The sequence below is a fragment of the Phoca vitulina genome, unplaced genomic scaffold (assembly GCF_004348235.1).
Source record: "Phoca vitulina isolate PV1807 unplaced genomic scaffold, GSC_HSeal_1.0 scaffold25, whole genome shotgun sequence".
NCBI classification, from domain to species: Eukaryota; Metazoa; Chordata; class Mammalia; order Carnivora; family Phocidae; genus Phoca; species Phoca vitulina.
The window spans coordinates 32166056-32238144 of record NW_022589728.1 but is presented as its reverse complement, the minus strand read 5'-3'; the positions used below and the strand labels follow the sequence as shown (position 1 = coordinate 32238144).

Here is a 72089-nt window from a genome sequence, read left to right as displayed (position 1 = left end):
GAGACATAAATCAATAAGGTCAAAATAAGGGAGATTAAAAAAAATAATAAAATTATGGAAGCAAAACTTCAGCTAAAAAAGTGGTCCCTGAATTACAAGAAGAAAGCAGTATCTCAAGGTGGCAAGGTGAAAGCTAAAAAGTGACCCGATTCGTTCCACAGAATCTTTAAAAGCTTCAGATATTAGTAGCACTACCTATTTTTAAAATTGAGATTATTGTCTGGAAGTCTGAATAAGGAACAACTAGTCACCAAAATAGCCTCTTTAGCTTCTTTCCATTCTATATGAATGGATCAACAAAATGTGGCATATTCAGAAAATAGAATATAATTTGGCAATAAAAAGGAATGAAGTACTGTTATACACGCTACAGCATGAGCCTTGGAAACATTATGCTAAGTGAAAGAAGCCAGTCACAAAAGACCACATATTGTATGATTTCACTGATATGAAATGTGCAAAGTCGACAAATCTATAGAGACAGAAAGTAGATTAACATTTGCCAAGTGCTGAGGATGGGGAAGGGGAGCAATGGAAAGTAATTGCTAAAGGGCATAGGGTTTCCTTTGTGGGAGACAAAAATATTTTAAATTTAGATTATGATAGATGCACAATTCTGTGAACATGGTAAAAAAATATTGACCTGTAAGCTTTAGGTGGGTGAATAAGAAAGATATTTGACTAAAGCTGTTAATAACAACACGAACAAAAAGCCTGAGCATTTGTTCTGTGGAGAAGGTAAAGCAAAGGATCTTTGAACTAAGAAAAAAAAAATAGTTACAGTTGAAGGTAGGAAACCTTGTTGAAAATAGAGGATCAAGTGAATACTCATATGCTGAAGTCCAATACTCTCCAACCCTTTCTAATCACTTAGATCTACAATGACACCCAATTGTGTGGTCTCCTGAGATCTTCTCTGGGGATCTGATCAGGCCCAAAGGAACTACTTAGAGATCAGAAGGAACATCAGGGATTCTCCAAACATTGATCAACCAGACTGCCTTACAGTGAAGGCTAAATTGATCAAATTTCATTCACTGCACACATTTAAAACTCCCCATTAGCTTTTAATTAACACACTTAAAAATGAGTAGACAACTGAGTATCCCAAAGAGCTGAGAAAAGTCCTAACAAATGCACAGGATAAAGCAAACAAAAAATAAACAAAATAAACAAGACAGAGATCATACAGGGTTTAAAAAAACCCATAAAACTATCACTAATATCTTTGGAAAAATAAGAAAATATGTTGCATCCATGAAACTCATACAAGAATTCAATTAAAAATCATTTTGGAAGTTAAAAACATGAGAGTAGAAATGAAAATTCACAAAAAGTAGTAAACAGAAAGTAGAGGAAATCTTCCCTAAATCTTCCAGGAATTAAAAGAAAAAGTCTCTGGGGTGCCTGGGTGGCTCAGTCGGTTAAGCGTCTGCCTACGACTCAGGTCATGATCCCAGGGTACTGGGATAGAGCCCTCCATCGGGCTCCCTGCTCAGCGTGGAGTCTTCTTCTCCCTCTCTCTCTGCCCCTCCCCCTGCTCATGCTCTCTCTCTCTCTCAAATGAATAAATCAAATCTTTAAAAAAAATCTCAAATAGAGAATATGGAAAATTTAAGACATTTATAGTATCCATCAAAAGGTTTATTATATGAATCAAAGAAGCAGAGAAAATCATCACTGAAATCATTCAAGAAAATATTCCAGAACCGAAGAATAGTGAGGATATATGCTTGTAGACACTGGGTTACTTAAGTAAAAGAGATGAAAAAGAAGAGTTAGAGATCCAAACTCTTCTTTCACGTAGGTGATGAGCACGGGCAGTGGATTCAGTGCAGGAGAGAGCAGGCCTAGAGTTTGTTGGGTGGCAGAAAAGAGAGGGTGGGGTGGGGACGATGGTCTTGAAGAAGCAATCAATGGAAATAAAAACGACTTGTCTTGGTGGAGCTGACCCCCTGGCCTTGAGATAAAGGGATAAATTGGTGGGGAAATGCAAAGCAGAACAAACAAAAAAGAGCCTCTATTTAAGAAAAATGCATGGGAGGCAGTATCATCGAAGGACAGCCAAATTTTTAAGACAAGGAGGTGAAGGGAATTCCTGGGGGCCACTTGGAAAGACTTTAGTGGAAAGAAAGGCACTGGAGGACTAGGTAAGATGCGAGCATGTTCCAAATATCATAGAGATGTATGTTGAAATGGTAACGGATGATTTGGTGAGCCTAGAGCTTCTAGTAATGATTGAAGTAAACAAAACTGAGCTATACTTTTGATAGTTTCTTAAAGAAGGGTGAGCAAACAGGGTGGTGGTATGGAATGTTTTCTTCAGTGATTTGTGGGGTACCTAATCACAGAAATACTTGCATCATTCTACAGCACTGATGGAGCAGCTATGCAAGGTTTCCTGTGCATTTATGACCATATTTAAGGAAGCATAAGGCTAATAATTCTGCCTTTTGTCCCTTTCTTCTCAATTACAACCTACTTTTGCTTTGTTAGGACTGTACTGGGACTATTAATTGCAGCTGTGTATTTTCTTACTGTACTCCAAAGGTCTCAGCACAGTACCATGCCAGTGCTAAGGATGATTTAGGCAATGACTTTTGAAGAGATGAATTTGGCAAAAAGGTTTCAGAATTTTTTATAGAATTATGGAATTAGATGGGATTTTTTCGTGTCCTCAGTTCTGAATTTTTAAAATAAGCATTTCCATAACCCTAAAGAACATCTAAATATTTGGTTGGCAAGGTGAAAATAACTACTTGGAAGAAGCAGATGCATAATAAAAGAGAACAAATGAGCAGACTAATACAATACCTCAGGAATAATCAAAGATGACTCCATGGAATAATAATCATGGTTTATAATTCAAGAGGATGAGGCCAATAGTGGGGATGGGATAAAAAATAGGAAAAAAAATGTTTAGAGTCAGAACATGAATTTTGATTACCATAAGAATGGTAACTGAAATATTCTGTAATGTTAGCCTGTTATCAAAGTAGTATATATATTTTTTAATTTGAAAGAGCTTTAAAATTTTATTGAAAAAATTTGGAATGATAGTATACCCATTTAATAATTATTTTGGATTTATGATAGTGTATTCTTAAATCATTAAATATGAGTACTTTATTTCCCAAGCAGAATATCCTCTTAAAAATAGAAATATGTATCCTAGTTATTTTAGGGATCCTTAAATTCAAGATATCTGAATATATTTGCCAGTAATTTTGTTGTTCATTCATTCAATTGTTAATTCATTAGAGACATATTCATTGACCATCTACTGTGTTAGGCAGTGGGAATAGATACAAAGATAAGAGTATCATCTGTCCTCATGCATCTTAGTTATGAAACTAAAATGTATATTGTTTGAGATTTTAAAAATGAGGAAGAATCAGGTTGATTTTGGAGATGCAATTTCTAGAATTTATTTTTTATTTTGTCTTATTTTATCTTGATTTTTGATTAAGCTAAAATTTGACTCAGGTTTCACTATCTACTAATGGTTAAAAAATTTTTTTTTTCATTTAAACAACAGCATTTTGCCTTGGGGCAAGCTGTTCATTTAATTCCTTATCATTGTGGAAATTCTAACCACAAACAAGATAAAATAAATCACAATACTACTGAGGCAAACCATCGCCATGTTTATGAAGCAGAAGGGAAAAGCAAGTTATATCTGCTTTGAAATACTCATGACAAGAAAATGTAAAATAAATACGAAGTTATTAAACTCTCATGATTTGAGGAAAAGGATTATAGATGTAGAACAAACTTAGTTTTAGATAAATTTATACTATTTTAAGATTTTGGAAATATGTTATTACTTTTTTATATAGTGCATTTTATAATAGTCAATGTGTAAAACTTAAAAAAATAGAGAATAATACAAAAAGAAAACTAGTTTTGTAATTCTTCAAACCTGTCATAGTCATTGTATTTTTCTCTTTCCTTTGAGCATTTTTTAGTAAATGTACATGTGAGTATACAGATGCATATTTTATGTAAGTGTAAACATATATTTAGTTTTATATCTTGAAGTTTTCAGTATAGATTTATATGAAGATTTTTTCAAATCATTAAGACTTTAAAAAATATATCTAAAATGATTGTAGAATATTCCATTATGTAGCTATCTCTAATACGTCCATCATTTTAGGGGATCTATCTAAATGGTTATTGCAGGCATATTCACAATATTATGCAAAATGTGTTCTTAGCTTTTGATCCAAGGATGATGTCATGTACTGTATTTCTTGGTGTGTGTGTATTTGTAACTGATGGCCAAAAGAAGGTGATGCATGTGCTCTTGATCTTATCTGTGCAGTCATTAATTACATAATCTAACACTGGCTATGTTTCTGAGAATGAATGTTTCCTGTCAGCTGTACAGAGATTAAACTCATCTCTGATCTATCGTTGATCCTTTTCTTGTCACAAGTTATGCATATATGTTCATTCAGTATTATTGTCTCAGCCGTTATTTCTGAAATATTTTATTAAGTGACCATCTCATCTAGTTAGAGCATATTGTTAACTTTAGAATTTGGAAAGGGTAGCAATCTACTTAATTCTCTCCAGGAAGATCTCAGACCCTTAGACCTGGCACAGTGAGTAGAAGAAAAACTTAGAGCCTGTGGTTCTATGGATAGTCCTGACTTTAAATCCCTTCAGAGTCACAATCTATTGACCCTGAGCAGTTCATTTACTGTCTTTAAAATCAGCTCCATCCATGGTAAAATCCACATATCTACAGGTAGCTTTGTAGAGGCCACTATAAAAACAATCATTGTAATTCCTTTATAATACTGGCGGACACACAAAAGAGACACACGTGGCGATAATTATGTTGTGATTAGGATCTATAGGGATTAGGCCTCCTTTCTGGAAGTCAACATCAGATCAGTTACAGATGAGAGACCATAAGAGGTTACTGTAGAAAGACAAATGGTTCCCTGTGAGGATGGTAATGAAATCTATGACTGTGTCATTTTATAGCAATATCACTCTTCTTCTAAATCTCACTCAATAGCAAATCAGTGAGACAGACAATTTTAATTAGATGGGCCCCAAGGAAGGTAATAAATGGTTGTTCACAAACACTCCCAGTGATTTTCATGAGATAAAAATAAATCTATGGAACAGGACTTCTGCTTTTTTGGGATGGTTCTCACAGATGGGCAGTTGATTAGGATACATCAGTCAGCAAAGGCTAATAGTCTTCAAGGGAAGCTATGGGGACCTCCCTTAGAGAATAATGAAGCCCACTAGAGTGGTTCAGACCAGCATGTGTTGGAAATCTGTATCGTGACAAAACATATCTGTCTAGTATTACTAAGCATAAAAGGATATGTATTTGTTTACTGTCACTATGGAGTTTCTTTAGTTTTCTTTAAAACTGGGAGGAAGAGTAATAAAACGAATCTTTTCTATATTTTTACTAAAAATTTGATAATTGATGGGTTTGTGCAGTTAGCTTTCACTGGTGCAGCTACTTTATAATAACACGTGCAATCAAAATGAAAATAAGAAAGATCTTTATTTTTTATTTTTATTTTTATCTTTTAAGATTTTATTTCTGTATTTGACAGAGAGAGACGCAGTGAGAGAGGGAACACAAGCAGAGGGGAGTGGGAGAGGGAGAAGCAGGCTTCCCGCCGAGCAGGGAGTCCGATGCGGGGGTCAATCCTGGGATCACGACCCGAGCCCAAGGCAGACGCTTAACGACTGAGCCACCCAGGCGCCCCTAAGAGAGATTTTTAAAGTAAACATACGTGAATATATAAACTTTTATTCCGATTTATTAACATTGAGCACATACAAATATTTTAAAAACAAGATTTCTTTTAAAAAGAAATCATAAAGTATTCAGCTTTAATTACTTAAAAGACCATTAGTTTTTAGTTAATTAAAATAGCGTAACAAGCAAGTAGTAGCTCAGATAATGGAAGACACAGAGACAGCATTCCTTCTTTTTTCTTGTTATGGTTTGTGTATGATAAAGCTAGTGTGTATCTCTAATTCCAGAGTCACACTGCTAGCTCCAATAGCAAAAGGAAACTTAAAAACCTAAATGTTTTCTTCAGACTAATTGCACTTTCAAGCAAGCAATCCCTCGGGGTACTAGTGAAAGAAGTAAAATTTACATGAACAGCTAATGTTTTGCTATTGAAGATATATATATATGCATACACTTTGGGCATATATACCATAAAAGAACAGCTTGCACATATAAATAGAATTCTTTCATTTTGAGCCACCAAGGTCTAATGTATTATTATTTGCATGGAAGTTAGCTGATACTGACTTTTGCACAATGTATGAAGATAGGTATTGTCCAAATTCATTGTTTAGAACAATATTGCAACAAAAATGTTCAAATTTAAAGTATAAAATATTTCAAAGCCCTAAATATTATAAATGCTTATTTTGCTATATAGAATTCATATTTTAATTATAAGCCAGTAATATATTTTACTAAAAATTCTTCCGCAATACTTTATTAAATTCAAGACGTTAGAAGGTTCCACAGTTAATTGATATACATTAATCCATAGCTCATTTATCTGTACATTAAATACGTGGGGGGAGGGGCTATTATGTGCCAGTGACTTTTTTAAGTGAAAAAAATTAAGATAGTGTCTGGCATATTAAAAAATAAACTAGCCATCATTTATTTGGCATCTAGTATTTTAAAATTATTCATCCATTGTTACTACAGTGGCATTGTTAATAATTAGTGGCAGTCGAGCAAAGTACTGAAGCATATGAGTTCTTAAACCAGACTAATGAATTTTAATGCAGGTTTTCCCCTTGCTAGAGATGAAATCTTGTTTCTGGTATCTCTGTGACTTACTTTTCTCATCTATACAATGGAGAAAAAATGCCACCTATGTCCTCAGATTGTTGTCAAGATTAAATGAAGTAATGTATGTAAAATATTTTTTTTTTTTTAATTTTTTATTTTATTTTATTTTTTTTAAAGATTTTATTTATTTATTTGAGAGAGAGAGAGAATGAGAGAGAGCACATGAGAGGGGGGAGTGTCAGAGGGAGAAGCAGACTCCCTGCCGAGCAGGGAGCCCGATGTGGGACTCGATCCAGGGACTCCAGGATCATGACCTGAGCCGAAGGCAGTCGCTTAACCAACTGAGCCACCCAGGCGCCCCATGTATGTAAAATATTTTTAAAAGTATCTGGGACACTTTAATTTTTCATGTATTCTACAAATTATTATTCTTCTTGAATGATAGGAATAATTAATCCTGAATCCTAAATACTGGGAATAATTATTGCTATTCCTGATTCCATGAGATCACTTTAAATCAGAGTTCGAGTGACTTGTCACAAATCTCACAGCCAGTAAATATCAGAGCTAGGAATTAAATGCTGTTCTGTCAGCTTCTAAATCTCAAACTCTGTTCCTATAATATCAAATGTTCCCAAGATGTTTACCTACTAGGGCTTTTTTTTTTTTTTTCTGTTTAAATGAAAATACTCAAACTCCTTTCCAGGTCTTTGGGAAATTCTGAAGAGTTTCTAACATGTGAAAGAGAATATGAAGGAAGGAGTTGGGGAGTCTTATGTTCCTTTGGCCACTCTAAATTCTACTGCAAATTAAATGATCTATTTACTTTTTAATTTCACTTCCCACTCATCACACAATCAGTTGGGTACTCTCTCACTTTTTGTTATTCACACTTTTTATTCCTTTTTTTTAAAGAATTTATTTGAGAGAGAGTGTGTGTGTGTTTGAGAGAGAGAGAGCAGGCACGAGGGGGCAGGGAGGGCAGAGGGAGAAGAGAAGCAGGTTCCTGGGAGCTCGATGTGGAGCTTGACCCCAGGACCCTGGGATCATGACCTGAGCAAAAGGCACAAGCTTAACAGATTGAGCCACCTAGGAACCCCCACACTTTTTATTTCTTTTGACACTTTTTATTCCTTTTGAAGCAAAATTTTCTAAGGTTCTTGGGAAAAAAGGAACGCCTGGGTGGTTCAGTTGGTTAAGTGTCTGCTTTCGGCTCAGGTCATGATCCCAGGGTCCTGTGATCCAGCCCTGCATCTCCAGCCCTGCATCGGGCTCCCTGCTCAGCAGGGAGTCTGCCTCTGGCTCTCCATCTTCTTCTTCCCCAGCTCATGCTCTCTCTCACTCTCTCTCTCTCTCAAATAAGTAAATTAAATAAATAAAAATAAAGATTGGTCTTGAGACATGGCATGCACTCACCCAGGAAAATAATAGGAAATGACTTAAAAATAAATATTAGACATAATTATTTTTTAGGTTTTTAGGACATTTTTTGGGAACCAATGTTACAGGAACTGTCATTTAAAAAAAATTATCTCCTCCCCCTGAAACGTATTTTCCATCTTTCGTATCTTTTCTGTGACATGCTCTATTATACATTTCCTGGTAGTCATATGAAAACATTCTTAAAAAACCAATAATACCTTTTTTTCTTTTAGATATTTTATATGAAGTCAGAAATATAATCTAAGAGCACATTGGATTAGTGTGTGAGTGTGTGTGTGTATGTACGTGTGTGTGGTTAATCATCCTAAATCCTTTTTTTTATAGCTGGCAAAGATAAAGTTTTGGAGAAAGGGTAGCTTAATTCTTGTAACAGCTATGCAATTTTCTGGTTTGCTACATAGAAACACCTATGCTTCCCTGAAGGTATTAAGCATTCTGGATATAATGACAATAATATTTAGACTTCACAGCACTTACCAATGAATTCTTTATAAATCAGCTTACTGTATCTAGCTAGACTAAGGATATGGTTTTATTGTGTTTGCAATAATAAATGAGAAAGGGAAACCTTACTTTCCTATTCTTTGAGAACTCCAGAATAATGTATTTCAAATTTAAAAGAAGAATGTTCCTCAACAACTAACCTCAGTTAAATCACTACATAGGGCAGGGGGGAACAGAAAGGAACCAATGTGAATCTTTTATTTTTCTAAGCAAGAACAATGAAATATTTTTAAACCTATTTATCTTTATTAAATAAAAAAACACAGCTTTTTGGCAAAGATTTCCAAGCTCTTATAAATTTCTCTGCTTCTTAAAGAAATCCAATACATAAGAGAATTATTTATACATGTTTTTTGCCTCACCTTCTTTCAAAAGCTGGAAGTTCAGGGAATACCACTGTACTTCTTTCCAACTGCATATTGGAAAAGGCATTATACTAAAATATCACATAGACAGATTTTGAATCAGGAAAATGGATGATTGAGTTATAAACTTTGCAGTGATTTTCAGTCAGCTGCTGAGGAGCTTATTTTCAAAATTTGAAATTGCTGGATGAAATTGCCTTAACATCTCAAAGTATTCGTTTTCTTGTCTGTGAAATAAAATATTCATCCCTGTACAACAAGGACTTTAACAATGAAAATGGAAATTGTAATTTTGTTATTAATTTATCTGAAGAGAATATTTTTGAAGATTTTATTTATTTATTTGAGAGAGAGAGAGCGCACAAGCAGGGGGAGCAGCAGAGGGAGAGGAAGAAGCAGGTTCTGAGTTGAGCAGGAAGCCCAGTGTGGGGCTCCATCCCAGGACCCTGGGATCATGACCTGAGCCGAAGGCAGACGCTTAACCACTGAGCCACCCAGACGCCCCTGAAGAGAACTTTTTTTTTTTTATTGCCAAGCTCTGTTGAGAGCTTTTTATGCACTGTCTTTTTACAAATGACACATAGCATACATATAGAAAATTGAAATTCTAATTGTTCAACTCTATGAAAATGTACAGTTTGAAAACATCTGTGTAATATGCACCCAGATCAAGAAACTGATTCAGGAGCTCTTACATGACACTTGCCAGTCATCTTATCACTAACCCTATTCCCACAAGGGTACCCATTATCTTGATTTCCAACACCATAAGTTAGTTTTATCTGTTTTTGCAGTATACATTTAAGTTGTATCAATAGCCCTGAAATGTAAACATGGTGAATTCCTTTCATATACCCTTAAGCATTGATAAAGTCAAAGGAGATGCATTTCCGTGGAAGGCTGTGGGAATGTTTCCTGGAAAACTGATTCACTGACAGGACTGTTGGATTGAAACTAAAAAACAAAACAGTGAACTTGTGTTTGAATGTGGCTTTCTTGCCAACACTGGAATTCTGAGAAATTTATTGTCCCCGATTTTCTCCTTTCTTTTTTTTTTCAAATTTTATTTTATTATGTTATGTTAATCACCATACATTACATCAATTAGTTTTTGATGGAGTGTTCCATGATTCATTGTTTGCATATAACACCCAGTGCTCCATGCAATACGTGCCCTCTTTAATACCCGTCACCAGGCTAACCCATCCCCCCACCCCCTCCCCTCTAAAACCCTCAGTTTGTTTCTCAGAGTCCATAGTCTCTCATGATTCGTCTCCCCCTCCGATTTCCCCCACTTCATTTTTCCCTTCCTACTGTCTTCTTTCTTTAACATATAATATATTATTTGTTTCAGAGGTACAGGTCTGTGATTCAACAGTCTTACACAATTCACAGTGCTCACCATAGCACATACCCTCCCCAATGTCTATCACCCAGCCACCCCATCCTCCCACCCCCCACCACTCCAGCAACCCTCAGTTTGTTTCCTGAGATTAAGAATTCCTCCTATCAGTGAGATCATATGATACATGTCTTTCTCTGGTTGACTTATTTCGCTCAGGATAATACCCTCTAGTTCTATTGTTCTAGGGGTTAAATAACATGTGGAAGAACTTAGGAAACCATAAAGTGCTTACAAATGGAAGACAGGAGCAGCAGCAGTGGTAATACAAAGAAGAAAACATGAGAAATAGCATTGGGCAAAGCTGGCATGTAGAGTGTGTGCAGGAAATGGCAAGAACTATATGATGAGGCTGTTGTCATAGGTGTGGATTATGTGGTAGAGGGATTAATTATGAGCAAGTAGATTAAAATGTAGTTTGGAAACATATGGAGTCAATCTCTTTTCAATATGCAACATGGCTTGAATAAAAAACAGGAATGTATAATATAAAGTTACTCTTATTTGCTTTTGGGGAGGGCAGTGATTAAGACCACTTTTTGGAAATTTAGGTATGGTGAGCATTTTGGGAATTTGAAACCAAGACTAATTTTAACTTTCTTCAGCCTCTGGAATTTAGAATGTAAAGGATAGTATAATCTATATTAGTGAAAAGAGAGACCTCTGAACTGCTTTGTTCTCTTTGAAGAGGCTAGCATGAGAGAAAAAAGAAACAGGGAAAGCTCATTCTACCAGTTCTTCTGTGGCCACTGAAATCCATGTAACTTGTTGATCAGGAGGTAGATTTAATTCCATAGGACCATGGGTCTAGACCTGAAGCGTGCATAGGAATCACTTTGGTGGTTTCTTAAAAGGCAAGTTCTGGGCCCCATACCTTCAGGGACTCTCCATCATTATGACTTTAAAAGAAACTAAGTGATTTTGTTAAAGGTATTACAGGAACTCCAGATCTTAATTCTTACTGTAGGGGACAAAGAACTGAAAAGTTTGCAAGTTGGGCTAAAAGTTGGGTAGGTGGGTAGACAAAAACTAAAGCCTGGTAGAACTTGGGAAGGGAGAGGATGGTTAAGAGAATGGCTGTTGAAGTGAAACAGGAAAAAGCATGCAAGGAAAGGTGTGGAACCCGAGAAGGGCAGCAAAACATAAAAATCACACAAGAGAGAGAAAGTGTATAGGGAAGAGATGCTTCAGAAGAATCGAATCAAAGGAGTCTAGGAAAGGCAGCATTCAGGAGACTATGGGGGCAGAGCTCTAGTACTGTAGCAAATAGCACTTGAGAACTGTAAAAGAAATATATAAATCCTGTGATTTATACACCAGAAAATGATAGAAGAGTAAGATGCAGTCCAAAGGCACTGCATTGGCATTCATGCCTAGAGAATATACTAGCACTGAAGCTGACCCAGGATTAGTGGGCCTGGAATGCATTCAGTAACAAACAAATATATGCAAAATATGAATACAAAATTAGGTATGCAAATGTATATTTACTTAGAATGAGAAAAATATGACAACAATTTAAAAAATGTAAAAGTTAAGAAGCACGTGGTTTAGAACAGTAACAATATAATAATAACCATAGCAATTGTCTAGCATGTATCTATGATACTCCTACTAATTTGTTTTACTTCTATATGTAGTTACCTTGTTGAATGACGTTGCTTAATGTTGTTTATTTGAAGAACAGAAAGACAATATATTCTTTCCTCCATCATTATTTATTGAATTATTATTATTACTCTTGAAAATTTCAAGAAGCTTCTTTCAGCTTCACAATGCCTTATCAATGATATTACATCTGTACCTTCCTTCATATTCTTTGCTAGGAGAAGGTGAGTCTTTAGCCAGAGGGAAGTTCCAGAGAATACCAGGCCTTTAACCTCTCTTGGGTCCTTACACTTGGTGCTTCAGCAGCTCCATTTCTGCCCGATCTACTGTGCTTTTCAGTGTTGAGGCTTTGGAGAGAGAATCCATGCATGGTGAGATGGTTATGAAACCAGGACTATAGCCTTCTCTCTACCAAAAGCAGGGAGCGGAGTGAGGTCTTTAGCCAGCATCTGCTGGGATTCAAGCATCTTGATGTTCCATGGGGTCTGTAAGGGGCTGGTTGTCTCTGGCAGTGGGTGAATGCTGGCCTCCAACCTGGAAACCACTGCGTGGGCTGGGTAGGCCCCCAGCTGGGCCAGCAACTCTGTCCTCCCCAATTTCTTGGAGGACAAGTCCCCATTCTGGGAAGAAGAAGCTCATACAAGTGAAGGTTCCAGAAACTTAAGCTTCATTGCCTTCACAGGAATCTTGCCTCTGACTTAAACTCCAGATAAGAAAAGAATGGAAGTCAAAGTTGACTGGGTTACTGCCTGTCTGCTTATACTTATATCTAGTCAGCCATTCAGTAAATTGAGTCTAGGTTTTCCAAAGTTGAAGTTTGGTATTTTCTAAAGAAAATATTGGTTTTAAGTAGTGGTTGGAATTCCTGTGGAAGTAATCAGTGTGTTCACAAGTTCTCAAATCTCAACAGTCCCCAGAGGCCACCTATTGTCTGGACTCGTGCTCAGATAGGGAAGGGATATCAATGATTGGGTTTTTCTGCCATACCAGGTGCCTTTCATTTATTTATTTATTTTTATTTTTTAGGGAGAAAAAGAGAGAGAGGGAGAGTGCATGTGAGCAAGGGAGGGGCAGAGAGAGAGGGAGAGAGAAACTCCACACCAGGGAGGAGCCCAACTCGGGGCTTGATCTGACAACCCTGAGATCATGACCTGAGCCAAAAATCAATAGGGACGCTTAACTGACTAAGCCACCCAGGCCCCCCATACTAGATGCTTTTTAGAAAACAGTGTTCAAATCCTTTTTCTAGGTTTAGAGACTTAAAGAGTCTATTCTGATCCCAATAGAAATATAATTTATGTGATTGTTTCCAAGCATTGACTAGCATAGACTCATGGTATAAAAACCTATTTATCACTATCATATCAAAAACCAAAGATAAAGAGATACTTGCTGCCATCAAAAGCAGATATATTTACTTCACATTAAAGCCAGGCTAACTAAACTGTTATTATTTTGAATGGTGTGTGCCATGTTCTCCCCCCAACAAACACACACTTGGTATAGTTAGCTGACAAGTAAAATGACATATCTAAATGTCTTATAGTTGTATTGTATCACATTCTATTTTCTGAGAACTTTTAGAAAGTTGTTCCTCAACTTCGTGTTCTAAATTGTGGGTTATCATAATCACTACTAATGATTTGTTCCATTGACTGAATCACTTAAGGAACTCTGCCAGTAAAATGATGAGCATTTTTTTAGGGGATAATCTATGGAGTAATTGAAGTCTTTAGAAAAACTGACTGTGAGTAATAATTCTAATTGTATTTGACTGATGGAAGGAATGCCTCATGATGAACTGGTGCAGGATCTAAAGCAATACTTATCATTAATCTGATTTTTTCCATCCTTACCAAAGTCAAAATAAAACTATATTGTTGGAAGAATGGAGAATAAAGAAAGAAAAGCTTAGATCTTTGAAAGGTATACTGTCGTTAAAGAACAAAAAACATCCTGAAGTCTTAGACATTGTGGTCTTAGTATCTATGTTTCATGTGGTGACTGGCTCTTTGATCAGTGGTCTTACCAAAGAGTATTTGGGGGTGTGTTTGTTGGGGGGGTATGAGGAAACAGAAAGTTCAACTGGCACCTTATCACAGTCTTCATCAGCATCTGCTTCCCCAACCATCTAAAGCTGCCTTTCCATAGCCATATCTTCTCAAAATAAACACAAGACTTAATTAAGTTTCATGTACTTGCTATGCAGATTTGGGATCAAGACAAATCATCTAGCCCCTACCTTCCAACTATATTCCACGTTTCCTTCCACTAAGTGTCTACTGTATAGAAATTCTGATGCTACTACTGCTTTTCACTTCTTTCCAGAAAAAGAGGAGTTGGTCATATTATATTCCTTGAGTAGAAAGATAATAATTGAACTTCTCATTACTAATTATTAGAAATTTATAGAGACAGTTGCATTGTTCTATATCAAGATTGCTGTTATACAAGATGACAAATTCTCCATGTTTGTCACACAATACCTTATACTTATAAAACTCAATAGTACTTACATATTTTACATTTATCTTATTTTTTTAATTTAATTTAATTTAATTATGTTATTTAGTCATATTTTGATCTCCATAAGAGCATAATGCATTATATGCACACATTTCCCATTACATAGATGAGAAGTTTTAAAGGTAAGAATGGTAAAGGAACACAGCTGATAATGGTCAAATTTGGAATCTTAGAACTGCAGGTGCAAGGTGCCATCACCACACTGAGCTCATTTGAATTAGTCCTCTTCTCTGATTTGACCACCCCAATTTCTTCCACTTAGGTTGTCTCTTAATCTTCATTTTTTGTTTTTATTTTTATTTTTTTCCTTCTCCCATACCTATGACCTAGTTTGTATTTCAGTTCTAAGAAAAACTTCTCAGAATCCAAGAAGATAAAGAGAAATCAAAATAAATAATTACAGTTTCCAACCATATTGGTGATCTGATATAGGATATAAAAGAGTGTATTTCTTTAGGATATTTGTTGCTCTATCTTTGCAACAGACATTTCAGAATACTGAAGTCATGTCTCCGAGTTGCCCTTGTCTTTTCCAATGAAGTTACCCTCTCTCCCAGGAGCCATGCCCATTTTGTGAGCTGATTTAATGATGTTGGTATGAATAGTGTTGAAAGTGACATTGTGCCATCCTGTTGGTTGCAAAGAGGTCATCAAAAATATGGATGGTAAGGAACAATCAATACATCTCTATTACACACAGATGGAAGGGAAGTGTTTAAGACAGCAGTTCTATCATCCAGAGGTGCTTATATATTCTCAAAGCAGCTGTCTTTAAATGAGTCAATTTTTAATGGGGTTAAAGCCTTATTTTAAAAGTGTTTGCTCGGTCTATAACTTTTTCCAAACACTGTTTTGTCATTTCTCATTTGTGAAGTTCTTTCTCAGCATAAGTGCCTAGAGTAACATCTATAAAAATAAAAAAAGAAAGAAAATTTATTTTTTAAAAGAAATTTGTAATATGAAATTTCAAATATGTTAAAGTTGGAATTAATAGTTATCAATTAAAATACTGGTTTTCAAAAACAGTAAGCAAGTTAATTTAAGAGCAGAAGTTTAAAAAAAAAAACAAAAATCTTTACACTCAGGAGTAATAAAAATAAATCCTTTCTGTAAGAGACTTAATAATTGGATAGGAGTGAAAAATGGGTTGGTGGGAATTGAGTATGGGTTCTTTCAAGCTGGATAATGACAATGCTGATGTAAAACTAACTCAAGCTTTTCACCAGAGCTTGACAGCCTAGCATTAATAGCCTCAGGGCCTCAGCTGTTCTTGCTGAGACTTACTATAGTTATCTGCCATACCTGAATCTCCCTGGCACTCCATGACACTTCTGTTTTAATGTAGAAATGTTGATCCATTGACAGTAATTTTTTGCTCTGTGTTGAAAGACTTGCACCCTCTATTACATATCAAATTGACCTGCCTTAATTTGATTTATACATGCTATACCTTACAATTTATTTTTTTCTAACATTTTATTGGTGTGTATTGACATATAATTAACTATGTATATTTAAAGTGCAACATTTGATAAGTGTTCACATTTGTCCACCTATAAAATCAACATCATAATCAAGATAAGACAGGTCTAAGACCTCCAAAAGATTACTATTCCCTTTTAAAATCCCTCCCTGCTTCTGTCAGAACACTACCTGTCCCTTAGCAATCACTAATACGCTTTCTGTCATGATATGTTTGTTTGCATAGTTTAGATCTTTACATAATCATAAGCATAAGATATTTACTCTTTCTAGTCTAGATTATTTCACTCAGAATTATTTTCAGTTTTGTTTGTGTTTTAAGTGTATCAACAATACATTCTTTTATATTTCTGAGTATGAATTTATCACATTTTTTAATCCATTGACCTGTTGATTGACATTTGAACTTTCTGGTTTTTGTTGTTGTTGTTGTTGTTACATATAAAGCTGCTATGAAAATTCACATTCCAGTCTTTGTAAGGACACATGCTTCCACTTTCTTGGGTGAATATCTAGGAGCGGAATATCTGGATTATGTGGTAGTTTATGTTTATCATTTTTTAAAAATTGCTTATTTTAGAGAGAGAGAGAGTGCAGGAGCAGGGGGTAGGGACAGAGGGAGAGGGAGAGGGAGAGAGTCTCAAGCAGACTCCGCGCCGAGCACAGAGCCTGACACAAGGCTCGATCTCATGACCCTGAGATCACAACCTGAGCCAAAACCAAGAGTTGGACACTTAGCTGACTGTAACAACCAGATGTTATCATTTTAAGAAATTGCCAGAGTCAGACCATTTTCCAAAGTGATTGCACCATTTTACATTCCCAAAAGTAGTGTATGAGAGTTTCATTTGCTCTATATCTTTGCCAAGAGTTGATATATTCAGTCTTTTTAATGATATCCAATAGGTGTGTTGTAATAGCTCATTGTGGTTTTAATTTGCATTTCCCTAATGACTAGTGATACTGAACATCTTTTCCTATGCCATCCATGTATCATTATCAATGAAATATCTATTTAAATATTTTTACCCTTGTCTTATTTATTTATTTATGGAATATACATTTAATTATTATTTTTAATTTTTTCTTATTTGTTTCAAGTTTTTATTTAAATTCCAGTTAGTTAACATATAGGGTAATATTATTTTTGGAATTTAGTGATTCATCACTTACATACAACACCCAGTGGTCATCATAACAAATGTCCTCCTTAATACCCATTTAGCCCATCCCATGCCCACCTCCCATCCAGCAACCCTCAGTTTGCTTGCTATAGATAAGAGTCTATTTTATGGTTTGCCTCTCTTTCCCCCACCCCTTATTTATGTTCATCTGTTTTGTTTCTAAATTCCATTGATATGAGTGAAATCATATGGTATTTGTCTTTCTCTGACTGACTTATTTCACTTAGCATAATACACTCTAGCTCCATCCATGTCATTGCAAATGGCAAGATTTCATTCTTTTTGATGGCTGACTAATATTCCATTGCATATATATCACCTCTACTTTATCCATTCATCAGTCAATGGACATTAGGCTCTTTCTTAATTCAGCTATTGAAAATGCTGCTATAAACATCAGGGTACGTATGACCCTTCAAATCAGTATTTTTGTATCCTTTGGGTAAATAACTTGTAATGCAATTGCTGGGTCATAGGGTAGTTCTATTTTTAACTTTTTGAGGAACCTCCATACTGTTTTCCAGAGTGGCTGCAACAGTTTGCATTCCCAACAGTGCAAGAGGGTTCCCCTTTCTCTGAATGCTCACCAACATCTTGTTGTGTTGTTCATTTTAGTCACTATGACAGGTGTGAGGTGGTATCTCATTGTAGTTTTGATTTGTATTTCCCTGATGATGAGTGATGTTGAGCATCTTTTCATGTCTGTTAGCCATCTGGATGTCTTTTTTGAAAAATATCTATTCATGTCTTTTCCCAATTTTTGGTTGTTGAGTTTGATAAGTTCTTTATGGATTTTGTATACTGACCCTTCATTAGATATGTCATTTGCAAATATCTTCCCTCATTCTGTAGGTTGTCTTTTAGTTTTGTTGATTGTTTCCTTTGCTGTGCAGAAGATTTTTATCTTGATGTAGTCTCAATACTTTATTTTTGCATTGTTTCCCTTGCCTCAGGAGACATGTCTAGTAAGAAGTTGCTCCAGCTAAGGTCAAAGAGGTTGCAGCCTGTGTTCCTCTCTAGGATTTTGGTGGTTCCCTGTTTTACATTTAGGTCTTTCATCCATTTTGAATTTATTTTTGTATATGGTATAGGAAAGTGGTACAGTTTCATTCATTTGCATGTTGCTGTCCAGTTTCCCCAACACCATTTGTTCAAGAGACTCTTTTTTCCATTGGATATTCTTTCCTGTTTTGTCAAAGATTAGTTGACCGTATTGTTATGGGTCCATTTCTGGGTTTTCTATTCTGTTCCATTGATCTCTGTTTTTGTGCCAATAACATACTGTTTGGAGGACTATAGCTTTGTAATATAACTTGAAGTCCAGAATTGTGACGCCTCTGGCTTTGTTTGCCTTTTTCAAGATTACTTTGGCTATTCAGGGTCTTCTGTGGTTCCATACAAATTTTAAGATTGTTTGTTCTAGCTCTGTGAAAAATGGTATTGATATGGATTGCATTAAATGTGCAGATTGCTCTGGGTAGTATAGACATTTTAACAATATTTGTTCTTCCAATCCATGAGCATGGAATGTTTCTCCATGTCTTTTTGTGTCGTCTTCAATTTCTTTCATAAGTGTTTTATAGTTTTCAGAGTACACATCTTTTACCTAGGTATCTTATTATTTTTGGTGCAATTGTAAATGGGTTTGATTCCTTGATTTCTCTTTCTGCTGCTTCATTATTGGTGTATAGAAATTCAATAGATTTCTATGCATTGATTTTGTACCTGTGACTTTGCTGAATCCATGTATCAATTTTTTGTGGAGTTTTCCAGGTTTTCTAAATAGAGTATCATGTTGACTGCAAACCATGAAATTTTCACTTCCTTGCTGATTTGTATGCATTTTACATAGCCAGTATCTAACTGAAACAGATATAAATAATATAACTGATCTAGAATTTAAAGCAACAATCATAAGGATATTAGCTGGGCTTGAGAAAAGCATAGAAGACACCCTTACTGCAGAGATGAAAGACCTAGAAACTAGTCAGGCCGAAATAAAAAATGTAATAACTGAGATTCGAAAGTGACTATATGTAATGACCACAAGGATGGAAGAAGCAGGGAATGAATAAGTTATATAGAAGATAGGATTATGAAAAAAAAAGAAGATGAAATTATGGAAAATAATGAAGCTGAAAAGAAGAGGGAAAGAAAAATATTAGATTGTAAATGTTACCTTAGGGAACTGAGTGACTCCATAAAGCGTTAATAACATTCGTGTCATGGAAGTCCCAGAAGAAAAGAGGGAAAAAGGGGCAGAAGATTTATTTGAGGAAATTATAGCTGAAAACTTCTCTAATCTGAGGAAGGAAATAGACATCCAAATCCAGGAGGCACAGAGAACTCCCATCAAAATCAACAAAAGCAGGCCAACACAAAGACATATTGTAGTTTAATTTGCAAAATATAGAGATATAGAAAAAAATCCTTAAAGCAGCAAGACAGATGAAGTCCCTAACTTACAAAGGAAGACAAATAAGGTTAGCAGCAGATCTTTTCACATAAACTTGGCAAGCCAACAGAGTGTGGCATGATATATTCGATATGCTGAATGGGAAAAATCTGCACCAAGATTAGTCTATACAGCAAGGCTGTCATTCAGAATAGTAGGAGAGATAAAAAGAGTTTCCCAGACAAAGAAAAGCTAAGAAGTTCATAACCACAAAGCTGACCTGCAAGAAATATTGAAGGAGACTCTGGGTGGGAGAGAAAGATCTATTTAAATATTTTGCTTATTTTTAAATTTGGGTTGTATATTTTCTTATTACTGAGTTCTAAGAATTCTTCATATAGTCAAGATACAATATTTTTATCAGATTTATAATTTGCAAATATCTTACACTAGCTTGTGGCTTGTTTTCTTCATTCTCTTAATAGTTGTTTTCAAAAAGCGTAAGTTCTTCATTTTGTTAATGTGCAACTTTTAAATTTATTCTCTTATGGATCATGCATTTGGTGTTGTCAATGAGAAATTTGTGGTCAAAAAAGATTTTCTAATCTGTTTTCTTCCTGCAGTTTTATGTTTCTTTTTATATTTGGTTCTAAGGCCAATTATTTAATATTTTTAGGTGGTGTGAAATGTATATCAGCATTTTTTTGTATATGGATATTTAATTGTTCTAGCCTCATTTGTTGAAAAAGTGTTTTGTTTTTTGTTTGTTTGTTTGTTTTTTTATCCCAGAAATGTTTTTGTACTTTTGTCAATCATTTGTCCAAATTGGTGTGGGTCTATTTTTGAACTTTCTATTCTGTTTCATTGCTTTCTTTACCTTTGTGCCAACTCCAATGTTCTGATTACTGTGACTTTATACTAAATAGAATATATCCTATATATTCTATATTATATACTATACTATATATTCTATAGAATATTTATAGTATATTCCATATATTATATACTATACTAAGTAGACTATATCCTCCATTTTTTTTTTAAGCAGTTTCATCTAGTCTAGGTTTTTTTTTTTTTTTTAATTTCCACATGAATTGTTGAGTTAGCTTGTAAAGTACTACCAAAATGCCTGCATGAAACTTGACTGGAATTGTACTGAATTCATAGACCTACAGAAAAATCTGGGGAAGAATTAACAACAGTATTCTGACCCATGGATACCTTATATCTGTCTATTAGGATTTTTAATTTTCTCAGCAATATTTTGTAGTTTTCAGAGTACACAACTGCACAATTTTGTTAGATTTATCACCAAGTATTTTAAATGCCATATTAAATCACATTGTTTTCTTTATTTCAACTTCTGATCAACTCTTGCCAGATAATAAAAAAGTGGTTGATTATTTGTATTGGTCTTGTGTCCTTCAGGCTCATTAAATTCAATTATTAGTCCTAGGGGCTTTTGTGCAGATTCTGTTGGATGCATGATCATGAATTCTACAAATAAGAAGAGTTTACTTCCTCCTTTTTTTTTTTTTCTAAGATTTTATTTATTTATTTCAGAGAGAATGAGAGGAGAGAGAGAGCACATGAGAGGGGGGAGGGTCAGAGGGAGAAGCAGACTCCCTGCTGAGCAGGGAGCCCGATGCGGGACTCGATCCCGGGACTCCAGGATCATGACCTGACCCGAAGGCAGTCGCTTAACCAACTGAGCCACCCAGGCACCCTACTTCCTCCTTTTTAATTTCTTGCCCAATTGAATGGTCTAGAATGGTCAGTACAATGCTGAATAGATAGGCTGAGAATGGACATCCTTAACCGTTTAGGGGGAAAACATTGAATCCTTCACAATTGGACATGATGATATTGTAGGATCTTTTATTGATGTCCTTTTTCAAGTGGAGGAAATTCCCTTCTTTTTTCATATCACAAGAACTTTTTATACAGAATGGATATTGAATTTTTTCCTTTTTTTCCCATGTATTGTGATGACAATATGTTTTTTTTCTTTTTTAGTCTGTTTATATGGTAAATCAAATCAATTTGTTGATTTTTAAAATGTTAAACTAACCTTGCAATCCTGAAGTAAACTAATTGGGCATGATGTGCTTTCTTTCTTTCTTTCTTTCTTTCTTTCTTTTTTTTTAATGTAGTTGCCCTTGAGTTGGTAAAGTTTTCTTAAGAATTTTTGCATCTACATTCAGAAGTATAATGTAGTGCCTTTTCTTGTAATGTCTTTGTCTGGTGTTGGTATTAGAGCATGCTAGCACCATATAATGAGTTGGGTAGTTTTATGTCCTCATCAGTTTTCTGGAAATGTTTGGTAGAATTCCATAATTAAGATTTGGGGCTGGAATTTTCTTTGTGGAAATATTTTTAACTACAAACTTAATTCATTTGGTAGATACAGAGCTATTATGTTGTTCACTTCAAGACTATATCCATTTCAAGGCTGTATCCATTTCATTATCTCCTAAAATTGTTCATAATCTTCATTATCATCTTAATATGTGCATAATCTGTGATCACATCACCTCTTCTACTCCTTATATAGATAATTTGTTTTCTTTTCTTTTTTTTCCTCAATAGTCTGGCTAATAATTTTTGGTCTTTTTAGACATCACTTAGCTGCTCTTGTTTTATTATTATTTTTAAAATCTAATCTGATGTTTTCCACTTTTTGTGAACATATTTTGTATGACTTCAATTTTTAAAATTTGTTAAGGTGTGTTTTATGACTCAGGATGTGATTTATCTTTGTGAGTATTTGATGTGGGCTTGAGAAGATTGTTCTTTCTGCTGGGTGGGATATCTTTAAATGTCTATTAGATCATGTTGGTTGACGGTGTTGTTAAGTTCCTTTTTATCCTTGCAGATTTTCTGTTAAGTAGTTCTATCAATTGAAGATAGAAGTTATTGAAGTCACCAATATAAATGTGGATTCCTCTATGTCCTCTTGCAGTTCTACCATTTTTCACTTCACATTTTTTTTAGATGCATAAACATTTAAGATCACTAGATGTTCTTGGAGGACAGAAATTTTATTATTATGTAATTTCCTTCTTTACTCTTGATCATTTCCTTTGCACTGAAGTCACATTTAGCTGATATTAATATTATTACATCTGGGGGCGCCTGGGTTGCTCAGTCATTAAGCGTCTGCCTTCGGCTCAGATCATGATCCCAGGGTCCTGGGATTGAGCCTCACGTCGGGCTCTCTGATCAACGGGAAGCCTGCTTCTCGCTCTCCCACTCCCCCTGCTTGTGTTCCTTCTCTCGCTGTGTCTCTCTCTGTCAAATAAATAAATAAAATCTTTAAAAAATATTATTACTTCTGCTTTTATATAAAAGCTAATGTTTGTATGATATGTCTCTTCCTTTTTTTTACCTTTTTTTTTAAAGATTTTATTTAGGCACCCCCCTATTTTTTACTTTTAACCTACCTATGCCATATCTTTATATTTGAAATGAGTTTCTTAAAGACAGCATATGGTTGGATCTTAAAAAAAAAAACTATTCTAGATATTTTTAATTGGCATATTTAGACTATTTTTATTTCAATCAATTATTGATACATTAGGGATTATTTCACCATTTTATTATTTGTTTCTGTCTGTTCCACCTGTTTCACTAAAACACTTTTGTGATAGCTTTTTAAAAATCTTTGTCAGAGAAGGGCACCTGGGTGGCTCAGTTGGTTAAGCATCTGCCTTGGGCTCAGGTCATGATCCCAGGGTCCTGTGATCGAGTCACATATCTGGCTCCCTACTCAGCCAGGAGCCTGCTTCTCTCTCTCTTCCTCTGCCCCTTCCCCCTACTCATGCTCTCTCTCTCTCTCAAATATATAAATAAATAAAATCTTGAAAAAAATAAAATATTTGTCAGAGAATCCCAACATCTGAATCAACTTGTATTTGATGATTTTGATGATATATGATGGTATCAATCAGATATCAATCATGACTGTTATCTGATTGGTTGATAATGTACCAATCAATAGTTGGTGTCTGTTGATTATCTTCATTTATTCAAATTGTGATTTTTCTTGGTTCTTGGTATGAGTGATTTCAATTGCATCTTATTTTGAGTATTATATTCTAAGAATCTACATTTTGTTTAAATATATTTTTAGCAGGCAGTCACCTTGTTTAGGTTTAATGCACATAAGTTCTGGCTCCCTTTAATAAGCTGTGGTTCCAATGACAATTTAGGTTTCAGAGCCCTTGCAGTACTCTTTTGGTCTGCCCCATATTTGTGATACCAGAAGACTACTCTGAGAGTGTGGGTGCTATTCTACACAGTAGCTCAGTTTTCAAGCCTTTCAGTATGTTGATTCTAGTCACTTTCACTTGTAGCTCAGTCAGGGATCTACCCAACACTTCCTTTCCATGTTTAAAGAATCATTTTCTTTTTTTTTTATTATGTTATGTTAATCACCATACATTACATCATTAGTTTTTGGTGTAGTGTTCCATGATTCATTGTTTTCGTATAACACCCAGTGCTCCATGCAGTACATGCCCTCTTTAATACCCATCACCAGGCTAACCAATCCTCCACCCTCCTCCTCTCTAGAACCCTCAGTTTGTTTCTCAGAGTCCATAGCCTCTCATGGTTCATCTCCCCCTCCGATTTGCCGGGCTACGGAAAGAGCCAAGATGTCCATCGACAGATGAATGGATAAAGAATATGTGGTATATATATACAATGGAATATTATGCAGCCATCAAAAGGAATGAAATCTTGCCATTTGCAATGACGTGGATGGAACTGGAGGGTATTATGCTGAGCGAAATAAGTCAAACAGAGAAAGACATGTAACATATGACCTCACTGATATGAGGGATTCTTAATCTCAGGAAACAAACTGAGGGTTGCTGGAGTGGTGGGGGGAAGGAGGGATGGGGTGGCTGGGTGATAGACACTGGGGAGGGTATGTGCTATGGTGAGCAGGAAGGGAAGAATCATTTTCATTAATTCCCTCCTTTTTGGGATCCTATTTCCAATGCCTCATTGAGGTAAGGATGGTTGCATCTTGCCATCACTGGGCTGTAACTGGAAATCTAGACTTCCTACACAGTCTCTGCTGACACTGCACCAGAAAGGAAGAGGAATGCTCTCTGGGCCACCTGACACCATTGCCCTCCATTGACACTACGGTGGGGTGGAAGGGTGATCATCTGCAGTATTTGGCTGGAGCTGGATATATATAGTTAAAAAGCTTTTGGTGCTGCTAGACTGCCCGTTTCCCAGTCCTTTTCCTGGAGAGAATAGGTTTTCTTTGGAATGCTTTTTATTTGTGCCTCCTGATGGTTCTGAGTTACAGGCATCTCTACCAGTCAACCCTTTAGGTAACCAAAACCCAAAAATGCTGGGATTTGTTCCTCAAGTCTTCAAGTCCCTAGTCAGTCCAACTTTCTCTTCTTACTTTTCAGAATCCTCTTTCGTGATCCTCAAATTATCTGTAGTAGTATGTTGTCACTTAGTGAGGAGAAGCAGGGAAAAGATTTACACTATCTTGTCACTAAAATAGATCTTTTTAAAAAAAAATCAAGTATATATCAAGTTTATATTATATGGAATTGCCTATCTGTGGAAGTCAGTTTGTGAAATAATATTTGATTAAATATACAGGAATGGAAGAAATCAGTAGAGTTTGTATGCTTATTCCTTCTTACCTCTGTCCACTAACGTAAGCTATTCAAGGAAAGTGCAGAAAGTGAATAAATACCGTGGCAGAGATATGGTTCCCCATTCAGAAGTCATCATTCAATTACTATAGAACTTTAGGAAAATTATTTATCTTCTCATTCTCAGTTTCTTTATTTCCAAAAGAAAAGTGGAAATGGAATTATTTTGTATTCCTCCACTTCTTCTGCATCTCTTATACTTTTTTCTCAGCCAATCAGAATAGCTACATGTTCCTTGATTTAAAGATGATTTAATCTAATTTAGTCCAATAAGGCATGAGGCTCTCTTCAAATCCTTTGCTCAAGGCTTCTGAGAAAGAAAAGCCAGTCTTTTTCTGACTGGATGTCATCAAGGAACATGTGAACCCAGCTGCCTCTTTCAATCATTCTGCAATCATGAGGCGAGCCAGACTTAGGAAAAAATCTATACCATGAACAAAAAATAGAAAGAACATAGACCCTCAAGAACATTGATGAAGTACTGAATCAAATAACCCAAAGCCTGTCCTTTTTCTGGACTCCTCAAATGTGATATGCTATTTTTTTGAAATTTTTAAAGATTTTATTTATTTATTTGAGAGAGAGCAAGAAAGATCACAGAGGGAGAGTAAGAGGGAGAAGCAGACTTGCCACTAAGCAGGGAGCCCAATGCGGGGCTCGATCCCAGGACCCTGGGATCATGACCTGAGCCGAATGCAGATGCTTAACCATAGGAGCCACCCAGGTGCCCCTATTTTTTAAAATTAAGGCATTTGGAGTTGAGTGAAATAACTTGAAATATCCTAACTAATGTAGAAAATAATAATAAATCTGCCTTATTGTATGGTGAAAATTAAATGAAAGAATGAATGTTGAATGCAGTGTACAACTTCAGGCACATAGAAAGAGTTCAGTAATTGGTGTTGATTATTTTAGATCTTTTGAAGATTGAGATTGGAGTGAAGGAGTTTAATCCCTTATACAACATGACAATTCAGGGTTTTGAAAGAAGAGTATATTACTATAATAGCTGTTTCCCTTTCTTTGTATCAATCAAACGTTGATTTGCGCATTTGAATATTAAGCCTGACGGGTACAGCTTAAACCTCTCTAAGACAGAGGCCTCCCAATTCCCATGGTTTCATTTCAAACTATTTTTTTTTGTTGCTGTTGAGGTTCACTGAAAGCCTCTTAACTTACATTTTTTTAGTTGAGGATTGTTACTTATCCATCAATTTTGTTTAAAAAATAAGCATTTCATCATCTAGGAATTGTTACTTTCAAATTTGATACTATTGAGAAACTATAGAAAACTTAATGAAATTTTATTATAGAAAATACAGTAAATGTATATGTTGTGTGTATTATCACATTCGGGTCACATGATCTATAAAGAAACATATTAATAAACCTGGATGCACCAAAAAATTTTTAATGTATATAACTAGATTCATGCATTCTGTTTCTTCAGATACAGATTATTTGTAAATACTTACACTTTACCAGATATAGACCGATATATTGTTGAAAGTTCATGTAACATTTCCATGTTTTTCTTACATATCTTTGTTATGATGAGACATTAAACAATGACTGGGTCCAGAGATACAGCTGAATTTGCAAGGAGCCAAGATTGTCGAAGTTACCACAATCATTGGTCCCAGAATTTCTGAAACATTTTAATTTGGAATTTAAATGTCTCTGACTATAACTTTTCAATGTCTATATTACCATCATACATATTACCAATGCATTTATACAGTTGTATAAGCAACTGTAAGATTTAATCTGTACTTGTTAAATATTTTGATTTTCTAAGGTAAAAATTACTTTTAGAACAGAAAGGTATTGAAGTTTAAAAAGTTACTTGAAGAATATGCAAACATTAAAATTATCCTAGCGTTAGTTTATAGGACTAATTTTATATAAACCATTTCTACTTTAGCAAGATTGTAAGATCAAACCAATTGTCCTTCTGGATTTGATTCCTAGATTATTATGCAGGAAGATATTAAAATTTGGAGATACGTAGCTACTAAAAGTATAGAAATGAATATTATCTTTTCAATGTCATCAGTGTCGTTGGTTTCACTCAATATTTCCCATTTTGGCTTGCAAAATTCTATTAAAATATTTTTAGGACATCTAGAGGTATGAATTTAGTCAAAATTCTATCTTCAAGAACTCAGGTGTTACATCATATGAAGAACATCTGCTAAGCCAGCTGTTGTCACCGTTTAAGTTCAAGCTGTTGCCAAGAAGCATTTTCCCCCAACCGTTTTATTTGTTCATTTGGGGAGAATAATCTGGGACTCAGTGCCAAGGCTAGATGTGATTATTATGGTGAGGTGTGATTTGGTGGGCCTCAAGTGGGCCGTCATATCTTTGCAAATCGAATGGTCTGAATTGCTGCCAGGACATATTGGAGTGTGGTTGATAGATATACTGAATGGCACTGTTAACAGTGATGGTGAAATATTTTGCTTTAGTAAAGGTGATTGTGAACTCTGCACTGAGACCTGCTGTAAGTGTAGTCATTTAACCAGAACAAAGTACCTGTTATGCACTGGACTCAGGTAATAGAGCCACGAGTCTGACCTATGCAGTCAAAATGAATTGCAGGTTGAGCATGAGACTCAGTTAATTTTGGCGGTGTAAAGAAACACCCACATTATCTAGGTCAGCTGTCTGCATTTTCTTTTCTCTGGATAATTGCTAAGCGCCACTTTTCTATAAACAGAAGAAAAGATTTCAGATATGACAGTAGTTTGACTTAGTTGATGTTCAAATATCAATGAGAATTATCTCCAATTATTCAGCAAGAGAATGAGGTAAAAAACAGAATTATTTCTCTTGTACTTTGTCTCACAAATATACTTCTAATTAGAGGAAAACAGTGATTTGTATGGTCTTCATGTATATTTGCCTCAGGCAATCTCAAACCTCTGAATTGACCTGTCCATCAAGAGAAAAGAGAGCTGAAATAGATGTTAAACACAATATGTTCAACTTTTTCAACTGTGATACAAGCATGACTTCACCAAGGAGGAGAAAAACAGTAAGTGCTTTTTACAAATGCTTTTACATTGTGCTAGCTAGGGAGCAAAGAAGCCACACGATAAAATGACCTGTGTGTCAATGATTTTGCAGAAATGCCTATTTAAAATGTTTACATGGATACATGTAGAGTTCAATGCCTTACTTCTTAAGACAAAGGAAATACATTTCACACTCCTGTGTCTGTGTCTGTAAGACATCCAAGGAACACAGGTTTGCTCTTCTCTGGCATTAGGTCAGCTTCTCTGGAAAGGTTAGAAACACTGAGGTACAGCTGGATGCTATGATTTAGACATATCAGAGAATACAAGGTTGCTTGTGCTCAGTTTCAGTTTGGGCAAAGAGCAACTTTAATTGTTTAGCAACTTTAGTATGAGTATTGAATTATTCAAAAATTACAAGACTTGATAAAAAATCTTGATGAAAGTATTGCTGAATTGCAAAATTTTATCCTCAAAGAGAACAGTGTTATCAAAAAGGCAGTACCTAATTCCTTGGAAACACTGGGATAGGTCTTTACCTTCTCCATTTACAAGAATTGTCACTTGACCACCATCTGCTTTTCCTAGACATTCTACCTTTCTGATGACAGTGTCTCCTTCCTGTAACCCTCTTTTCCACCTTTAATTCATCAAATCACCCTCATTCTATCTCAAAACCCATGAAAACTGCTTGTCTTCAACTTGCCTGAGATCAGATTTAGAAAGTTTTAAGATGTCCACTCAGGACTTTAGAGTTACTTTTATGTGAAAGGGAACAATAAAAGATTTTTTGTCTAAGGAATAAGTAGTGAAATTCTGTCCTCAGACTTAATTATATCAGCTAGAATGCATATGCTTTATATAGCAAAATCTACTATATAAAGAAAATTCAGCACATTTTTTCCAACTGGCTTCTAGAACCTTGGTAAAGTGTGTAAAGATGGACTAAGTGAGTGCCGAATACTTCCCACTAAGAACCAGTCATTTTGCAAATTGATGGGGAAGAGGGACAAGAAGAGGATGCAGCAAAGCATTAGTAAATCGTGCCTTGCCAAGTGTCTTAACTTGCCAAGAGAGTTCTTTAACCTGGTGAAATGAGAAACCACAGGAAATGGAAGGAGGCTGAGGAGCTTGTGTGAGCTGTTCTACTCTGTCTGTCCCTGCCACCTAGCACAGAGGTTGAGCTCCAAATGAAAAGGCCTGGGCATCAGGGAAAGCTTTAGCCTCAGTCAGTGAGATGCAGGAGTTCGAGTGCCACAGTGATGTTTTAAGGCACTTTGACAGTGAATTGTTCCGGGTGCTTCCTATTGCAAGCCCGAGATCGAAAGGGGCTCAAGCCCTGGGGCCGGTAACCTGGCACTAACACAGGTGTGTCCGTATTGGCAGCAGAATGCATGGATGCTTTGCGATGGTCTAGGCACTTGTGTAGACAAAGTTAAAGGAATCATGCAAAAAGTCGATAATCAGAATTTCCCTATAGCCCAAGAATTTCCTCCATATTTTTGAACCAGAGAAAAAGAATATGGGAAGACCGGGTACAGAATGTGTTTTCTATTTATCGACACCTTAAATATTCTGCTTTATTTTTTATGAATATAAGTAAGACCCTTTATTTTCTAGACATAGGAAAATTGAAAGATACATTATATTCATTTAAATGCTAGAAGATGAATATGTCTTAAATTACGTGGATAATTTAAATTAGTTGTCTCCTGTATCTTAATAACTAACACTGGAAGTTTCCCAAAACAATTTGAAATGTCTTCAATTTTCTACTGTACTTCTAACTTCCTTTTTAAAAAATTTTTTAAATGTAAGACTGATGAATCACTGAACTCTGAAACTAATAAGACACTATATGTCAATTAATTGAATTTAAATATTTACTTTAAACTAACATATTGGGAAGTATCTATTATACCTATGTTTGAAGTCCCCTAATTTGAGCCAAAACACAGATTTAAAAAGTTTAGGGCACTAGTTCTGAACAATGTATTTTTATTGGATTATTTTCATGACAGCCTTCACCACTACCACCACCATCTCTGCTTTTTTAAAGCTGAAGAGGCCAATCCAGGGATACAGAAATAATTTCTTTCCACCCATGGACTAAGATACTATAGGCAACATTTAAAGATATTTTAATATAAAGATGTCTTAGAGATATCGAGGAAAACCAGGGCATTGGTGAAAATTTTAACACAGAGTTTTTAGTTTTTTATGTCTTAAGGTATTTGGAAAGTCAAGTCAGCCAGGTATGATAGGTTGCCTACTAGGAATAAGAAAAAGTAATTGGCAAGAATGATATCATAACTATTTCCATACACAATGGGATGAAGTGTACTGTGCTACACTTTTAGGTAAAGAACACAGAAAAAATGACTGATTTGGGAATAGGGAGAGAGAGAAAACAGTGGTTCATATTTGGGCATGTTGACTTTGCATTATATTTAAGATTATCCGATAAATGATAGCAACAGGCATTTGGATAAGTAGTCCTGAGGCTTTAAGGGAATGTCCTGAGCTGTGATACAACTTTAGAGTCCGCTAGGGCTAGAGTTAATTGAGAAAAGGTACTAGTACTAAGACTTGAAGAACTTCCACAATTAATGTCTGATAACTGGAATAAAGAGCCATTTGGAATGAGAGAGTAGGTAGCCAGAGAGGTAAAACTTTCATCAAAAGAGTGTATCTTCATAGAAACCAAGAAGAGAAGGTGTTTCACCAAGGATGTCATCAACAGTGTAAGAAGTTACTGAGGGCTTATGAGCAAGATGAAAACCTGGCCTTGGTATTTAGCAATACATAAGGCATTTGGTGACTTCATCAAAATCTGCTTTGTTAAGTGAGGGGGGCAGATGTTGTATGAGTATTGGTTATGAAATATGAAGAATTGAATACAATGAAGGCAACTTTTTCAAGATCGTGGGCTCAAAAGTGTAGTGTTGTAAAAAAAGAAAATAAAGCGACAGCTAGAGAAAGATAAAGGGTATGGAAGGAAGGGACATTTTCCCATTTATCTCCTTTTTTGTGTGTGTGAGAAACTTGAAAAAACATGAAGTTTGATTTTATAAAATATCTAGTCAAGTCACATAAAGCATGTAAGAGAGGGAAAGATAATGAAGAATGCAAATTTCTATAAGTTGGGAGGTGTGGGATCCAAAACATAAATTGGGGCAAAATCAGAGAGTGTTTGTTCTAAATATTATGATCTTATGTTTAAATCTCCAGCCTGAAAAAGCTTAGAAAAACATAAGGAAAACTTTATTTTTAGAGATGTTTTTTGCTTTTATTTATTTATTTATTTTTTACTTATTTCCCTGAGTTTAGCTTTGCATTCATGGAAGCATATTGGTAGAGAGGAAATATCATGTAATTTAATCTAGTTGCTTTCAAATGCCAACACTGCAGTTTAGCTAGTCACCCGATGTCTGGTAAATTACCCCATCGCTCTGAGCCTCAGTTTTCTCATCGTAAATTGAAGATAATTTCATCATGTTAGAGGCTTTGAGCCAAAGACAAATGAAATAACAGGATTCAAAACTTAATGGTGTGAGGCCACACTGTCTTCGGGGTGATCCGTGGTGGACTTTTTGAGGGCAGCTGTCCCGCAGCCTGCGTGCCCTGGACCGCCTCCTGTGGAAGCCTGAGCCGGCCGTGTAGCTTTCTCCCTTTGTCTCATAACCATGTCCACCAACGAGAATGCTAATTCACCAGCTGCCCGCCTTAACGATTCAAGAACAGGGGGAAAGACAGTACAGAAATGAGGCGGCGCCGAATAGAAGTTAATGTGGAGCTGAGGAAAGCTAAGAAGGATGACCAGATGCTGAAAAGGCGAAAGGTAATCTCGTTTCCTGATGAGGCTGCCTCTCCCCTACAGGAAAACCGCAACAACCAGGGCACTGTAAATTGGTCTGTTGATGACATTGTCAAAGGCATAAATAGCAACAATTTGGAAAGCCAGCTTCAGGCTACTCAAGCTGCTAGGAAACTGCTTTCTAGGGAATAACAGCCCCCCAGAGACAACATAATCTGGGCTGGTTTGATTCCAAAGTTTGTGTCCTTCTTGGGCAGAACTGATTGTAGTCCCATTCAGTTTGAATCTGCTTGGGCTCTCACTAACATTGCTTCTGGGACGTCAGAACAGACCAAGGCTGTGGTAGATGGAGGTGCTATCCCAGCATTCATTTCTCTGTTGGCATCTCCCCATGCCCACATCAGTGAAGAAGCTGTATGGGCTCTAGGAAACATTGCAGGTGATGGTTCAGTTTTTCGAGACTTGGTTATCAAGTATGATGCAGTTGACCCACTATTGGCTCTCCTTGCAGTTCCTGATATGTCATCTTTAGCATATGGTTACTTACATAACCTTACTTGGACACTTTCAAACCTTTGTCGAAACAAGAATCCTGCACCCCCATTAGATGCTGTTGAGCAGATTCTTCCTACCTTAGTTCGTCTCCTGCATCATGATGATCCAGAAGTATTGGCAGATACCTGCTGGGCCATTTCCTACCTTACTGATGGTCCAAATGAATGGATTGAAATGGTTGTGAAAACAGGAGTTGTGCCCCAGCTTGTGCAGCTTCTAGGAGCTACTGAATTGCCCATTGTGACTCCTGCGCTAAGAGCCATAGGAAATATTGTCACAGGGGCAGATGAACAGACTCAGGTTGTAATAGATGCAGGAGCACTTGCTGTTTTTCCCAGCCTCCTAACAAACTCCAAAACTAATATTCAGAAGGAAGCTACATGGACAATGTCAAACATCACAGCTGGTCGCCAGGACCAGATACAGCAAGTTGTGAATCATGGATTAGTCCCATTCCTCGTTGGTGTTCTCTCTAAGGCAGCCTTTAAGAAACAAAAGGAAGCTGTCTGGGCTGTGACCAACTATACAAGTGGTGGGACAGTTGAACAGATTGTATACCTCGTTCATTGTGGCATAATAGAACCACTGATGAACCTCTTAACTGCAAAAGATACCAAAATTAGTCTGGTTATTCTGGATGCCATTTCAAACATCTTTCAGGCTGCTGAGAAACTAGGTGAAACTGAGAAACTTAGTATAATGATTGAAGAATGTGGAGGTTTGGACAAAATCGAAGCTCTACAAAACCATGAAAATGAGTCTGTGTACAAAGCCTCATTAAACTTGATTGAGAAGTATTTTTCTGTAGAGGAAGAGGAAGATCAGAATGTTGTGCCAGAAACTACCTCTGAAGTATTGGTTATTAGATTTGTTTCAGGAAGGATGGTACTCCCGGGACTTTTAACTTTTAGGTTGTACAGCTGAGGCAGAAAGTTGTTTGTTGTGTACTCTGTTTGGTAGAAGTTTGTCTTACTGTTTCTCTAATAAGAACTCTTTTTAAATGTGTTTTGTTATTGTAGCACTTTTTACAACGAAACTCTACTTGACCAGTTCCAAACTGTACAACGTGTATGAAGCTCCTCCTCTCAGTGGGTTTCTTATTTCTATGTGGAATCTCCTCTCTTGCAGTGTCCTGTAAATAAAGATTAAATTCCACTCCTTTCTTTAAAAAAAAAACAAAAAAACAAAACTTAATGGTGTGTTTCTCACATTGTATGCATTCAAGTAATCTTAATTCCTTTCTTCCTTTAGTTTGATGAAAAATTAGAATTTAGTTTCAGGGTTGAAGTTAGAACATAAGCTCTATACATAGCCTTAAAGATTGGCTTGTGTCTTGTCTTGACAGCCATGAAATCTACTACTGCAGGGGCCTTTCTCATTTTATCAGAGGAGGAAAACATCATCTTAGGTACTTATACTGTCAAGGAGGGGTCTTCTTCAACGGCCAACTCTATGAATTGTTCTTTCGGATAATGAATGGCCAAGCAAACAATGGTAGATCTACTGGAAAATGATAGATTTAGCTCTGTTTTTCAATATAAGTGTTCTCTAAATGCAAAGCTCACCTAGTAGGGCCTTTTCCCTGGCTTCCAAAACCATAGTGTTTAATGTTCAGAACTCAAGTAACCATGTTCTGTGCCACTCACAGGACTTACCATGCTTTAAAAATCTTTACCTTGGTTATAATGATTTATCTGGGTTTTAGAATGAAACTACCTGCATCAGATTGCAGTTTCCGGTACTACGATGTGCCCTTTGGCAAGTACCCTAAACTATTTGTATTCAGTTTCCTCACTGGTAGAATGGAGATAATAGCACAGAGTTATTTCTATGATTAAATGAGATAATATATTCAAAGCCCTTAGAGTTGTCTTTGCACATGGTAAAAGCTCATTAAATATAAGCTAGCCATTTTCTTGGTATTCCGAATTCTCAACTGTTTCCTAACTGCATTAATTTTCATAGATTTTTATGTAAAAAATTCGGTTTGCTTTTACTGAAACCAAGCTTTTCAAGCAAAGATTTCAGTTTAGAAACACAGTATGCTGTTAATATCCCCAGTCCAAACTGCTTTCCAGATTAGGGAGCATAGAGCTCAGAGGATAAACCTGGAAATCCTTAAACTAGGACAGAAGTGGAGTGAAGACTCCCTTTTTCCTTGCTGATGAATGAACAGAAAGGAGAAAAATAAAAATAAAAAGATAATTTAATTTTTAAATATCAAACTTTATTTTTTATATTTTATAAAAAGAATTTTAATAGTTCGATACCATGTCCTTTTATATTTTGGAAAAATGAGTATGCATAGTAGTTTGGGATGAAGGTAAATATTTTTTAAGCATGTTTGGGAAATCTTAGAAACAAAAGAGTCACACTTGGTTATTAGATTTGTTTCAGGAAGGCTAAGAAACAGTGTGACACTTAGCAAATGCATGTTTATTTGGAATAAACGGCAAGAATGTATATAGTCCTTAAGTGGAACTGTAGGGAAAAACAATGGCATTTTGAGAAGAAGGAAATAAGTTTTGAAAAAGGATGTGATATCTTGACAAGAATTAATGTTTGCTCTTTGGAGATGGAGATAATGAGCCCCATCCTCACTTATATTCTTGGTAGGCAAAGCACTAGTGTTTTATTTTCTGGAAATTTGAAGAAACTCTTTCTTGAATTTTCAACAAAAGAAAATGTCTCATAATTAACACGCACTTCTTCCAATGTGAAAGCAAGAAAGCATTTTAGAGCGCAGAGTGTTTGGAAAGATAGAGTTAGGTGAAATACATTGAAGCAATTCTGGATTTTCCTAGGTCCCGAAATAAATTAGCATTGCAACATAAGGTTGCACAGGTGAGGCATGTGGAATTTTGCATTTTTTCTAGACAAATATTCAGGAAGAGTTATAAAAAATAATTTATCTTTATTTTTCCCATCAACATCCCTGTGACTAGGCTAAATTAAACATGAAGTGTAGTTCATATTTTATTGGCCTATTACTTCTCTCTTTAAGGTTAGATTTTCCATTCCCTAGTTATTTATTTTATTCCATCTAGTTCTCCGTATATGTATGTTTAGTTTAAAGATTGCTCTATATTTATTTCCTTGTGCAACATGTCAGCCTTGGGACTGAGAATATCTATCATCTATCATCTATCATCTATCATCTATCTCACCCATCATCTCAAGTAATGTTTGTAATTTAAATAAAAACTTATGTAAATATTAGTAACTATTTTTTATAGAAACAAAGATACTACTACTACCAAATTCTTAATAACTTTTTAGTCATTGTTTATTTCTTGATCAACCTACACTAAAATTACAGGAGATTATTGAAGAAAGGGAATGTTTTTGTTTGAAAGATTGAAAAGAATCTCTGTAGATCAGCATTTCCTAATAGATCTTCCTAATAAGTATACATAAACAAAATAAGAATACATGGAGAAATGAATTCTGACAAAGCTTGGTAACATGAAGGAAAATTAGATTCCTAAATACATAACTTTACTGAGTTCTTGGTCTCCTTATGTGCTGTATGAAATACTCTACAAACATGTATGACCAAAGGATCTTTCTATACAAAGCCTTTTGTAGGACAAGTTTTGGAAGAAAATGGTTATCAAATATGGAAACCTCTCTCTTCACAGTTCCATATTTTAAAGTATGTAATGTCATAGTACTGATCTGTTCTCAAATATTAATATGTGACTTTTGTGATGTGGTTTCCTCATTTGTAAAATTAGGGGCTTGAGGAGATGAAAGCTAAGATATTTTTTTTAAAGAATTATTTATTTATTTTAGAGAGAGAGAGGGGGAGAGTGTGAGTCAGGGGAAGGGGCAGAGGGAGAGAATCTTCAAGCAAAATCCTGGCTGAGCAGGAAGCTTGATGCGGGGCTCGATCTCACGACCCATGAGATCATGACCCATGAGATCATGACCTGAGCTGAAACCAAGAGTCAGACACTTAACCAACTAAGCCACCCAGGCACCTTTAAATCCAAGATTTCTATGTCCTTTTTCTCACAGATATTCTATGATTATATAATTGTATATTACACATCATCATGAACAATTCATGCTGCAGTGTTAAGGATGAATAGTTCATTTTTCTCTGGTAAACTCCATTTTACAAGAAAAATTGTGTAAGTTACAATTTTTAATCCAAGTAAAACTAATAACAATTTTCTACCCAGAAAGACAAACACATCTTTCATTCTGCCAAGATGTACCTTTCACCAAGATTTTGCTCCTCCATATTGCAATATAGGCCTAGTCTACTGTAATATATGTCCATATGCAAATTACTGAATCTGGAATGGAGCTAGAGAGATTTTTACTTTATTTATTTACACTCTACAATGGATATAGTAATGTACCCTAATAAAAGGTTTATGCAACCATGAGCAGAAAGTTATGGCAGAAAGAGCCCTGACCAGGTCTAAGTGTTACTAAAGATAATTAATTTAACAACTTTGAGTCTTAAATTTCATCACTGTAAAATGAGAGGATAAATCTCTATCTTTTCAGTCTTACAGTAGAGGGACTATGCAGTTTATCATCCAAATCCAAACATTATTTATTTATACAATGAAAGCAGCAATTTTATTCAACCTTAAAAAAACATGTGAACTCTCTCGAATATTATGGCTCAGTCAGTAGAGCATGTGGCTCGATTTCGGGGTTGTAAGTTCCCGCCCCATGTTAGGTGTAGAGAACACTTAAAAATAGTAAAATTAAAATAAATAAATAAATGCACTAAGGCTACCACAGTTAGATTTTTAACATATTTGGGATTTTGTGTAAAAACAAGATCACAAATCAAAAAATAAATTTTCTATTAGATGCTAAATTTGGATCCTTGATTTGTAAATTCTGATTTTCCACTAGTAAAGTATACCTACCTGGGGATATAGGATACTTGTGTTTAATAATCAAAGCACTGTGTTCCCAGAACATACTAGAAGCACATAGATCATTGAAAAATATCCAATCCAATTCCTTTTTTTCTTTTTAAATTCATAATCAAAACATTTACAAAAAATAACAAATATTTATAGACCTTTAATTTGGTCCGAGAACTATTATAATACATTATTTTTAGCTTTATAAGGATGGACTGGTACACTGTTAATAATTACATCAAGTTAGCAGGTATAATCAGGTATGTTTTGGGCTAACTGAAACGTAAGGTTACCCTTCCTAACAAGCAGGGTCAAATGAAATAATGTGTGACAGAGGGTTGAAAGTCTTAGTAGTTGTATGAATATAGGGTACAATGAAATCTTATTACATAGATGTGCTTTTTGATGAAGAGAGAGATAGTTTGGCTGCTTCCAACTTATAAATGGACAAACAGGCTTATGGCAGAGTTACTCATTACCCAGACTTGTACTAGGAGGAAGCTGTGAGACTAGAAAGTTGTAGGATTGCTGATTATTAGGTTAGTGTTCTAAGTGCTTTAATGGCTGGCTAATTACCAGAGCTAACTCCCTGTGTGGTGATGGGAATATGGATGTTATTCCAAATATAAGGGAACCTGTCTCTGGCTTTGCACCGTAGCTGAGCAAACAAATTATATATTCACTACTTTTCAAAGTCCCTTTCTCAGAATAAGCTATATCTTAAAATTTATGGATAGGTGCCCATGTCTAGAAACATTTAGGATATTTGTTATTCTAACTTTTGTTGCTTTAACAGAAAATATTTTATCCAATATTAGCTTCTATCAGCCTGTAGTAGACATGTCTACAATAGATATATCCATATTTAAACATTGAAGAACAGCATAGTTGCCTTTCCAATTTAAACTGCTTGTAGTCTTTACTGAATTATGAGGAAAGTGGGAGATCTGGTCTGAATTACCATGCAAGATGAAAATGTTAAATATTTGGTCTCCCATATTATATCCATGCATTCCAAAATAAGATATTTGACGTATACCTTATATTTGAAGTAAACCTTACATATTTGATGTAAAACTCTCTAAGTTGTTTGACAGTATTAAAGTGGCTTCCCAGACACATATATTTCTTTTGTTCTTCACATTCGCTTAAACTTGTCCAAACAAGGACTATTTATTGCATGGGGGTGAGAATACTATGAACACACAGATCAGTGCCGAGATTGTGAAATCCATTTCATCATTGTTTACTCTAACAATCTAACCAAAGTCATTCTTCAACAAATCTTATTAGTCTAGATATGGACCTCAGCCCCTGCAGTAAGCTATTTGTGATTAATTTATGCAGCTACTCAGTTCCATTTCCTATTAATAATGTTTTTATCATATAACTGTATTCAAGGGCTTAGCATTTTATCTGATTTATAAATGCATTTAATACATTTTGCTGATGCAAGTTTTAATGTATTTAATAAATGGTCTACAAACTTCATTATTAATGTGTACATTTCATAGATAACTGAGACTGTACCTTCTATCTAGGTCATACTCTAAACAATTTATAACAATCTTTAATGTTTTATTCAGATGGCTTTGGAATGTGGAATGAAGGGTTTGAAATGAGCCTGAGGCAGCTTAGGTGGCATATTTATTCTGTGGGGTGCTTTTACAATTCTAATGGAGATTCCATGCACATAGAACTCCTTTTGAAGCCTATATTTTAAGTAGATCTGTATATACCATGGGCCATTTTTTTCTCTGAAATAAAAACATAAACAGGATAAAATTAATCAGGTTTAGATTTTTTTCTCCCATCACATTTAAGTTACAGTGGGTTTCTACTCTAACATTTTAAACTTTTCTTGCTTTAATATCAAATTTACTTTCCTAGCACATGTTCTTTAGGTAAGAACAGCTTCCAAGTTTTTTTTAAATTTTATTTTATTATGTTATGTTAATAACCATACATTACATCATTACTTTTTGATGTAGTGTTCCATGATTCATTGTTTGTGTATAACACCCAGTGTTCCATTCAATACGTGCCCTCTTTAATACAAAACCAAAAGACAACCGACAGAATGGAAGAAGATATTTGCAAATGACATATCAGATAAAAGGCTAGTATCCAAAATCTATAAAGAACTTATCAAACTCAACACCCAAAGAACAAATGATCCAATCAAGAAATGGGCAGAAGACATGAACAGACATTTTTCCAAAGAAGACATCCAAATGGCCAACAGACACATGAAGAAGTGCTCAACATCGCTCAGCATCAGGGAAATCCAAATCAAAACCTCAGTGAGATACCACCTCACACCAGTCGGAATGGCTAAAATGAACAAGTCAGGAAATGACAGATGTTGGCGGGGATGCAGAGAAAGGGGAACTCTCCTACACTGTTGGTGGGAATGCAAGCTGGTGCAGCCACTCTGGAAAACAGTATGGAGGTTCCTCAAAAAGTTGAAAATAGAGCTACCATATGATCCAGCAATTGCACTACTGGGTATTTACCCCAAAGATACAAAAGTAGGGATCCGAAAGGGTACATGCACCCCGATGTTTATAGCAGCAATGTCCACAATAGCCAAACTGTGGAAAGAGCCAAGATGTCCATGGACAGATGAATGGATAAAGAAGAGGTGGTATATATATACAATGGAATATTATGCAGCCATCAAAAAAATGAAATCTTGACATTTGCAATGAACAGCTTCCAAGTTTATAGCTATTAAGTAAGAGGTAAGATTGGACTAAGAGTCTGACTCTATTCTACACAAGATGAGTATTTCTATAATTAACTGAAAATGAAATAAATATTTCTCAATTGCTCTTGCAACACAATACATTGTCATAAAGGATGGGAAAGCAAAAGAAAATATCCAGCGTTTCCATACAGGCACCATGTTAGCCAGAGGAAAGTTGGTGGCGTCAACTGTGTGTGAGTCAGATCACAAAAAACGGTAGGAAAAAATAAAATAGAGAGGTCCTCACTCAGCTCCCTTCCTCCTTCCCTAGCCTGTTATTCTCACTGAAGGAGATTTCTGATTTCTCTATAGAGATTATAGGAAAGTTAAAAAGAACTGGAAAATACAGTCCGATTTAGGAGGCAGAGAAATTCTTTGCCTGTAGAAACATACTTATGTTCATTACTCTTACCACTTTTTAATTATTTTTTTAATTCTAAAAGTAGAAGTAATACATGTTCATTTTACATCTTGAAAAAAATGCAAATATTTTAAAGAAAAATGTTAAGTATCTCCCCCTCAGCTCTTTTTAATATTAATAGCTTCATGGTATCTCCCCAGGCCCTTATCCATACACATACATGGGGTTTATTGCTTTTCTTAAAAAAATGTAGTAATTACTTTGACTCTTAATTTTCTTATTTAAAATATATCATGGTCATCTTTCCAAATTAGGATATACCTCTAACTAACTCTTTTTTTTAATAACTGCATTAACACCCTCAATATGATCATACCATAATAGATATAAATATTCCCTCATTGAAAGGGATTCTGATTGTTTTCAGTTGCCTTTGCCATTATAGTTAATATGCTGCAATATTCTGTTAGTACTGGTGCTTTAGTTTGAAAAGGTTAGATTTTCAAGAGTTGCTGGTAGAAGATTACATATATTTTTTATTAGTTTGAATATGCAGTCATTGCTTTTTGTACAAGTTAGGCTCTCAGCATGGAACATGGACACAGGAAAGTCATCAAATTTGAGAAGAGTTTAATAAAGAGACCAATTATAAAGGAGCGGGTAGGATTTAAGGAGACTATGAGGTATAGTTCAATCCACTAATGCTAGTAACACTAAGGAATTATCACTTCTAGACCAGAAGGCTCTAGAAGGCAGTGTGAAGAAGACTGCCCTAAAGAGTTGCAAACTTCCTCGGGGATGTGGTCAGCCAGTTGAGATTCTGATAAAAGGGAGTTGGTAACATACATACTGTGACCTCAATCTTCTCCTTTTTCTCATCTTCATTGGCTGAATACAACTAGAAATTCAAAGATCAGGCATCTAGCCAATGTAAACTTTACAGGTCAGTTTCCCAGGAGCTCAAAGAAGGGTAGGAAAAAAGGGGAGGAGAATGGAGTGGAAAATACCCCCCTTAGCACTCCCTTCCATTCCCTTAATGTTGGTCCTTCCCTTGGTCCAAGTAAAACATTTGTGCTCCCGCCTCAGAGACCACGAAAATCACCTCAATACTTATCACTGTGAGGGTGGAATCAAAGCCAAAAGATGTCTATCATTTTGTCCAAATGTTAGAGAAATTCATAGTTTTTCAGTATCTGCACCTTAAAATTTTTTAAATTTGCCAATCTGATGGAAAGAAATACAAATCTCATTTGAAATAATTGCAATTGCCTTTATTCAGTTGAGTAGAGCATAGTTTCAAATGTTTATTGGCTATTTAGATTTCCTTACCTATGAACTACCTTTTCATATCCTTTGCCAACTTTTTCTACTATATCATTTGAAAGAGTTCTTTGAATATTAAGTATCCACTCATTCATTCACTCAATAAATATGCATTAAATACTCACTATGTGACCGGTTTTGTTCTAGGCAATGGGATCCAGTGAACAAAATAGGCAAAAATGCCTGCCTTCATAAAAGTCATATCCTAGAGTTCGAAGACAATAAATAAATGAGTATAATGTATGGTGTGTTAGATGGTGAAACCTAATGGAGGAGAGAGGATACAAAATGCAGAATGTCTGAGGAAATGCAATTTTAAATGGGATATGCAGAAAATGATCTTAGAGAATGTAAGCAAAGTCCCAAGGATCTAAGGTAGGGAGTGGTATCTGTACCTTGGGAAGAACATTCCAAACAGAGGGAAGAGCAAGCACAGATTCCTTTTGGTGAGCATTTTTGATTGATGGTTAAACTGTACAGAAGTCTGTGTGGTAGGAGCATAGTAAGAGTGGGTGAGAAAGGTAGAAAATGAGGTCAAGGAGTTGTGGTGGTGGAAGACTGATCACATACGGCCCAAGGGGTCTTTATAAAGATTTGTGTTTTTATTCTGAGTGAAATGGGAAATCATTGAAAGATCCGAGCTGAGGAGTGACAGGATCTAACTCATTTTTAAAGAATCACCCTGGCTGCCAAATTGATAATATAATTTTGGCCAGATAGGAAAGAGGGCTGGTGGTAAAGGCAGAACCAAAAGATAACTTTGGAGACTATATCAGTAATCCAGGAAAAAGATGATAGTGGCTTGCACTGAGGTGGCAGTGGAGAATAAGAAAACTTGAATTCTGGATATATTTTGAAGGGATAGCAGTTAAGGAGTTGTTGAAGTTTTTGATGTTGCATTTAAATTTGTTTGTTGTTTGAGGATCAGAGGTCCTGTTAAGGACAGGTTAAGTTTGAGATGCTTATTATACATCCCAGTTGAGGTCATAGCTGGATATAGAAGTCTAGAGTACTTTGGAGAGATAACCAGCAGGAGATATTCTCCCTTTGCATATGAAATATGTCACGATTGCTTTTTCACAATCTTGCATTTGTATTTTGACATTTTTACCATTCTTTCTGATGTTGTTGCTATTTTCTGTCTCTGTTCCTTTGTGTGTTCTGAGTTTCATATTTGCTTAGCAAAACCTCCAAAAGCACAAGTTTATAAATATAATTGTTTATTTTTTTCTTCTAATCATATTTATGATTAGGAAAAAGACATACTTATGGCTTTTATAAATCTTATAATTTTGTACCATTTTAATCAACCACAATTATAATTTAATAATTATATAATATAAATAATACTATAATTATAATTTAATAAAATAAAATTTTAAATATACTGTATTTAAAAATATAATATAAAGGAGGTATTCTAGCTTTGTTGCCAGATGGAAGCCGATAATAAAGTAAAAATTATTTTTTTTAAAGATTTTATTTATTCATTTGAGAGAGAGAGAGACAGAGAGAGCGTAAGAAGATGAGAGACAGAGGGAGAGGGAGAAGCAGACTCCCCATTGAGCTGGGAGCCTGAAATGGGGCTCCATCCTAGGACCTGGGATCATGACCTAAGCCAAAGGCAGACGCTCAACCATCTGAGCCACCCAGGCGCCCCTAAAGTAAAAAGTGATTTACCTGTATTTTTGAATATGGCAAAATATGGCAAAATAAATATTTTCCAGTTTTTTAAAGGTGAACAATGTAGAGGAACATTAAAAAGGAAAAAAAAAGTTAAAGATCTTAAGGCCCTATGTACTGAATATTCTGTAAAAAAGATCCTGGTAAAGAAAATGTCATTTTTTTTCAATATGTGCACAAGTGATTGAGCTTTTGGATTGTATTCCTTACTAATAACCATTTTTTTTAACATTAAATGAAGAGCACACTTTTTTTTCAATCTTAATAATGACAAATATCATCCTCTTCAGTCCCCACTCACATATTATATCTCTTTATATCTGAATATGGATAATCTTCACAAATCCCTATGTTTTACAAGGACTGTTATCAATTATAGCAAGACAGTTATTTTTATATCATAGATATTTCTGACTTTTTTTTTTTGCAAAATAATTTGAGCTTACATCATGTTTGCATCTAAGGACTATTGCCTTGTTGCATATCCAGTGATACAAAACACATTTAAAAAGTATTGAGTTCATCTAATAGCCAGTAATGAATTCTTGATGGCTAAGCAGACTTAAGATTTTTTTTAAATTTAAACACATTGAATAAAACAATTAAAAAAATAAGGAAAAGATAGTAGCCACTAACATAATTTAGCATCTTCAACAAACTCTTTAAAACTGCTTTAATATCCTTAAAAGACTATTACAAAAGCAAAAAGTCCAGTATCAATTATAGCAAAGGGTCATATTTTTCTTTTGTAGGATAAAAATGAGCCTTAAGTCTGCTTAGCAATCAATAATTCATTAGTATATTGATCTCCTTCATTTCTAATACATATATATGCATATATACATTTACATTTAAAAATTATTAAATTGCAATATTCATCTTGATTTTTGTTCAATTGTGTCTTAATTTTGAAGATATCAAGTCAGAGCTGATGAGACTTGGCAATGAGCTAGTCTTTGGGAAGTAATATAAAGATAGCTTGATGATAATAGAGAATGAAACCCGAACTAAGAACAACAACAAAAATCCAAGGAAGAATGGGAAAGGTAGGAAATGAAACAGGAGAATATGTGCATTTCTGAAGTTTAGAGGTGATTTTGGAGGAAAGGAAATATGAATCATGTGGTAATTGTCCAATCTTTGAGCCATGATTCTTTGGAGGTGTTATTTTCACTTCCAAGTTAAAGAATTAATTTGGAAGGCTCACAACAGAACTAAATGCATTTACAATCAAGGTATTAACAGTTTAATGGAAACTTACACAGTCTATACACCTTATTTCATGGAACTAGCCTAAAGAGATTTTTAAGCAACTTGACCACAAGTTTGACTTCAGTGTCATTTGAAACTATTTTCAGGTGTAAGTTGATGAAATAGCATGTTGAAGAAAATAAAACATCAAAAAGAAACAGTTAACCAAATATTTAGTAGGATCTAATTATTTTTTCCCTTTAGATTAGCCATAAGGGTCAACATGTGCAGGGCTTAAGTTAGTGAGAATGACCTGAACGAACTTTCCTAGTGTTTACCTTCTGCAAGATGCTCGTTTGAAAAACATTTGAAATACATTTAATTTGTAAATCCAGACACACAGTAAAGTTAGTCCACTTTGTTTCTGGCTTCGTATCACTTCTGCCGAGAGCTGCTCCGTGTGCTATCAAATTAATAAACATTTCCCGCTTGGGGCAGAGCTCTGAAGCCAGATTAGACCAAGGCCAAGTGGTATTGAATGATAATTTAAGAGTAAACAAGACTAGCATAATTTATCTCTTCAACTTGGGCAGTTTAAAATATAATATTCACATAGTGATACTATCAGAAATATATCTAAACCTTTCTCAGACTTTATCAACAGTGCATTCAGACAATGAGTAAAGAGTAGTAAGGCATCACTCAGTGGCTCCAATATTTTTTATCCAATCAAACCAGAGTTAGTATTTATCTAGCTGCTTGTGTTTCCCAGTTTTGCTTTGGTCCGAGTGACTTTAAAAGTTGGCTGATACTGTCTTACGTTACATACTAGCATGACTACACAATAGAAAAAGACAATAGAAAACTCATTATGACTATTTTCTGTGCTTTTTACCAAATTTATCATCAAGTCAAACAAATAGACTGAGTTGGGAATATAGTTTCTAACCCAATAGATGGAACAATAGAACTGTCCCCTGCTGGGAGCTACTGGGCACATGTGACAATTCAAATTTAAGTTCATTCTTTAAAATTAAAAATTCTGTTCCTCAGTCATATAAGCCACAATGCTGTCAATAGTTATATGTGACTAGTGGCCAGCATATTGAACAGGGCAGATATAGAATATATACATGAAATTAAGAAAATCCTATTGGGCAGTATTGCTAGAATCATTAGTACATTGACCAGGGTTGTTCTTTACTCCTTTTCTGCTCTGCAATGCCTGCTTTGCTAGAGATACAATTGATTCAGAGCGATTGGATACTGTTTTCTTCATGCCCCACTGAGCATTTCAAAGTCATGTTCTGGTGCCAGGAATTTATCATCTATTCCGAATTACTACTTTTCTGCCATTTCCTAACTAGGAGATCATTGCAGTTTGTACTTACAGATAATTTTTTTATTCCATTAATTTAACTGTGTGCCTTATATAATGTTTTCATAAGTCTGAAATGAAAGATTTAGCTTTTTTCTGCATATATTCATTTTCGTTCTAGAAATTTTGGAGATGTGTAACCTTGTATGATATTGCCAATTATTGATTTTCCGGTTGTAGAAATTTTATTAATGCATCATTCTGTATCCAATTGTGTATGGGTTAGTCTAAAATAGGTTATAGAGAAATTGATTACTTTGGGGGCATCAATGTTCATTATGTGTCTCAGTCCACAATTGTAAATATAGTTTTTGTCATTTTAAAAATTGTAACCAATGCTGAGATTGGTTTTCTTGAGAAATACAAAAACAATATTTTCTTCCACTAGTGGAATAAAAGAGAACGAAATGTTTTAATATTCTAGCTTAAGTCTAAAAGGCAAAACATGTTTGGTATCAAATGTGAATCAACCTCATACAAAGGTATTTGAGGTTGACCCCTACCATGAAAAAAAAGATATTATTGAATCTCAAGCTTAGGGAAATGAAGTTGTTATTATGATATAAAACTTGTGTTTTAGACATTTCCAGACTATTCCTTTCTTTTCATGTTTGACTTTTAATAGTTCAATCATGCATTGATTTATAAATTATGTTTTGTAAATTATGTTTTAGACATCCATATAAGCATAAATGACAATAACGGATCAAAAACATGATAGACTGGAATAAGTAGATTTTTTAAATTAAGATGTTATTTTATTCATTCAGAACATATATCTCCATATATATGTTGTGATGAACTGTGAAAGCATTATTATTACAGTTCTTCCACAACTCCTTATTTTTATGCCACTTGCTAGTGTCTTCTCATACTGACCCAGCTTGAACGTGTGACTTGCATTGGTTAATATTATAGTTCACAAACTTGAGTGAAACAGAGACTTGAAAAACCTCTTGTACATTTTTACTTTGTCTTCCCTCCATGTGGTTGCCATGGGAAATATCAGGGCTATCTGTCAAAATAATATGACAGATGCATAGAGGAGATTGTAATGACACATTTGAGTCCATTCTAGACCCGGTGGCACCCAGCTGACCTGCCAGTTGACCAAAGACCCATGAGCAAGCCTAGCTGAGATGAGTCAAGCCAGGCACTTAGCAGAATCACCCAGCTGACCCATAGACTCATCAGCAGAAAGGAACATTTATTAACATATGCCATGGAAATTTCTGGTTGTTTATTATCCAGCATTATTATGGTAATAGATAAGTGATACTTATAGATAGTATCTATATGTCATGGAAATTTCTGGTTGTTTATTATCCAGCATTATTATGGTAATAGATAAGTGATACTCGGGCTAAAATCAGAACAAAGCCAATCAATGTACACCATTGTTACATTTTACTAGGCATTCTATATTTCTCCTGAAATCCTTATCTCATATCATATAGAGTGGTGTTTTTTCTGCATGATTAGAAGTAATGGGTTCTCTGGATTTATTTCTATTCTCCAAAAAAAACTCCATTCCAGGAAATAATTCAAATTCCAGTAAAAATACTATTAACATTTGATATTTAAATTTGGAGTTCCCTTTTCAAAAATACTAGAAATTCTGCTTTTCATTTTTTCAAATTTAATTTAATTTTATATTTATTTGTATTTATATTTATTTTATTTTTATTTATTGGAATTCACATTTATTTTATATTTAATTTTTATTCAGCATAGCTAGTGATAATTTTATGTATTTCTTTATATATATCATAAAAATAATTTCATAGTTTCAATGCTTCTCTAATTTTGTTTTATTTCTCAAACTCCTCAAGTTCATTATCTGAGTTCTATATGCACTCGCGCACTCCCTACTCATTCTCTTACCTGACTCCTCCATATAATTCAAATGTTCTACCAAAGAAAGTCAGCTTTCTAATTCCCAAATCCAGAGGATTCATTTTGGTTGGCTGTCCTCTATGTGATTTGACAGAGCTCTCCACTCCCTGGGTGAACCATGACATAATTCTTTCACATTCTCTTTGTCTTATTTCACAGTTATGATTAGTTCTCTGTTTTCTTCTTTATTTAACCATTATTTATTTTCCTCCAGCATTTTGTCCTTGGTTCTCTTTTCACTCCACCTGAACTCTCAATGTAATTTCATAGCTTCCTCTGACTTTAACTACCACCTATATCCTGATTATCCTTTTTTTTAAAAAAAAGCTTTTATTTATTTATTTGAGAGAGAGAAAGAAACAGCATGACAAGGGAGAGGGTCAGAGGGAGAAGCAGGCTCCCCGATGAGCAGGGAGCCCGATGCGGGACTCGATCCCAGGACTCTGGGATCATGACCTGAGCCGAAGGCAGTTGCTTAACCAACTGAGCCACCCAGGCACCCTATATCCTGATTATCCTTCAATCTGAATCTCCGTCCTAATGATGGGTTCTGAGCTCTAAACTGATCATTTGAGGGCCAAAATGAAGTTTCTATGTCCTTTTGACCCGATCCACTTCTTTACATTTCCTACTTTAGTGAATGGCATCTGTAACAGCTCTGACCTAAAACAGAAACTCAGAAGGCACTGCAAACTCCCACCTCTCCTTTCACGTCCACCTCCATTGAAGGAGCCCTGTGCATCCACACCATGCAGTGTATCTTCTATATGCCTCTTCCCTGTGAGAGCTTCTACCTTAACTTTACCCTAATAATTCTCATTTAAATTGTTTAAAGAGCTTCCATCTATTTCTCTTCCTGCCATTTTTAAGCTTTTCAAACTAACCTTCAAAATTTGCCAGATTTCTCTTTCCAATATACATATCTGAGCATGCTATTCCACACTTAAAATTTCTCTGTGACTATCAAATACGTGAAGTATAACATTCCAACTTTTATACTGAGATAAAAGAATAGTCAACTGAAATTTGAATAACACAACAAACTAAATATGCATGTGCATGACTACCTTCTTTCTGTTCTTCCAGGACAAATCCCAGGGTGTATATACATAAGTTTAATGTGTGTGTGTGTGTGTGTGTGTGTGTGTGTGTGTGTGTGATGGAGAGAGACAGAGAAAGAAAGTGTTAACAATGCTAGAACACCAGAAAGTCTGCTCCAAGAGATTATGTGGGCTTTCTGGAAGATGGATGGAAGATGGCAATCAGATACACAGAATAAAAATTCCAGTGGAAATCAGAGTTTCAGATCTGCAGGAGAAACGCCACAAAGTGTGAAAGATGATTACAGGACAATTCTGTTTCTGGTGGAGTAAACTTTAGGTGCAACAGGGATCCAGAAGCAAACACAAAGGAATTAGTTGAAGCATGGCTTTAAGAGGAGCTGGGTCAATATGATTCCAGTGTTTATGCTTTTAATAAAAAGATACTTCTGGAAGTAACAAAGAAGAGCATTGCTACTTTCAAAATAGAATCTCCACTTACTATTAAAAATATAGTATTGATCAGTTAAAGGTCATGCTGGAAATAAAATAGAACACCGTAGCTATATGTAAGTATATCCTTGTAATGTATAAGCCAAGTGTAGTTCAACTTCATTTGCTAAGCTCTGAAGCAGTTGTGCACAGTTGATCTGATTTTGTCGTTGGTACAAAGTCAGAATAATTGGATCTGATATTCTGAAGACCACCAGTTCACTTTGGCTATTTAACACTGAGCTCGACCTCTGCAGATACTAACTAAACAAATAAACTTTGGCAAAAAGGCAAACTTCCGTTTAAGAAATGGGGAAAAAAATCCCCTCGTATAAGCAAATAGATAATGAATAGACATTTGAAATCTTCTTTGCACATTGGTAATTACTCCTCCTCAAATCAAATGCTCTTGTTCTATAACGTATAAAATAGATTTTTGAGTGTCTGTTAAGTTTTTGCCAGTACCTCATCGTTGAATAATTTTCTAGATTCTATGACTCCCGAACCTGGTGTGTGATACACACACACACACACACACACACACACACACACACACACACACATTGACTAACTAACCAGAATCATTTTCTGTTTCTTGTAACCAAATATATTATTATCCTGATCTTAGAAAAAACTTTTCACCTACATGAAAGTATCAGTGGGTCAGATAGAATGGCTCATGCCTGGAGGCAAAAATCAATCTTAAAATTGAATGAAATATTTAATTGAACAATTATTTGTTGAAAATTAAATAGTAGTGTATCTCTGATAGAGGCAGCAGCATGGATTTGTTCTTCCTTTTGTATTCTGATGCAGCAGTATCATTCAAGCTACTTCTTTGACAAAATATAAAATTTATAAAAAGTAAGTGTGGTAATATGTACTTTTTGGTATCTTAGGGACTATTTCTTACCTGATTCTGAATCTGTTGAACTGATTCAAGAAAAGTTCTTTTCATGAGCTCTGTGGGATAGAGAGCAAATAAAAACTGGAGCTATTGTTCTTTACCCCAGGTAAACATTGTTTTAACATCAGCTAAAAACTACTTAAGAATAGTTGAAGAACATACTCAGCATTAAGGCTTCCCTGCCTAGTGAGACTGTCTCATTACTATGCCAGTTTGACTCTGTGAAAATGTTGGGGGGGGGTGGATATCTTATTCTGTCTCTATAGCCAATGTAACGTAATTAGGGTGATGTGGAATTGTTTAATTGTGAATGTCAAAACACAACAAAATACCTGCAGAACCAGAAAATAAATGTGGCCTGTTTTATTTATAGGCAAAAAAAAGGTTAAATTGCCACTCAAGATGAAACCAATTATAAAAGCTTTTTTTTCTGGATGTTTATACTAGTAAATTTAATGTAAATTCACATTCCTGTCGGTTTTTCATCTAGGGAAAACAGCGAAACAGATATCCAATATACTAAATAATGATATTACTTAGCAGAAAGGACCTTTTGAAGAATTTACATGTCTAGTTATCTTGAAATGAAATTTGGAAATGAGGAAAATTTTATTTTTGTCATTTTAATATGTGGAAGAAGTTTTCATTTAAAAGTGACATATTTGAAGAAGAAACAAAAAATATATACCTGTACCATGGCAGAAGGTAAACATTTATTCCATCTGTATATGACTGACTTGTTTGCTTGGTATTTCATAATTAAAATTAAAATATGTTTAATATACAATAACACATGATAAATATATACCACTTTCACACATTTATTATTACCTTTAAAATTGTTATTACTCTGCTTTATGTTAATAAATATAAACAGGGGTGCATACTTTAGAAAATGTAATTTAGTAATGCCATTTCTAAATTGGAGTAATAAGCAAAAAAATTAAATCCTATTAATAATATAAGATGCAGGCAAATCTTATTTTTTTAAATAATTGAGGTATAATTGACATATAACATTATATTAGTTTCACGTCTACAACATCATGATTTGATATTTGTATGTATTGCAAAATGATCACCATGGTAGGTCTAGTTAACATCCATCACCATACATAGTTATAACTTTTTTCCTGTGATGAGATATTCTAAGAAATCATTTTTAATTTGTAATTTTGCTGTTGAAAGATATATTGAAGATACTGCAAAAAAATGCTTCATTCATACAGAATGAAGATTAAGACACATGTTTTCAGGAATTTTCTTACTAAGAATTAGATATGTTAAATACATATAGATTAAATTACTGAATACTAAGCAGTATAGCCATAAACTTTTAAAGTATAAGGCATACCTATTTCACAAAATGAGTCTGATCCTTGACTCACAAACTATAGCCTGTTGTGGATCCTTCAGTCAATAATGTGATACGTCCCTCAATAAGGCTGTAGAAAGCTATCATTTACTAATGAATCCACCTACAAATTAATTAGGTATGGTAGGGGGTGTTAGTTCCCCATTTTACAGATGAGGAAGCAAAGGTAGGAAAGGTTAAGATAACATGCCACAAGCCTCAGTTAATGAAGGCACATTATACTTACTAGTGCCATTCTCTGAGGACCTCGAAGCACCAGACTGAATCATTAATCCTTTTAATTTTACTGTGCGGTTGTTAGGGGAAAGGCACAATTATCCTTATTTTACCTTTAAGGAGAATGAACTGCTCTCTCATAAATGGTTTGCCCAAGGTATTCAGCAGAGTTTAGAATTAGGCTCAACTTTTTAATTCATAAAAGTTATTTTTTGTCTTGTGTCAGCATAATAGACTTTTTGATAACCAAAATTTTAGAATTTAGAAGCAAATAAAAGTGTTTTTGATATCCTGTCCTGATCTTCGACCATTACCTAACACTTCCTTCCAGTAGTTTCTTTCCCCCCCCCCCCCCAAGATTTTATTTATTTATTTTTTAGAGAGAAATAGAGAGGGAGCATGAGCAGGGGGAGGAGCAGAGGGAGAAAGAGAATCCCAAGCAGACTCTACACTCAGCATAGAGCCTAACATGGGGCTTGATCCCAGGACCCCAAGATAATGACCTGAGCCAAAATCAAGAGTCGGACACTTAACTGACGGAGCCACTCAGGTGCCCCTCCAGTGTTTTCAAAGAATGAGTCAATTTTTGAAATAGTACATTAAAAGGATTATTCACCACGATCAAGTGGGATTTATCCCTGGGCTGCAAAATTGGTTCAACATCCGCAAATCGATGTGAGACAATACATTAATAAAAGAAAGAACAAGAACCATATGATCCTCTCAATAGCTGCAGAAAAAGCATTTGACAAAGTACAGCATTCTTTCTTGATCAAAACTCTTCAGTGTATAGGGATAGAGGGTATATACCTCAATATCATAAAAGCCATCTATGAAAAACCCACAGCGAATATCATTCTCAATGGGGAAAACCTGAGAGCTTCCGCCTAAGGTCAGGAACACAGCAGGGATGTCCACTATCACCACTGTTATTCAACATAGTATTAGAAGTCCTAGCCACAGAAATCACACAACAAAAAGAAATAAAAGGCATCCAAATTGACAAAGAAGAAGTCCAACTCTCACTCTTTGCAGATGATATGATACTTTATGTGGAAAACCCAAAAGACTCCACCCCAAAACTGCTAGAACTCTTACAGGAATTCAGTAAAGTAGCAGGATATAAAATCAATGCACAGAAATCAGTGGCATTCCTATACACCAACAACAAGACAGATGAAAGAGAAATTAAGGAGTCAATCCCATTTACAATTGCACCCAAAACCATAAGATACCTAGAAAGAAATCTAACCAAAGAGGCAAAGAATCTGTACTCAGAAAACTATAAAATACTCATGAAAGAAATTGAGGAAGACACAAAGAAATGGAAAAACATTCCATGCTCATGGATTGGAAGAAAAATATTGTGAAGATGTCAATGCTACCTAGAGCAATCTACACATTCAATGCAATCCCTATCAAAATACCATCAACTTTTTTCAAAGAAATGGAACAAATAATTCTAAAATTTGTATGGAACCAGAAAAGACCCCAAATAGCCAGAGGAATGTTGAAAAAGAAAAGCAGAGCTGGTGGTATCACAATTCCGGACTTCCAGCTCTATTACAAAGCTGTCATCATTAAGACAGGATGGTACTGGCACAAAAACAGACACATAGATCAATGGAACAGAATAGAGAGCCCAGAAAGGGACCCTCGACTCTACGGTCAACTAATCTTTGACAAAGCAGGAAAGAATATCCAATGGAAAAAAGACAGTCTCTTCAACAAATGGTGTTGGGAAAATTGGACAGCCACATGCAGAAGAATGAAACTGGACCATTTCCTTACACCACACACAAAAATAGACTCAATATGGTTGAAAGACCTCAAGGTGAGACAGGAGTCCATCAAAATCCTAAAAGAGAACACAGGCAGCAGCCTTTTTGACCTCAGCCGCAGCAACTTCTTCCTAGAAACATCGCCAAAGGCAAGGGAAGCAAGGGCAAAAATGAACTATTGGGACTTCATCAAGATAAACAGCTTTTGCACAGCAAAAGAAACAGTCAACAAAACCAAAAGACAACCGACAGAATGGGAGAAGATATTTGCAAATGACATTTCAGATAAGGCGCTAGTATCCAAAATCTATAAAGAACTTATCAAACTCAACACCCAAAGAACAAATGATCCAATCAAGAAATGGGCAGAAGACATGAACAGACATTTTTCCAAAGAAGACATCCAAATGGCCAACAGACACATGAAAAAGTGCTCAACATCGCTCAGCATCAGGGAAATCCAAATCAATGAGATACCACCTCACACCAGTCAGAATGGCTAAAATGAGCCAGTCAGGAAACGACAGATGTTGGCGGGGATGTGGAGAAAGGAGAACCCTCCTACACTATTGGTGGGAATGCAAGCTGGTGCAACCACTCTGGAAAACAGTATGGAGGTTCCTCAAAAAGTTGAAAATAGAGCTAACATACAACACAGCAATTGAACTACTGGGTATTTACCCCAAAGGTACAAATGTAGGGACCCGAAGGGGTACGTGCACCCCGATGTTTATAGCAGCAATGTCCACAATAGGCAAACTATTGAAAGAGCCAAGATGTCCATCGACAAATGAATGGATAAAGAAGAAGTGGTATATATACACAATGGAATATTATGCAGCCATCAAAAGAAATGAAATCTTGCCGTTTGCAATGACGTGGATGGAACTGGAGGGTATTATGCTGAGCGAAATAAGTCAATCAGAGAAAGACATGTATCATATGATCTCATTGATATGAGGAATTCTTAATCTCAGGAAACAAACTGAGGGTTGCTGGAGTGGTGGGGGGAGGGAGGGATGGGGTGGCTGAGTGATAGACATTGGGGAGGGTATGTGCTGTGGTGAGCATTGTGAATTGTGTAAGACTGTTGAATCACAGACCTGTACCTCTGAAACAAATAATATATTATATGTTAAAACAAAACAAAACAAAAAAAGAAGACGATAGCTGGAGGGGAAAAATGAAGGGGGGGAAACCAGAGGGGGAGATGAACCATGAGAAACTATGGACTCTGAGAAACAATCTGAGGGTTCTAGAGGGGAGGGGAGTGGGGAGATGGGTTAGCCTGGTGATGGGTATTAAAGAGGGCACGTACTGAAAGGAGCATTGGGTGTTATACGCAAACAATGAATCATGGAACACTACATCAAAAACTAATGATGTAATGTATGGTGATTAATTAAAAAAAAGGGAAAATAAATAAATAAAATAGTGTCACCTCAAACTGACAATACCTGCAAGAAAAATATCACCAGATGTCTTAGTCTCTTCAAGCCGCTATAACAGAATCCCATAATTGGAGTGGCTTCTAACAACTTAAAGTCACTTCTCATAGTTCTGAAGGCTGGGAAATCCAAATCTAGGTGGTGACAGATTCAGTATCTGGTGGGAGCCCACTACCTGGTTCATAGACAGCGATCTTCTCCCTGTGTCCTTCAATGTTGGAAGAGAGAGGGATCTCTCTGAAGCTTCTTTGAAAAGGGCACTAATCTCATTCATGATGACCCCATCTTCATGACCTGATAACTCTCCAAAGCTCCCAACTCCTATTACTGTTACATTGGGGGTTATGTTTTAATATATGAATTTTGGGGGGATACATACATTCAATCTATATAGCACCAAAGGCAATGAGTATTGGTCTAAGTATTTGAGAAATGTTATGAACAGCCTGTATGAAGCATTTAAGTATAACACTGATCTTATTTATACAACTTAACTCTACTACTGATTGCCAATGATAAAAGTTTATTATATATTAATCAAAATATTTTTAAAAGATACAAAATTGCTATGAATAGCCACATGAATATCATTAACTCTAATATTTAGTTCTGTGTCTTTGGGCATTGTTGAGAGTATTTAATCACTAAATATAGAGAATAAATACATGCTTTAGAAAAGGCAATTAATTTATACTTAAAGAACATTAAAGAAAAAAACTTTTCATGTATTAACTAAAATACCAACATAATAATAAAGTCATACATTTTTAGAGCTAGAATAAATTAAGACTTCTTTTTTATTCCTCTTTTTAAAAGAATATTGAACATTTGAAAAATGACTTGTTCAAGATTGCACAATTAGAGCTAGAAATTTGTAGGGTTTCCAACCTTTTAATTCAGTACTTTTTTCAGGTTAAATAAAAGTAAATTGTAATGAATAGAATACCCAGAGAAATTGGATGAGGATTTGTCTTACAAAGCATGTGTATTAACTAATTGCTCTGAACTGAAGCAAGTTTTAAATCCTCCACATAAGCAGTAGGTCTTCCCTTTCAAAGAGTGAAGTTAATATAATCAGACCAAAATTTTAAATGCCTTTCTATTTGCCTTCTTTTTCAAATATCCTTACTTTTTTATCTTTTAAAATTTTTATTATTTTTAAATTTTTTTAAGTTTTTAATCACTCAGTGCTCGTCATGACAAGTGCACCCCTTAATCTCCATCACCAGCTCCACTCATCCACCCACCCATGTCCCCTCTGGTAACAGTTTATTCTCCATAGTTAAGAATCTGTTTCTTGCTTTGTCTCTCCCTCTCTCTTTTCTCCACCTTTGCTCATTTGTTCTGTTTATTACATTCCATATATGAGTGAAATTATATGGTGCTTGTCTTTCTCTGACTTATTTCATTTAGCATGATTCTCTCTAGCTCTATCCATTTCATTGCAAATGGCGAGATTTCATTCTTTTTTATGGCTGAATAATATTCCATTGTATGTATATATATATATATACCACCTCTTCTTTACCCATTCATTAATCAGTGGACATTTTCATATCTTGGCTGTTGTAAATAATGCTGCTATAAACATAGGAGTGTGTGTATCCCTTTGAATTAGTGTTTTTGTATTCTTTGGGTAAATACCCAGTAGTATGATTGCTGGATTGTAGGGTAGTTCCATTTTTAGCTTTTTGGGGAAACTCCATACTGTTTTTCAGAGTGGCTGCACCAGTTTGCATTCCCACCAATAGTGCACAAGGTATCTTTTTTCTCCCCATTCTTGCCAACTCTGGTTGTTTCTTGTGTTGTTGATTTTAGCCCTTCTGACAGGTAGGAGGTGATACCTCATTGCAGTTTTGATTTGCATTTTCCTGATGGTAAATGATGATGAGCATCTTTTCTTATGTCTGTTGAACATCTTCTTTGGAAGAAATGTCTGTTCATGTCTTCTGCCCTTTTTTAAATTGGATTATTTGTTTTTTGGCTGTTGAATTTTACAAGTTCCTTATATATTTTAGATACTAACTCTTTACTGGATATGTCATTGCAAATATCTTCTCCAATTCAGAAAGTTGCCTTAGTGTTTTGTTGATTGTTTCCTTTGATGTGCAGAAGCCCTTTATTTTTATGTAGTCTCAAGAGTTTATTTTTGCCCTTCTTTCCCTTATGCCAGGGAATCTATAGAAAAAAGTTGCTATGGCCAATAGCAGAGAAATTACTGCCTGTACTCTTTTCTAGGCTTTTAAGGGTTTCCTGTCTCATATGTAGGTCTTTAATCCATTTTGAATGTATTTTTGTGTGCAGTGTAAGAAAGTGGTCCAGTTTCATTCTTCTGCACGGTGCTGTCCATTTTTCCCAACACCATTTGTTGAAGAAACTGTCTTTGCGGACATTCTTTCCTGCTTTGTTGAAGATTAATTGACCATATAATTGTGGGTTCATTTCTGGTTTTCTATTCTGTTCTATTGATCTACGTGACTATTTTTGTGCCAGTACCATACTGTTTTGATTACTGCAGCTTTGTAATATAATTTGAAATAAAGAATTGTGATACCTCCATCTTTGTTTTTCTTTTTCAAGATTGCTTTGGCTAGTCGGAGTCTTTTTGTTCCATACAAATTTTAGGATTGTTTATTCTATCTCTGTGAAAAATGCTGGTTTTATTTTGATAGGGATGCTTTAGATGTGCAGATTGCTTTGGGTAATATAGACATTTTAACAATATTTGTTCTTCCAATCCGTGAGCATGGAATGTTTTTCCACTTCTTTGTGTCATCTCAATTTCTTTCATCAGTCTTTTATTGTTTTGAGAGTACAGGTCTTTCACCTCTTTGGTTAGATTTATTCCTATGTATCTTATTATTTTTGGTGGAATTGTACATGGGATTCTTCATTTCTCTTTCTGCTTTTTCATTATTGTTATATAGAAATGCAACTGATTTATGTAGATTGATTTTATTTCCTGTGACTTTACTAAATCTGTTTATCAGTTCTAGCAGTTTTTTTGGTGGAGTCTTTTGGGTTTTTTCTCTATATAGTATCACGTAATTTGCAAATAGTGAAAGTTTTACTTTTTCCTTGCTAATTTGGATGGCTTTTATATCTTTTTGTGGTCTGATTGCTGTGGCTGGGACTTCCAGTACTATGTTGAATAAAAGTGGTGAGAGTGGACATCCTTGTCTTGTTCCTGACTTTAGGAAAAAGGATGTTTTTCCCTATTGAGGATAATGTTAGCTGTGGGTTTTCCACAGATGGCCTTTATTATGTTGAGGTGTTTTCCCTCTAAACCTACTTAGTTAAGGGTTTTTATCCTTAAAATGGATAAAATGAATGGATGTTGTACTTTGTCAAAAGCTTTTTCTGTGTCTATTGAAATGATCCTGTGGTTCTTATCCTTTCTCTTATTGATGTGATATATCATGTTGATTGATTTGTGAATATTGAACCACCTTACAACCCAGGAATAAATCCTATTTGACCATGGTGAATGATTATTTTTAACATATTCTTGGATTTGTTTTGCTAATACTTTGTTGAGAATTTTTGGCATCATCAGAGATATTGGCCTATAGTTTTTTTCTCTCTCTCTCTTTTGTGTGTGTGTGTGTGTGTGTGTGTGTATGTGTGTGCTGTCTTTATCTGGTTTTGGTATCAAGGTAATGCTGGCCTCATAGAATGAATTTGGAAGTTTTCCTCCCTTTTCTATTTTTTGGAATAGTTTGAGAAGAATAGGTATTAATTCCTCTTTAAGTGTTTGGTAGCATTTACCAGTGAAGCCATCTGGTCCTGAATTTTGTTTGTTGGAAGTTTTTTATTACTGATTCTATTTCTTTGCTAATAATTGGTCTTTTCAGATTTTCTATTTTCAGATATTCTTATTTTTTGCACATGGTAGTGCTATTAAGTAACATCACACATACTCAAAATTTTGAATCAAATTTTAATCTCTCTTTACTGTAGTAGCTCACATTGCCAACCTCAGTTGCCAATTACTATTAGTTCTGTCTCTCAAATATCTCTCAAAATGCTTGTCAATCTCTTGGCAATCCCTAGGGTCATTTGTCTGGGGAAGGACTTTATCGCCTATCATGTTGGCTACTGCAAATAAATTTCATCTAGACTTTTCCTGTATCCTCCTACATTCTACAATTTTATATTGCCCAAAAAGTAATCTTCTTTTTTTTTTTTTTTTTTTTAAAGATTTTATTTATTTATTTGACAGAGAGAGACACAGCGAGAGAGGGAACACAAGCAGGGGGGAGTGGGAGAGGGAGAAGCAGGCTTCCCGCCGAGCAGGGAGCCCGATGTGGGACTCGATCCCAGGACCCTGGGATCATGACCTGAGCCGAAGGCAGACGCTTAACGACTGAGCCACCCAGGCGCCCAAAAAGTAATCTTCTAAGTATAATAATGTTAAGCCCTATTAAAAGTTTCATAGTGGCCTATTACCAATTCAATTAATACCTTCTCTTCCTCAAACATGTCACATAGGTCCCTGCTTAAGGATCTCTGTATTTGCTCTTCTCCTCCCTGGAATTTTCTGTGTCATATTTTATGAATATCTCCTTCTAATTTTTAAGGTCTTTTTAATAATAATTGTCCTGATCACCCTATCCCATCCCTGATTCAATCTTTCTTCACAGCACTAATTATCTAAAATAATCTTGCTTTTTTTTTGTATTTGCTCATTGTTTGTCCTAACTAGCATGCAAATTCCACAAGAGTAAATATCTATCTTGATCATTGCTTGATTCATAAAGCCTTCAACAGCAATTTGGCTCTCAAAAAAATGTTTTAAATAAATACCAGAAATAGTAACCTTATGTATAAGAACCTCATTGTCTGATAATTACTTATTTTTTCAGATCTATCAGCCATTTCTCCTTTATATGTACTTAAGGGCCTTCAGTTCCAACTAATTATGATTTCAGCCTGTGCCAAACCTCATCTCTGGTTATTTCACAATCTAGAGGTTTGTAAGCATCACTGACTTGTTGATTGTTGCATTATTGAGGCTATTTTTTAAAATGGTGGCTATCCATGCTCCTCACTACTGAATCACCCTAAGATTCTGATTCAGAAATATATAGATCTCTATAATAAATTTCCAAGTGAGAAGAATGTACTGTCCAGTTCCTTACCTATCCCTTCTCTGTCAGCACAAAATTATTCATCCCAATTCCAGATTCCAATGTTATATCTTTGCTGAAATACTTCACATTCGTATCTCTAAATAAGTCTTCCCAGTCTAAGGCCATGCAACCCTCAGTTTATCTCTTTTATGGTTCTGATAAACTCCTTTTGCTGTGATGATTAAATATGTAATAAAGGCACAGTGCTTAAAACATTTCTTTTCTTTCCTTTCCTTTTCTTTTTTTTTCTTTTCTCTCTCTTTTTTTAAGCATTTGGCCAAGCATTTATTTGGTGCATCTCTACTTTATACAAATTTACAAATTTAAAAGTCAGTTTTCATTTTTTTCTGGTAATAATCTTCATAACTGATGCATACACATACATACCTACATAATCTGATGGAAAACAAACATAAATGTGTATACACAAAAATATATTACAGGAACATGTTAAAACATGGAAAACAGAGATCACTACATACAAAGACAAAACTCAAACTAAACATATCTTAGAACATTTCTTGATGCACAGTAAGCCTCTGTTCACCATTATCTGTTATGATTATTATCATAGCTATATTTCTTGTTTTGCCTTTCTCTTCATTCCAAGAAAACCATCTGCTACCCACATACACTCTTATACATGTATACTAGATAGCAATTCTTGAAGGACAAACCTTTTTTTTTGGTTGGCTAATTTGTTTAAATCAGTATTTCTTACAGGTCATAGTATGATATCTTCCACTAAAAAGAATATTATTAAATACTTGATATGAAATTTAAAAAAAAAGGAAGAAAAAGGAAAGGATGGAAATAATATAAAGACAGAGGATGGGGCGCCTGGGTGGCTCAGTAGTTAAACGTCTGCCTTCAGCTCAGGTCATGATCCCGGGGTCCGGGGATCGAGCCCCACATCAGGCTCCTTGCTCAGCAGGGAAGCCTGCTTCTCCCTCTCCCACTTTGCCTGCTTGTGTTCCCTCTCTCACTGTGTCTTTCTCTGTCAAATAAAAAAATAAAATCTTAAAAAAAAAAAAAAAGACAGAGGATAAAAGAATGGAAGGAAGAAAGAAATGGAACAGAAAAAAAGAAGGAAAGAATTTTTAAAAAAGAAAGGATTGTATGGTAATTGAGTAATAAGGACTATTTCCTTTCAGTACCAGACATGGAATATACATTTTTTTATATAAATTTAAAATATGTCCTCCATTATTTCTAACCCCCTATGAAAACAGACGGGAAATATTTGGGGCTACTCTCATGATGTATTTAAGAGTGAGAATTATTCACCAATTCCAGGCTTCTGTTCCAATGTCACTATTTCTGTTCATATATGCCACTCTTTTTTGGGCTCTCCATTAGGTAGCAGAGTGGCTAGCACAGATAGTCTGTTGTACTTTAGCTTCTATACATGATACAAATTGAAATAATACAATGACTACTTGAGTACTGTAGTTCACTGCCACTGAATGACAACATTAATAAGTGTCTTAGACAGCAACAAAAAATGAAGTAAGTGCTTGGAACATGTGTAATGTATGGAATGACACAGATAATAATTCAGGCACTACTCAAGAATTTGAAAGTTCTAAATGTAAAAATAAAGGCAGAGATATAAATTTACCAACTCCATCTCCTGTACCACTCAAAAGGCCTGACAGAAGATGCCAGTAAGCTGAGAATGACGACACAAAATGGTTACCATGTCAGTCACGCCGAACAGGTCATATCAAATTTCAAATAGCTAAGGACAATGTTTGCCTGTATATAAAGCAATGTACATACACAGCTGACAGGTAGATATCACAAATAGAAGGGAGGGAGGGAGTAAACAACTAAATTAGCAATTCCTGAGTAGCTTGTTTGTCTTCCTACAGGACAGTGTTTAGGAGAAGTTATTTCTTGTTTTTTTTTTCTGTCCTTTTTGACACCAAACCAACAGAAGCAGATGATCCAATGTGATCACCTAATTGTACACAATTTCACATGAGGGATTTGCTAAATTTCATTTGTTAGCAGATAAAAAATGAAAAATATCCAACATCAATAGTATGTTTCCTCTGTGTGAAGCCCTAGGCTTGCTGATGAATGTGTAAATAAATAAATAAATAAATGCAGTGTCTTTGAGTTCATAGACTTGGAACTAGAAGAGAGATTAAGATACAGAAAAGTAAACCAAGAATGAAGTTAGTTAAAATAAAAGTATATTCAATATACTATGCATGCACAGAAGAGAGACTAACGTCTTTGACATAGGGTCGATTCTGATACTGTTTTCAGAGGAAGATGACATCTGTCTCTTGCTATCAAGAGCTGTGTACCCATAAACAACTAATTGTTATGTAATTAATTAAACTTTGTATCAGCAAAATTGACAACACTGCATGGAAACCCAGAAGAGAATGCCTGCCTAAGAGTTTTAAGAGGGTAATATTTTATCTAAACTTGAAGAATGTCTTAGTTGATGATGTGGGAAGGTGGGTGAAGCATCTCATAGGCAGGAAGTAATGGTATCAGAAGCCCACATGCAAAACTTATTTAAGGAACAACCAATAGTTGGATTCAGTCAAAGATATTTACAGATGAGATAAGTGATGAGGTGGGATGCTGCAGGATGAGTTTGGGAAGTAAGTTGAACAAGATTGTGATGGACCTTTTGGCCATGCTAAGCAAATGGGATTTAACACTGTAGGGTTTTGGGGTAAAGATCAAAGATACCGAAGTAGGACAACTGCATTTTTAAACTGCACTTTACACTGTAATCATAAATTGAAGGAGAAAACAAATTAGGAGCTATTATATTATGCCATGTGGAGGGAAAATGAGAGCAAGATGTATGGCGGGCATATACATATATACATACATACATATACATGTGTATGTATATAGTATTTAGAATATATATAGAATACATATATAATTAGTATATATGTATGTAATTAATATATTTTTATAGGTTCCAAATATTTTTTAAATGTTTTATTTACCTTAAGTCATTTAACACCTTGGAAAGTCTATATAATTTCCCCCCTTTTCTATAATGCAGAAAGTGAAGTCTAAGCTTCTGTGGCTAATATATGATGAGCAAAGGATTCAATTGGTACTGCTTTTGACAAAGATTTTTTTCCTGCTCATAAGAGATAATCCTAGATGAAAATATGCAAAGAAGAAAGGGATAGTGGCAAGTGTACTAAATACAGTATTTAGGGTTCGGTGCACACATTCATTTTTCAGACCACTAGGGCACCATTTAGTGTGATGCAGTAAATTAGAAAAACTCAGCTTAATACCAAGGAGTGTCATAGATACTGGAAATTATGAATCTCCAAGGGATCATAAAACCCTGAGCTAGAAAAAATGTTAAAATGTAATGTAGTCTGTTCTCAACTTCTACTAAGATTGACTGAACATAAAATTCCTCTAAGAGATGGGTTCAATCCACCTGTGTTGTAAACCTAAGGCTCTGAGCTCTGACAGAATCCTGCAAAAGTGGAAAAGGATTTAGTAACAGGGTAGCCTGATCCCTCATCCTGAGATCAATAGGAATCAGGTTGACTATATGTACTTAACATACTCTGCAGTTGTTAAATGAGATCAGATGCTCAAATTTTCTGTCTCAACTTCCTTCTTCATTACCTCTTTTTTATTTCCTGATACTGTGATTGTTTAATTTTCTTCTGGGAATAACAGAATATTCCTCTGCTTTGCTTACTCATCCATAAAAATATCTTTAAGAGAGGAACAAAAGAGAAAAAAAAAAAAACTATAACCATGCTATGGTACAATCTGGAGCTAAACCAAGGGCTTTTATATGCAATGCTTATAATAAACCACTCTTAGCATGATCACAATCATTACAAGAAGAAGAAAATGGTGTAGGATAGCAGAGAGAGCTAAGACTACTTTTGTGTGTCAAACCTATCACTTTTCTGAAACTCACCACTTATAATCTCCAATAATATGCAGAAAAATATTCCTGTTCTCTTATAGGGTTGTATTGTGTCAAATGAAATGGTTATGTAAAAGAACTTTGTGAACTGAAAAGTAACATGGCACATAAACAGACTTTGTTCAAGGAGCAATCCCTCATTATGTAATGACCACCGCTCACGTAGTCTACCCACGGGGAGATGGCATATTCTTGCCTGCAATTGTCACCTGGACTCAAAATGTGTTGGTTATTGATGCACAAATAAATATTGTGCATATAATTTAAAATTCTAATAGAAAGAATTGGTTAGTAGAAAGCTATTTGAATCCATGCCATTAATATTGGAAAAAGCAAACAATAAATTTAATATGAAAATATGCCATAAATTAAAATCCCTATTTAATAATACATCAGTACAACTTTATGAAGTTCAACATCAGGCAAAATTAAGCTCTTATAAAAGAAATCAGAATGGTGGCTACCTCTGGAAGACAGACTGGAAAAATTAACAATAAAGCTTCTGGGATAAAGGAAATGTTTTGTATCTTGAACTGGGAAGTGATCTAACTGGTATATACAAAGGTAGAAATTCATTGAGTAATACTTTTAAAATCTGTGAATTTTACTGCATGTAAATTATATCTCAATCACACCTTTGTCCTGGTTCTAGCTTACCACATACTTCTTGACAACACATTACTATTTCTTTTTTTTTTTTTTAAAGATTTTATTTATTTATTTGACAGAGAGAGACACAAGCAGGGGGAGGGGAGAGGGTGAAGCAGGCCTCCCGCGGAGCAGGGAGCCCGATGTGGGGCTCGATCCCAGGACCCTGAGATCATGACCCGAGCCGAAGGCAGACGCCCAACGACTGAGCCACCCAGGCGCCCCCAACACATTACTATTTCTTAGAGATTCTGCATCTCATTCTATTTGGCCACCTGATGGTGACTATCATGTAGGAGAACTGAGTGTTTCTTTGGAAAAAATAATGACTTTTGTCAGTGTTCAGTATCTGAGCACAGCGCCTTTAAGCTCATTTTGATTTCCAGTTCTACTAAACATAAATGTGCCTTAGTGCTACCTGAGGAAGTCAGTTCCGCTCCAGTGAACTTGTAGAAAGGGATTGCTAAAACTACTTCTGGCCACTTTTGATTTGCAAGTTGTCTCTATCTCTGCTTTGAGTTGTGAGAGTAAGAGCAGTTACTGCATTAAATGTTATGCATCTGTAAATGCTCTCAGAATAGTTGTGCTCATCTGAGCTCTATTGTCTAGCACAGTGTTGGTACAAAATATACACAATGAATATTTGATAAGTGAAAGGACAGAAAGATGATTTACTTGCTATATCTCCATATAATTGTTCTATTTCCTTGTTTATTTACATCTGCCAGCTAAGGTCTCTGCGACACCTATTAGTCACTTTTGTTCAAGTTACATTTTTCAGTAAAACATGATCCTTAATTTATGTCACTCACAAACACACAGGAATTTCCTTACAAAATTCTTCCCAGGGCTCTTTCTTCTAATCCTGGCTCAAAGCAAAAGGGAAAAATTAGAGTGATTATATCTTCACTAACTTTTTTCATAACAATGAGAAAGAATTTTCCTGCCAGGTTCTGGAATAAAACACTACTTAATCTGAAATAAATTAGGCAATGACTTGTTCGTTAACATCCCCAATTAAAAATAACATGTTTTCTATACATTCCAAGTGATGAGTGATTTCAACACACTTTTAAAACATGAAGGCGGGGGCGCCTGGGTGGCTCAGTCGTTAAGCGTCTGCCTTCGGCTCAGGTCATGATCCCAGGGTCCTGGGATCGAGTCCCACATCGGGCTCCCTGCTCCGCGGGAAGCCTGTTTCTCCCTCTCCCACTCCCCCTGCTTGTGTTCCTGCTCTCACTATGTCTCTCTCTGTCAAATAAATAAATAAAATCTTTAAAAAATAAAAAAAATAAAATAAAATAAAAAAAATAAAACATGAAGGCGGAAATAAGATTTATAACCAAGAATGCGGAAATGACTCCATCTCTGCCATTTTAAATCACAATTGCCCTAATATCTTTAATTGTAATGAGAATTTTTCCCCTATAGTCTTTAGTTATAATAATGAGAATTATTTTATCCACATATATATCCTCTGGAGTTATACAGGGGTAAATTAGTTCATATTTATAAAGCATGTTGAATATAAAAATCACAGTTTTAATTAAATTACAAGCAAAGTTTAAAACTTTGCTTTCTGTTACTAATTACTTATAACATGTTCTCTATAAATGTGGCATTGTCTCTACAGCAAAGTTTTCTTAACGACATGCTCTCTCCTCTTTCTCATTTTACATTTAAGAAAACAACAAGAAACAAAAAGAGAGACTGTAGAAACAGAGTTTATATAAATTGGTTCTACATTTAAGCAAGAAGCTGCAAGACTGTAAAAGCACAGCAAGTGGTGAAAATCTTCTAGATTTCTAGTAGTATAATATTCTTATTGGTTCTGGAACTTGTAATTTACATTTTCATTCATTCATCTTTCCTTCAAGGAAGAAAGGATTTAGAAGGGGGTGACAGACAAGTTAACAGATAATTACCAGACATTGTGATAAGTGCTTTCATGGAGAGAAGCAATTTGAAGTGTTATTTAGTTTAGCAAATTGCTCTCATACATATCGCACCATCTGATGCTCAAGGTAAAAATCTGAGTCGGTAGGGTAGAGTACGTATTACCCATAGTGTTCCCATTTTACAGTTGAAAGAAGCTGAGATTCAATGGGTTTTAATTAATTTTCCTGAAATCATATAATAAAAATTGTTGCAATTGGGATTTAAACCAGATCTTCTGACTTCTGATGTTGTGGCCAATCCAGTGGATATATCTGTACTGGTTAATACTCCTTAACCAGGATAGTCTTGGGCTTCAAATATCAATCCAAGTGACTCATAAATCTGGGTGCAAACATTTTATGGGACGAAGAGTAATCTTAGGTAGAAAAGCTAGTCTTAAAAAAAAAGAGAGAAGGTGTAATAAAAACGAAAGTAGGATAATGGGTAGAAAAGCATGGGCAAAGAATATTCTCCTGAGTTCTAGTTAATACTACAAAGTTCTTCGTTCAATACCATTATCAAATGAAGTATGTAATACATAGTCATGTGTTTATGGAAGCTTTTAAAACATATAGGAAACATTAGAGAAATGATGTATTTTATTCATATAAGACAAGAATACTAAAGTAAGTGTTAGAGACACAATTAACTGAACAAAGTATCTGTTTGTAGAAAAAAAAAAACTTTGAAATGCTACTGAATAAGAATTAGAGATCTATTATAGAAAAATCCATAGAGGTTTCAAACTAACACCTAACTGAAGTAAAAGCAAAAGGGATGATACATTTTATTGGCAAAAAATAGAACACATATCTAGAGAGAAACCATTTATTTCACTGATTAGAATTATTATAAATATAGTGAAGAAGGTGTCTCAATATTGTATTTCTCACCTTGCTCTTCTCTTTCCTCCCTAATAACTTTCAGGCTAAAGTACCTTTGAGGGAGGGAACTAAAGTTTAAGGATTAAGTCTCCCCCACCTCTTTTTGTTAGCTATTAATGTGCATTTACAGCTTTCTGGGATTTAAGATATTTTTATTTTATGAAAGTCCAGGTGATTAAATGAATCTGCAAATCCTCTGTTTCATCCTGGGGTGATTACACAGCATATTAATCTGAATGGAGAGAGGTTTGATTATTTGTTAAGAGATGCATGTTATCCATGATCTAAATTAAGCCTTCTTATTAACAAGAGGAGTTTAAAGGAAAATTCAGAATGGAACGCAGTATTAAAACATGGGAAGACCTAATACTTGTTGATTGTTTACTCTGAGGTAGGCGCTGTGCCAGGCTCTTAGCCTCATTTAATTCTCCCACAATTGCTGTGACACAGGGCACTAGTTAGGGTTCTTAGAAGAAAGCAACAGAGGCTTACTCTGGCTAATATAATAGAAACAGAATTTATTACAAGAAAGTAGGGTGTCTCATAGAGTCCCTGGGAAGTTTGAGGAACGAGGCTCACAAAGCAAGCATGACCAAAGGGGCCTGGGCAGCCAGATATGGCCACATTCCTGACACAAAATATGTCTGGAGAGAACACATAGACCCACGTCGCAGGCCACTACATTGTCAGCAGGGAACACTGGGCTCATTACTGACTTTGTTGCCATTTTGCCTCTGTAAACTTAATTTGTCTGTCAGTAGCCTCAGGAAAATTTTGGGGGGGTGGTTTTATATATGAAAATGAAGTCATCAGCAAGGGGGAAGGTTTACTTAAAAGAATACAAATAAAAACTGGTCTTAAGCCTGAAATCACATTTCATGTAGTCCAAATACTAAACTGTGGTCATTTTGTAAGGAGATCACAATACAAATAACATAAGTTTTACATCTAAGAAATACCCGTATGCCTAAAATGGCCAAGTTGGAATGATTGAAAGAAGGAAGATGTTTAAATATGCTGAACATTCTTTTGTTGTTGTTTGGAAAAGAACATGTGGCTTATTTTTTTTTATTATTATGTTATGTTAATCACCATACATTACATCATTAGTTTTTGATGTAGTGTTCCATGATTCATTGTTTGCGTATAACACCCAGTGCTCCATGCAGAACATGTGGCTTATTAAAATGCAAAATGAATCTAGCATCATAAAACTGTTGATCATGTTATTCCTATATTTACAAAACTCCCTCTTTGGCTTATATCTATCATTGTGAAGCAACTTCTTTGTAAAATGCAACAATTCAGTTTTCACTTTATTTTCTAACAAATTTAGGTAAAATAACTTAATATTTAAAATGAGAATATATAATAATAAATACATAAATATAAAATAAACAATTATTAAACTAAATAAATATTAAACTAAATATTTTATATATTTTATCTCTTTTGGTAAAATGTATTCCATATGGGCCATGGCAGGTATCAATAACTAACGGATTATATTTGGCTGTTTTGCATCATGTCCTTGTGCTACGAATATCTTATTTGGGAGAAAATGTACCTGTGTCTAGTGTAGACACAGTGAAGAAGCATAAGTAGAGGACAACTGCATCCCCAAATGGTTTGAAATGACAGTAAAAGTTGTGTCATTGCTACCTAGAGCATCATTTCAGAACCAAGGTGGCAAAACACAACCAGAAAATATAAGAGCTTTCCCAGAAATCAAGAAAACTCAGTTTTTTCTTAGTTTTCCAGATTACACTTTGGTATTCAAGGAAAGAGTGATAATCAGCTATACAATTTGCTGATACTTGTGTTACTTGTTTAAGAACTCAATTGCTTAAAAACAAAGTTATTTAATTTTTTTTTTTTTGCAATCTAGTGGGTGACTAGAAGTAAATATTGCTGGCAGAGAGGATACATGTGCTAAGAAATCCTTGGAAAGAGCATAAACTAGGTTCATGCAAAACCATGTTTGCTATTTTTCTTCTATCCCTAATTAGCTGAGAAACCTTAGGTCTTAGTGCCCAACGGTGATATGGGGAAAATTTAGGGCTTTATAAGCAGCAGATACGGTAGCTAAGTGAGATGATACTGTAAAGTCCTCACACAATTCCAGTTCTAGGAGAGCAGAAGTATCAGCTCCTTTAACGTGTTCAGCTCTTTCTCAGTCTTGTGCTAAAGGTAATCTGTTGGAGTTCTAACTGTTAAGGTTGCAGGGTTAACATTTGGGTCTGGTTAGTTTTCTTCATCACTGAGCGGAAAGAAAGTATTGGAAAGAGGTTATAAATAATAGGGAAAGAGAAAGAGGGAATGCCTACCATTCTGCTCTTCTGTGGAGTGACTGGTGCAGGATTCCCTTTCCAAGCCAGAACTGAAGGGTAAGAGCGGACTATTGAAAAGTCAGTAAACAGAAATAGGATCAGAGTGAAGGATGTTCAGTTTCTCAGAAATATCCAAGCTTATGATTATGGATTTTGGCCAAGGAACATGTTATGAGAAGAAAATGAGGTTAGAGTGAATGTGCGGAGTATTTTTTGCCTCTTTCAACTGCTATCAATTAATCATTTTTGACTGCAAAAATATGTCTTTTGGTAAGATGGCTCCATGTAGCTCCATGAATTTTTATTTTTCTTCAGTATCATAGCTTCTCATCTTCTCATCTTATTATTAAATGTTCATTGTTTTTATATTTTATTCACTAATTAAAATTGGAGAGACAGTGATTAAAGTTATATGAAGAATGTGTTTCGTATATTAATGTCTTATATCATACTCAGGGTTTCCTAATGCTAATTATAGCCTAATACTGATACCCTTAAGTAAAGAGAAAATTCATAAGTTAAGAAGAGTAACTTCCAGATATAATAATGACCTCCTAAAATTCTCTCTTCCATAAAATCAAAATGAGCCCTGAAAAGTTTTTAAAAATCAACATTGTCAGCAATCTGGAAATTAACCAATGGCTTGCAAAATTTGGAGTACAGTTTATTCAAGAAAAAATGGCTGATTCTCAGTAAGAAGGGTGAGCTTTGTGATATTTAGCTCTTGAAAATCAGCAGCTTCTACAATCACAGGAAACACCAGCAGCTAGTGGTCCCAGAGGGGCCAGATGGGGCTGGAGCAACGAAAGTGTCCCATACCTGGAAAATTGTCACAATTTGACCTGTCTGGCAACTCTCATGAAAAACCTTATTCACAGGGCTTGTCTTTATTTTGCCTGACTAAAATCTTGCTCCGTGAGGAAAGACCTTTCTCCAAAGCCTTTCACTTAACAATGGCTGCCTGTGGCAGTGATACTAGTTGGAGCAAACGAGAGGATTGCCAGAAAACTAAAAAGGAAAATCTATAGAGAAAAATGTCCATATGGGCCTTGAAAAGCTCCAGCATATTTATGGAGATTTGGAAGGCCATGCACATGTGCAGGGCCGTGTGCATGACCAAGAAAGAAGTTAGAAGGCCCTCATGTCTTACTTCAGGCTGACTTTGAGGCTAAGCTGCCAGAGCAATGAAAGCATGCCTCCACGTGCACACAGCATCTCTCAACAAAAAGTAGGAGAGTATTGTTTCAAAGCAATTATGGAAAAATAATCATCAAGTGACCACTAAGCTAACTGAGAAGAGACTTCAGTATTCACACACTACAAAAAAAAAAAAAAAAAATACTGATTTTGTAGTATTAGTTCAACAAAATCACTAAACCAATCAATGAACAACACCAATAAAAATAAATCTGGGGGAGGTGGGGTGAATTCCAAGATCCTCACATTATATTGTTTAAAATATCCAGTTTTTTTGAGCCCTGATGGCTCAGTCAGTTAAGCGTCCGACTCTTGATTTCAGTTCTGGTCATGATCTCAGGGTCGTGAGATCGAGCCCCAAGTCGGGCTCCGTGGTCCGTGCGAAGTCTGCTTAAGATTCTCTCTCTCTCCCTCTCCCTCTGCCCCTCCCCAAGCTCACACATGTGCTCTCTCTCTAAATAAATAAAATCTTTAAAAAAATAA

The 72089-nt window shown here is 35.3% G+C and overlaps 1 pseudogene; it reads left to right on the top strand.

Moving 5' to 3' along the window:
• The first annotated feature begins 32110 nt into the window (after positions 1-32110).
• On the top strand, positions 32111-33707 carry LOC116643182 (annotated as a pseudogene).
• Positions 33708-72089: the final 38382 nt, after the last annotated feature.